The following is a 72,089-nucleotide window of genomic DNA, read 5'->3' as shown; positions in this document are numbered from 1 at the left end:
ACTGCCTAGGTCAAGGACCCCCAGCCTGGGGTCCACAGATCCTTGCTTAATGGTTTTGGTCCATGGCATAAAAAGGTTGGGAATCTGTGGCCTAGGGAAAGCAACTAAGATAATCAGGGACCCTTCTTACCATTGTCGTTATCTCTTCTCTTCCCCCCCCCCCCCAACCCCATCAAGCAGAAGCTATGAAAGCTTGAAACTACATACCAGCAGACTCAAGGGCAGTTCCTATCTTGTGTATCAGATGTTTGAATAGACCTTTCAAAGGCAAAAAGTGAACTCTTGAACTCTGGATTTTTGGGATCCACCTTGTCTATCTGCACTGAACTTTTTCTGTATCTACAGCTCCACTATATAATTAGTATTTGGATGTTTTGATGGTACAATTATGTATGGCTCAATTTGACTGGATGACATACAAAGCAAAAGCTTTTCACTGTACAAGTGAGAACAATAAACCCATCTGAACACTCAGCAGGTCAGGCAGCATCCTTAGAGGAAAAGAGTTATTTTATTGAGTCATGATCTTTTGATTTTAACTGGATAAAGGGATTATCATCAGGGATTTGTGTTTCAATCAACGTTACTAAAAAAAAGTAATCTGGTCATTATTGGGAAGTTGCAGTGTGGAAAATAATTGCTTTGTTTTTGTAGATTAGATCAGTAACTCTACGTCAAAGGTACGTCAGTGGCTGTAAAGCTCTTTTGGACTTTGTAAGGCTGTGAAAGGCGTACATATACACAAACATTTCTTCTTCTTTCATTCTGTTCTATATAAGGTGGCAGCTTACAATCAGACACTGTGTGGGCTACTCCTGAATTATGGATTGCTCTTTATGGAAGACTGATTAAAAATTGAACAAAAATTTTTACACTGCTGCTAGAAGCACTTCTAGAACTGGGACTGGAGCCCTTTCATGCCAGCTAGGAAAAGCTGATATAATATCAGTTACAAACCTTAATAAATATTGTAACACCTCAATGCGGAGATAGAAATTACTAATCATAGCTTTTGTAATCTTAGAAGGATTCACCCAAAAGAGTGATTGACACTCTTCATGTAAACAAACTGCATAAGCTGGCCAAGGTTGGTATCCATGGTGATTGCCTACGTTGACTTCATCTTGGCCATCTTAAACAAATACCATTGGTCCGATTTTTTATCTCTTTGAATGAAAGCTACACTAACAGCCTGGTGTTAATGGTTCCCTTACGCTCAGTAAAAGTAAAATGCAAGGTGAAATCACCTGATACATTTTGAAATAATTTCTACAGGTTGGATCCATATTCTTTGAAGTTTAGAAGAATGAGAGGTGACCTTGGTTGTGGTCCTAATGTTTGTTGACAGAGTAGTTGTTAAGATGTTTCCACTTATGGGAGAGTCTTGAGTGAGAAGTCACAATTTCAAAATAAGGGGTTGGTTATTTTAAACAGATCTGTAGAAACTTCTTCCTGCAGATAATGTGAATTTCTGGAATTCTGTAACCCACACAGATGTGAGTGGTAGAGCACTGGACGTACTTCAAGTTGAATTAGATCAATTTTCAAAAGATCCGAGAATTGAGGGTTGAAAAGAACTGGCATAGAAAATGAGTTGAGATTTGAGGTAGATCAGCCTTGGTCACATTGAATGGTCCAGGAGTCAATACTCATTGGAGAATCAGAGGTGGAGAATTTAACTTTAAATCCCTGGGTGTCACTCTCTCAGAGGACCTGTCCTAGGTGCATCATATAAAGGTAATTGTAAAGAAAGCTCAATGGTGCCTCTAGTTCCTCCGAAGCCTGCAGAGATTCGGCATGTTATCAAAAACCTTGACCAACTTCTATAGATGTGTGATGGAAAATGTGCTGACTGGTTGCATTATGGCCTGGTATGGGAACACCAATGCCTTTGAGCAGAAAATCTTGCAAAAGGTCATGGATTCAGCCCAGTAGATCAAGGGTAAAATCCTCCCAACTATTAAGTACATCTACATGAAATATTGCTGTAGAAAAGCAGCATCTGTCATCAAAGATCCTCACCACCCAGGCCGTGCTCTTTTCTCACTGCTGCCATCGCGTAGAAGGTATAAGTGCCTTAAGACTCACACCACCAGGTTCAAGAACAGCTACTACCCCTCGACCATCAGGCTCCTGAACAAAAGTGGATAACTACACTCATCTTATTCTGCTGTTCCCACAACCAATAAGCTCACTTTAAGAACTCTTCATCTTTTTATTTCATGCTCTCGTTATTTATTGCTATTTATTTATATTTGCATGTGCACAGTTTGTTGTACATTGATCCTGTTTACAGTTACAGTTCTGTAGATTTGCTGAGTATACCCGCAGGAAAAATAACCTCAGTGTTGTATCTGGTGACATGTATGTACTCCGATAATAAATTTTACTTTGAGTTTTGAATTTTGAATTACTGCATTTAAAAGGCATTTAGACAGACACTTAAATGGGCAAGGCATAGAAGGATAATGTCCTAATGCAGGCAAATGAGATTAACATTGTTAGTTAGAAAGGATGGAATAGACATGATGGGTGAATAGTTCTTTTCTACACAGTACAGCTTTGTGACTTTATGCCATAGATTCATTCTGTTCACTGTCCTACAATTGTCATAATGTTCACATCCCAAGTGTCCAAGGAAGGACTTATTAGTAGCCATCCTACATTGGCATGACTGTGGTAGTCTTGAAACCTGGAGGATTGTTTTTGGTGCTACCTACCTTCAGGCTCAGGCATGAGTTGTGATAATCACAATTTGTCTCACAACAAGCAAAGGTGATGTGATGGAAGCATGCTGCTTTAGTGACGAGTGGAACATACAATGAAACAGCAGGACACATTGACAAAATCAGTGCAAAGTTACACAGGTACGTATTTAAAGGTACACAGATACGTATTTAATTATTCTTTTTTGGGAAACTGGTTATATTACTCTAATGAAACACAGGAAGCCTTAGAAAAGTAATCAGGCCATAACAGAAGTAAGGAACAATTTTAAAAAAACATCCAAGTTCTAATGGAGAATGATCAGTGGCTATTTCAACTCAACTCTCTCCAATCTCAGTTACTTGATGCTTCCTGATGTGTAATCTTAGTCCTTTGTCTCACTTGTAACACACATGAACTGCTGGATGAACTCAGCAAGTCAGGCGGCATCTGTGGTGAAGAATAAACCGTCAACATTTTGGGCCGAGACCCTTCATTGAGACTGATGGTTCTGATGAGAGGTCTCAGCCCAAAATGTTGTAAAACATCATTATAGATCAAAGTTCAAAGTTCAGAGTAAATTTATTATCAAAGTACATATATGTTACCATATACTACCCTGAGATTCATTTCCTTGCAGGCATTCACAGTAAATACAAAGAAACACCATAGAATCAATGAAAAGCTGCACATAAAAAGATGGACAAACAGCCAGTGTGCAAAAGACAACAAACTGCGCTGATACAAAAAAAACAAATGAATAAATAAATAAGTAGTAAGTATCAAGAACATGAGATGAAGATTCATTAAAAGTGAGTCAATAGGCTGTGGGAACAGTTTAGTCTTGGGGCGAGTGAAGCTGAGTGAAGGTATCCACTCTGGTTCAAGAGCCTGATGGTTGAGGGGTAATAACTGTTCCTGAAGCTGGTGGTGTAAGTTCTGAGGCTCCTGTATCTTCTTCCTGAAGGCAGCAGCAAGAAGAGAGCATGGCCTGGGTGGTGGCATTCTTGATGATGGATGCTGCTTTCCTGCAACACAGCTCCATATAGATGTGTTCAGTGGTGGGGAGGGCTTTATCCACGATGGATTGGCCTGTATCCACTGCCTTTTATAGGCTTTTCTGTTAAAGGGCATTGGTGTTTCCATACCAGGCCATGATGCAATCAGTCAATATACTCTCCATTTTGCATCTACAGGAGTTTGCCAAAGTTTTAGATTACTTGCTGAATGTTCACAGTCTTATAAGAAAGTAGAGATGTTGCCACATATTCTTTGTAATGGCACCTATGTGCTGGGCCCAGGACAAATCTTCCCAAAGGATAACACCGAGGAATTTAAAGTGCTGACCCTTTCTATCTGTACTCTCATGGGCCTCCAGATTCCTCATGCTGTCATCAATAATCAGCTGCTTAGTCTTGCTGACACTGAGTGAGATGCTGTTGCTGTAGAACCACTCATCCAGATGTTCAGTCTCCTTCCCATATGATAATTCGTCTCCACCTTTGATTTGGCCAATGACAATGGTATAGTCAGTAAATTTGAATATGACATTGGAGCTCTGCTTCGCCTCACAGTTATAAGTGTAAAGTGAATAGAAAAGAGGGCTAAGCACACAGCCTTGTGGCGCGCCTGTGCTGATGGTGATTGTGGAGGAGATGTTGTCGCCAATCTGAATTGACTGGGGTCTGCAAGAGAGGAAATTGAGGACCCAGATGCACAAGGAGGTATTGAGACCTACTGTTGATCTTGGAGCTTATTGATTGGTTTTGAGGGAATGATAGTATTGAAATACAGAGTTGCATTCCATGAAGAGTACCCTGATATATGCATCTTCACTGTACAGATATTGCTGGGTTGAGTGAAGAGTCAATGAAATGGCATGAGCTGTTGACCTGTAGTGATGGTAGGCAAATTGGAGTGGATCCAAGTCACTCCTCAGGCTGGAATTTTCATGTTTCATCACCAATCTCTCAAAGAGCTTCATCACATTTCCAGCACCTGCAGGACATCCTGTGTTTACCTTTGTCCCACTCATTGCCTTGTGTCAGTGCAACACAGTACAGATAGTTGCTTTATACTTGAGAAAACCAGAAGAGAACATCACTTAGGAAAGATGCATTTGATTGAATTTTCAGCCTTTGCACTCAAAATGCGAGGACAGCTGATTACAACAAATAATAAGGTAGGTCAATGTGCTCAGCTCCACATTGGTCATTCTGCATCTTCTTTATCAAATCATATTAACCTGGGACACATTTCAGCATGCACTATTTGACCATAAGACCACAAGACATACAGTAAGAGCAGAATTAGGCCATTCAGTCCAGTGAGTCTGCTCTGCCTTTCCATCATGGCTGACTTAATATCCCTCTCAAACCCATTCTCCTGTTTTCTCTCCATAACCTTTGGCACCTTTACTAATTAAGAAGATATGAAACTTTGTATTATATATACCCAATGGCTTAGACCCCACAGACGTCTGTGGCAATTAATTCCTCAGATTCAAAACACTCTGGGTAAAGAAATTCTTCCTCATCATTGTTCTAAAGGGATGATCTTTGTTGACAGCTCCTTGCACCATTCAGAATCAAAACTGTTTACAAGAAAATTCCCTGGATGAACTGAGTGGCATAGTGGTGCAGCAGGTAGCACCACTGCCTCAAAGTTCCAGTGACTATGGTTCGATCTTGACCTCCAATGCTGCCTGCGTGGACTTTACACATTCTCCCCATGGTCATGCGAGCTTCTTTTCCTCACAAACCAGAAAGAGGTGCTAGGTAGCTAATTAGCAAATGCCATCCATCGTATATGTGGGTGGGGGAAAATTTCAAATGGCAGTTCATGGGGACCTGAGAGAAAAGAGACTGTGGTACAATCTGTTGGATGATATTGTTCTAAGTCTTCTGTTCTGGTGTTGCATTGGGAGTGAGACAAAGGGCTGAGATTACGCATCAGGAATATCAAGTAACTGAGATTTTTCAGAGTGCAGTTGATATTGAAAAGATCTCCGCTTTAAGGCTGGCATGGACTTGATGGGGTGAATAGCTTCCTGTTATGCGGTAAGGAAGTTTGAGGGAGGGCACCTGGGATTTGTCCAATGGAACAACTAGCAGTTAATCTCCGTTGCCAAATAGAACTAAATGTAGAGAGAGAACTAGAGGAGAGAAAGGAAGGAAATAGGGTGAAGTTGTTAATTCAGAGCCAGGGAAAGAAAGGAGGAATGGATTCTGAGAGCAAAAAAAGCACAAGAAAGGAGAATCATTGGCAACATTTCAACTTGGAGTTTTAAAAAATTAGCAACATTTTAATAAGGGAAGTTATGATGTTAATTCCTAGATTCATTACGTATCATATTAACTACTCCAGTTTTTGACTTTCTGGTTTGTTTTATCTGAATATTTCCACTAGGTGACAGTGTTTGATGTGTTTCTTCCAGAATCTAACTCATACAATGTGTGTCCCCGTCCCTGTGCTAAGTGCACTCCTCTCCAGCTTACAAGTGTCTGACTTATGTCCAGCCTCTACACATGAATGAACATCGCAGAAATTGGTGTAATGCATTTGCCAGCTGCAGTGGAGCTGCAGGTATCCTCTGCCATGTGAGAACTCGGTAAATAGGTGCTGATTTGCCGGTTCTGTCCTTGGCACACAACTTTTCCTGCATTGCTGCAGAAGAATTCCTGATAAATCTCCTTTGCGTCCTCTCCAAAGCTTCCACATACTTCCTGTAGTGAGGTAACTGGGGCTGGGCTCGGTGCTCAAAGTGTGATCTAATCAGGGTCTTATAGAGCTGCAACAATACCCTGAACTGAGTCCCCTGGCTACTAAGGGCCAACACTCCATGCACCTCCTTAGCAACCCCATCAATTTGAGTGCAACTGTGGGAGAATCATTGGATGCATAGCCTAGGATCCCTCTATTCCTCCACACTGCTAGGAATTCTGACATTGTAAATTGTCCTGTGATTAGGCTAGGATTAAAATTGGGGGATTTCTGGGTGGCATGGCTTGAATGGCTGGAAGAACCTATTTCACTCTGTATCTCAGTAAAATAAATCAAAAAATAAAACTCAATAACTCATTAGATGAAGGAGATGGGGAAAGGGCTGGTGTTCATTTTTATGGGGCGACTCATTAGATTTACCCACAATGTATTCAATCCCTGAACTCCATCTGCACCGTGGTCTCTAACCTCTTCAGGCTGCAGTTCTAAGGATAATTTTTGCAAATTTGCACCTTCAGTGGTCTAACACCTACTCTTGCCAAGACAGTTGTCACTTTAAAAATGTTGGACTTGTAGAACAGATTCAAAGGCACACGAACTTCATTCCTGTTTACGTAAGAAAGAGGGCATGTGTGGTAAACTATGTATACCTGTCCGGACACGCCCCTCTGCTGACTGCTCCTGTGGCTCCTCCCACAGACCCCTGTATAAAGGCGATTGGAGGCACTGCTCCTCCCGCAGTCTCCAAGATGTTGTGGTCATTTCTGCTGCTAATAAAAGCCTATCGTTCGCCTCCCGTCTCCGAGAGTTATTGATGGTGCATCAGCATGTGCTGTGTAGTGATGATTGGTTGCAAGCTGCTTTGTGGGCTCTTACTTAAAGTATAAACTTAATGGTTCCATTTCATAGTTTCGCCTAGGAAGTGGGTGCTTTGCTAACATGGACATGAGACATGGAGCTAGTTGTAGGGCTAACTGAGAACCTTCTCCCAGAGATCTCTTTAATCTGACGGCAACTACAGTAATTTCCCCTGGGGGGATCAGAGGCCCAAGGAAGAAAAAACAAACAGGCCTCTGCCTAGAGCTTTGAAATACAGGCATACAACATAGAACAGTACAGCACAGGAACAGGCTCTTCAGCCGCAGTGTTGAGCCAAACCAATTAAATTAGTAACCTAAACTATTCTTTTGGCCTACACAATGTCCATATCCTTCCATTTTACTCACATTTGTGTGCCGATCTAAACATCCATTAAAAAGTTGCTCATGCTTCTGCTCTTCCCACTATCCCAGGTAATGTATACCCATCTGTCAAAATTGCTTGGAGCAGAGAAGTTGTAAAAGTCGGGGATAAAACTCAGCTCCTAAAGAGTATAACGCTGCAATGTAATGGTCTCAAATACCTTGCCTGTGGTCAATGCAGAGTTAAATAAACTGGGTGTCATGGTGCCACGGAGGCCTGCCATGTCATGAACCGATCACAAGATCAGGCTTAATATCGGATCTACTCCTAATGAACCTGTGTCTCCATTGTTCTTGTACCCATAACTCACAGGGGTTGAAAATGCAAGTAAGTTATGAGCACTTTCCCACGCGTGAGAATCCACCGTTAATGTGCCATCTGATTGCAGGAAAAACTCTCTGCTTTAAGTATGTGCAGTTTCCCTGTGAAGGTAAAAGACAGGTACTTACCTCCCTGGGAAGGTAAAGGACCAGGTTCTATCCTCCATGCAAACCTTGAACTCACTTTGGAAATTATTCCTGGCCTCAAGGGCTGCTGTGAAACATATGTTCTTCCAATGAAGCCATGCTATTTTCTCTCCATAAAGTGGACACAAAGTACTCTTATCTCTATGGTGAATTGTGAACACATTCCATTCCTATGTGCCTTCCTTAACTTTGTCTTTTCTTTGTTGAGTACATTCTTTCTGGGACAATTATCTAACCCATGCACACCCTAATGTTAAGCACCTTATGCTCATATGAATATTGTGCAACATTTCTTGTCTTATGGTTCATTCTAGAATCATCCATTCACTTTCAGTCCAGTTTTTCAACAGATCCCTACCTTATGGCTGTGACAACCATGGATTCGGCAGTACAGTAGATATGGCAATTGCATTTGTGAGTGTGCATGTTGGCTAATTATTATTTCATTCTGATAGTATTTAACTCCATACCTGTCGTTATAGTGCTTGTCGAGACTTGGACACAGCAACGCTTTGCTGCCTGCTTGCATTCCGCCTTGCCTGAGAAATTGGACTGTCGAGTCAACTAGCGGTATTCATTTTATTGTTTGTTGTTCTTTTCAGCTGCAGTGTAGGCTTCGTTTTCCACTTGAGAGTTTTAGTTAATGGTCCTGTTTGTCCTAGCGTTTATTGTTTTCTTTTTCCTTTAACACTGTTCACATTAAAGTCTGTGATCTATCGACCTGCTTCAGTGTCTCTCACTCCGCACATGGGCCGTACCCAAACCTGGTGACAATGGCTATGGTGAAAATCTGTGAAATGTTACTTCTGAAAAGTATCTCTTACCAATGGGACATTATTTAATATGTAGCTTCCCAATGAGACACTGTTGAAGGCATTCCCCTCCCTGTGAGATGAAGTGGAACACATCCTCCCTACAAGCCCATGTGGAAAGCATTCTCTGGTCTGTATTGAAAGGCCTCATCGACCTACAGGATATTTTTGAAGACATTGCATGGGAACATAGTGGAATGTATGTTTTTCATCCCTTTGCAATCTTCGTGAATAACATCCCATTTATGTTTTTCACTGCAGAACAGATCTACATATTTTGAGCCTTTGTGTGGAACTTCTCTATCCTACCAACATGTGGAGGAAATCCCCCTGTCATTAACACTGTAGAATTGATCCCACCCCTATGGGTCATTGTGGAACTCATTACCTTCCTGATGGTCATAGCTAAATGCAATCCCTATCTATGGGAATAATTAGAATGCCCCTCCTCTCGCTGAAGTAATTGTTGAACACGTCCCCTTCAAATGAGATCATTGTGGAATCCTCTCTCCCTAGAGGACCACTGAGAGATATGTCTCCTTTCTATGCAATTCTCTGAAGTACCTTCTCTCCCTATTGATCATAGTGGTAAAGGCCCCCTTGACCTCTTTAACCACTGCAGAACATTTCATTTTCCCATTTATTTCTTTACTCATCCCAATTAGGCAATAAATGTGTACAATATTCTTGTCTCCAGGCAGGCTGGGAGATCATTCAACTTCACTGCACCCCTGCCTTAATATGTCTCAATGTGATTTAAAGCCAAATTTCCTGCAAGTAGTTACTGCAGTTTTCTCAGCAGTCTGTTAGGGCATGGCAAGGGTTATAGTTCATTGGTGACCAGGTGACCAACTGACCAGTCCTAGGACACCAGCAAACCTTTCCTGATCCTATATGATCTAGCACATTTCCAAATGTTCATCTAAAGTCAAGCAAGGCCTTAGACCATACCTCATTCAAAATTCGATGATTCTGAAAGTGTTGAAGCTCTTGCACTTTCCATCACAATCCCAATTGTGTTTCAACCTATTATGTAATTTTGAAATGAGATAATGGTCAGATGATCTGTTAAAGTATTATCAGCTGAGGGATAAATACTGACCAGATATCCTCCTATCTTCAAAACGGAACCGTGGAATCTTTAGCATCCACTTGAGAGAAGGCTGTGTCCTCAACTTGATGCTTTGAATGAAAGGCAGCTTTTCTGCGTGGCTTCTGCTAGCCACCTGTGGTCTGGTCAGTCTTCCTTCAATCATCTGAGTCACTGTTGATGATGGATACTGAAGCCCCTCCATACAAAGGAGCTTTCATTACGCTCTGTGCTTACTGCAAATGTGTTCAACATGGAGAAATAACTGAGAGATAATAACAGATCATCAATACTTTCCACTGGCTGGGATGAGTACAGAGCCCACAGCACTTAGGAATTTCAACACCATGTAGTCTGTTTGACTGAAACTCCATCCACTACCCTAAACATTCATTCCCTCTACCACTGGCACTCAATGGCAGTAATGCTTAACATTGACAAAACACATTGCAGTTACTTCTCCAGGTTACACCTTCAATCCCAAACCTGCGATCTCCATTACCAAGAAGGCTGATGGAAGCATGTGCATGGAAAACTACCTTATCCAGATACTCCTCTGTGCCACACTCCACCTTGATATAGTGCTGTGTTTGCAGTCCTGCAATATCAAAGTTCAAAGTGCATTTATTATCAAAGTATGTATGTATACTATATATAGCCTTGAGATTCATCTCCTTCAGGCAGCCACGAAACAAAGAAACCCAATAGAACCCATTTAAAAAAAAGAAAGTCAAACACCCAATGTTCCAAAAAAAAGCAAATCATGTAAACAGCAAAAGTAAGCAAACAACTGAAGCTCACGAAAGTGAGTCCAGCGCCGTAAAGTTACTCGTCACGGCAGCCGATCCAGAAGCCCATTAGTTTCAGGCCACAGCCTCAGTTCAGTGCAGAGATGAGCAAACCTTGCAGAGCAGCAAGCTGAACCAGCCTGTCCCGCACCTCCAGCCCCAACACCTCGATCCTTTCAAATTGGCCTGGCGCTTCAATCAATCAAAACTCAGGTCATTCTTTGTTCTCAGCCTCAGGACCTGCTGCTTCGATGCACTCTTGGGTCTGGACCCTGCCTCTTTGATTTGGCCTGTACTCGAGCCTTCCATTTCAGGTCGTAACTTGCCCTTGGGCCTAGGCTTGAGTTGGTTCTGCCGCATCAAGTTGCTTCTACATCCGTGCCTACAATGGCCAAACATTAGCTCATTCCCCGCTCTCAGCCCTGGGCCCTGCTACCTCAATTCACCCTATACACTCTACGCTGCAACTGTCCTGCACCTTTGAGACTTCAGTTTACACCGCAAAAATGTCAGGTTGTACAGGCGTATCAAAAGCTCATCTCAGAAAGGGAAGTTACAGACTATTGATTGTAGTAATTGTTTACCAGAAAATGTGTGACTAATAAAGTAGATAGTAGTTTTATTTGTTTTGTTTCCTACCAACATGAAATTGTTGTGCTTCACATGCACCATATTAAACCATATTAAATGGTCACCAGTACCATTTTAAAATTTAAACTTCCCTAACAGCAGTCAGGAGAGTACTTTTATCAGAAGGATTGTGGCAACTCAATCATAATTTGAATGGTAAACAGGGATAAACAATGCTCATGTCCATAACCAAATTAAAAGTTGTGCTGGGAAGCAATAATAACAACACCTTGTATTTCAGTGGTGCCTTGGTGCCCAAGGCTTTTATGACAAGAACAATTGGATACCAAGCCACATAATGAGGTATTAGGTAAAAGGGGTCAGCTTTCATCTCTTGCAGAAGGAGAGGTGGAGTGATAAAGAGAAGAAATCCAACTTGATGGTCCCTACAGCTTTCATGAACTGATGAAGTGAAGCAAGACAAGTAATACCTGGGTCCAGCAGGAGAGTTGCTTTAATAAATCTAACATGCCGCTTTCTATACTTTCTAACGAATCTGATCTATAAGTGTCTCCACCCACTGTACATGGTAGGTGGATTTATTTTGTGCATATTCTAATGCTGAGTTTGGGCCAGTTGAGGTCACACCCAGGGCACCAAACAAAATTGCCTGGGATAGTTCAATTTTCAGTTCAAAGTTCAAAGTACGTATATATCATCATATACAACCCTGAGATTCATTATCCTGATGGCATACTCAATAAATATACAGAATAATAACCATAACAAGAGCCTGCTGGTTGAGTGGGTGTTCCTGAACCTGGTGTTGTGAGTCCTGAGGCTCCTGTACCTTTATCCTGATGACAGCAGCGAGAAGAGAACATATCCTGGGTAGTGGGATCCCTGATGATGGATGCTGCTTTCCTGCAATAGTGTTTCATATCATTGTGCTCAATGGTGAGAATGGGTTTACCCATGATGCACTGGGCCACATCCACTACTTTTTATAGGATTTTCTGTTCAAGATCATTGGTGTTTCCATACCAGGCTGTGACGCAGCCAGTTAATGTACTCTCCACCACATCCCTATAGAAGTTAAAGTTTTAGGTGTTATGCAGAATCTCTGCAAACTCCTAAGGAATTAGAGGCACTATCCTGTTTTCTTTATAATTGCACTTACATGCTGGAACTACGGCAGGTCTTCCAAAATAATAACACTTAGGAATTTAAAGTTGGTGACCCTCTCCACCTCTGATCCTCTGATGAGGTCCGGTTCATGGACTTCTGGTTTCCTTCTCTTAAAGTCAATTATCAGCTCCGTGGTCTTGTTGACATTAAGAAAGTGTTTGTTGTTATTGCACTACTCAGCCAGATTTGCAATCTCCCTCCTATATGCTAATCGTCATCACCATCTTTGGTTCATCCTGCAGCAGTGGTGTCATCAGCAACCTTGAATATGGCATTGGACCTGTGCTTAGCCTCACTGTTGTAAGTATAAAGTGAATAGAGCAGGGGGCTAAGCACACAGCCTTGTGGTACACCTGTGCTGATGGAAGTTGTGGAGATGTTGCTAATCAGAACTGACTGGGATCTAAATGTGATGAACTCCAGGATCCAATAGCACAAGGAGGTATTGAGGCCAAAGTCTTGGAACTTCTTGATTAGTTTTGAGGTGATGATGGTATTGGATGCTGAGCTGTAGCAAAAAAAGAGAATCCTAACATATGCAGCTTTGCTTCCCAGGTGATCCGAGGTTGAGTGCAGGGCCAGTGAAATGGCATCTGCTCCGGTTAGCAAATTGGAGTGGACCTAAGTCACTTCTCATACAGGAGTTGACATGTTTCATCAGCAATCCCTCAAAGCACTTCAGAACTGTGTATGTAAGTGCTACTGGGGGATAATTATTGGGGCTCTTCTGGGGCACCTGTATAATTAAAGCCTGCTTGAAGCATGTGGGTACTTCAGATTGCTAAAGTGAGAGGTTAAAGATCTCAGTTCCAAACAGTTGATCAGCATAGGTCTTTAGTACCTGGACAGGTATCCCATCTGGGCTGGATGTTTTTTGTGGGTTCACCTTCCTGAAGGCTGCTTGCTTGTTGGCTTCAGAGAGTGAAATGATAGAAACATTGGGGGCTGTGGGAGTTTGTGATGGTTCCTCCATGTTTTGACAGTTGAAACGAGCATAGAAGGCATTGAGCACATCTGGAAGTGAAGTCCTTCTGCTACCTATGTTGCTTGATTTAACATTATAAGAGGTGATAGTATTCAAGGCCTGCCTCAACTGTCGAGGATCCTTCGTTGATTCAAGTTTAATCTGGAATTGCCACTTTGCACATGAAATGGCTTTCCCCGAGATTGTACCTGGACCTCTTGTAACTTCCTTGGTCGCCGGACTTGAATGCCTCAGATCTGGCTCTAAACAAATACTGCATCTCATGGTTCATCCAGGGTTTTTGATTGGGGAAGACTTTGAATGATTTTGTGAAGAGACATAAATTGAAAGCTGATGGCAGACTTCCGGATTATGGGTATATGGAATCTGGTGGAGGAGGTGGTGAAGGCAAACATAATTACAATGTTTAAAGGTTTATAATTTCCAGGATTATCCCTAATATCTTCCTTGAACAAAGGAATAACATTTGTATCCTCTAATCCTCTGGTATCACTCCTATGATCAGGAAGGATGCAAGCACCTTTGTCAATGTCTCAGCAATATCTTCCCTCACTTCGTGTAGTAATCATGTCCAGCCCAGAGACACACTGTATCTATCCTAATGTTTTTTTAAATGCTCCAACACTGCGTCCTTCTTCACCTAACTGTGCTTCAGCACATGAGCCTGTCCAGATGCAGGGTCACAACTCAGAATGGTAATCATTTACTTGCACAGATTATGCTCGACATGCCAAGTTCTTCCGGCAGTTTGATTAGTTTTTAGTTAAGGCTATAGCATGGTAACAGGCTTTTCCAGCCCAACGGCCCATTGCCACCCAAATGAACTCAAGGGACCAAATAATCTATGTCTTTGGAATGAGCACAGAGACGAGGGCACCCAGAGGAAAGGCAGCAGTCATGAAGAGAATGTACTGCAGATCTCTACACTACCATGCAGACAGTTTGTGCTGCCTTAATAAGTGCTGGAAACCAACTCAGTGATAACTTTTCGATGGGAGCTGGTTAGAAGCATGAAAATGGAAACATAGTTTCTTGTGCATAGGACTTAGTTCAGAACTTTGACAGGAACCTGGACGTGGAGTCTGATGGGATATGAGCACCAAGCTGTTTAGGCATTGAGATGGCTACCTGAGTGCCTGCATTAGGTTTCAGGGAGATGGAGGTCTGTCAGCAGCTTGGCACAGGGTTTTCTCAGAGCTTGGAGCCCCATTTTTCATAATGAAGGTAGTGGCCAACTGTATTGACAACCTACAGTTGCGGTATATAATGGAAGTTATACTAATATATGGACAACCCAGGGGATGAGCTCTGCAGCAGTAAATAAGCATGCAAAGCATGCCAAGGGAAACCAACACCTTGCAGGCATGTTTGCAGGAGCTGATGGGGAGGGTTTAAACTAATTTGGCAGCGAGATGGGGTTGAAGACGGGGCAGTTGGTATACAAATAGATGCAGTGTGTAGTGAGACTGTGAGGAAGGACAGGCAGAAGACAGAACAAAATTGCAATCTGTGGGTTGAATTGAAGTGTAGCATGGTGCAAAATTGAAAAGGGTGATGAATACAGGACTGACGGTATTATGTTTGAATGCACGCAGTATATGGAATAAGCAAATGATTTTGTAGAGCAGTTATAGATTGGTGGGTATGACATTGTGGGCATTACAGAGTTGTGGCTGAAATGAGATCATAGTTGAGAGCTTAACATCCAAGAATACATGTTGTAACAGGTAGGCAAAGGGAATGGGGTGGCTCTGTTGGTAAAACTGAAATCAAATATCCTTAGAAGGAGGTAAGATAGAATTGGAAGGTGTAGAATACTTGTGGGTAGAGTTAAGAAGCTGCAAATGTAAAAAAGATGGTGGTTAGATTTATATATAGTCCCCCGAGCAATAGCAAGGATGTGGGGTACAAATTACAATGGGAAGTAGAAAAGGCATGTAAAAGGGCAATGATATAATAGTCATGGGGAATTTCAATATGTATGTAGATTGGGAAAATCAGGCTGATGCTGGATCACAGGAGAGGGAATTTGTACAATGCCTATGAGTTGGCTTTTTGAGCAGCTTGTTGTTGAACCCACAAGGAGAAAGGTAATTCTGGATTTGGCATTATGTAACAAAACAGATTTGATTAGGGAGCTTAAGGTAAAGGAACCTTTAGGAAGCAGTGATAATTATATGATATAATTTACCCTGCAGTTTGAGAAGGAGAAGTCAAAGTCAGATATATCAGTATTACAGTGGAGTAAAGGGAGATATAGAGGCATGAGAGAGGATCTGGCCAAAGTCGATTGTAAGGGGACACCAACCAGGATGAAGACAGGGCAGAAATGGCTGGAATTTCTGCAGGCAATTCAGAAGTCATATGATAGATACATCCCAAAGATCAGAAAGGATTTTAAAGGGGAATGAGGCAACCGTGACTGACAAGAAAAGTCAAAGACAGAATAAATGGAAAAGAGATGGCATATAACATAGCAAAAATTGGTGGGAAGTTAAAGGATTGGAAAATTTTGAAAAACCAACAAAAGTTGACTAAAAAAAAAGCCATAAGAAGACAAAAGATGAAATATAAAGGTAAGCTAGCCAATAATGTAAAAGAGAAGGGAGAGTGGATACTGGATCTCTGAAAAGTGACGCTGGAGATGTAGCAATGGGGGACAGAAAAATGGCAGACACAATAAGTACTTTCCATCAGCCTTCACTGTGAAAGACACTAGCAGTATGCCAGAAATTCAAGAGTATAAGGGAGTAGAAGTGAATGTAGTTGCTATTACTAAGGAGAAGGTGCTTGGGAAGATGAAAGGACTGAACATAGATAAATCAACTTGACCCGATGGACTACACCCCAGGGTTCTGAAAAAGGTAGCTAAAAAGTCTGTGGAGGTATTAGTAATAATCTTTCAAAAATCACTAGATTCTGGAGGACAGGAAAATTGCAAATGCCAATCCACTCCTTGAGAAGGGAGGAAGGCAGAAGCAAAGAAATTAGAGGCCAGTTGGACTGACTTCAGTGTTTGGGAAGATGTTGGAGTCCATTATTAAGGATGATGTTTCAGGGTACTTGGAGGCACATTATAAAGTAGGCTAAAGTCAACATGATTTTCTAAAGAGGAAATCTTGCCTGACAAATCTGTTGGAATTGTTTGAAGAAATAACAAGCAGGATAGACAAAGGAGAGTCCGTGCATGTTTATTTGGATTTTCAGAAGGCCTTTGACAAGGTGCCGCACATGAGACTGCTTAACAAGATAAGAGTCCACGGTATTACAGGAAAGATACTAGCATGAATAGAAGATTGGCTGACTGGCAGGTGGTAAGGAGATGGAATAAAGGGGGCCTTTCCTGATTGGATGCCAGTGACTAGTGGAGTTCCACAGAGGTTGTATTGGGATTGTTTCTTTTCACATTGTACGTCAATGATTCAGATGACAGAATTGATGGCTTTGTTGTCAAGTTTGTGGACGATAAGAAGATGGGTGGAGGGCCAAGTAGTGTTGAGGAAGCAGGGAATCTGCAGAAAGATTTAGATAACTTAGGAGAATGGTCAAAGAAGTGGCAGATGGAATATTGTGTAGGAAAGTGTATGGTTTTGTACTTTGGTAGAAAGAATAATGGTGCAGACTATTTTCTTTACGTGGAGAAAATTCAAAAATCGGAGGTGCAAATGGACTTGAGAGTGCTTGTGCAGGATTCACTGCAAGTTAACGTGAAGGCTGAGCCAGTGCCAGGGAAGGCAATTGCAATGTTAGTATTCATTTTTGAGAGGACCAGACTATAAAAGTTAGAATGTAATGCTGAGCCTTTATAAAGCATTGTTCAGATCGCACATGGTGTATTGTGAGCAGTTTCGGGCCCCTTATCACAGAAAATACAATGTAAATAAGGTTGAAAAAGTACAGAGAAAATTTTGAAGGATGTTGCTGAGTTGTGGATGAGGACCTGAGTTATGTGGAAAGATTAAATAGGTTAGGACTTTATTCCTTGTAACACAGAAGACTGAGAGGAGACTTGAAAGAGGTATACATAATTATGAGTGGTATAGATAGGGTAAATGCAAGCAGGCTTATTCCACTGAGGTTGGATACAGCTTAAAGGGAACATAAGGAGAATCTTTTTCTCTCAGAGGATTGAGCGAGTGTGGAACGAGCTGCCAGTGCGTGTGGTGCATACAGGCTGGATTTCAACTTTTCAGAGAACTTTGAATAGGTAAATGGATGGTAGGGATACAAATGGCTATGGTCGATGAGAGTAGGCAGCTTAAATCATTTGGCATGGACTGGATGGGCCAAAAGGCCTGTTTCTCTGCTGTACTTTTCTATGACTGTATGACTTTATAAAAGGTGTGCTGGCATTGGAAAGGGTCCAGAAGAGGTTCATGAGAATGATTGCAGAAATGAAAGGTTTAATGTATAAGGAGCATTTGATGCCTTTGGGCTTATACTCATTGTAGTTTAAAAGAATGAGGGGGGCTCTCATTGAAAGGCCTAGGTGGATTGGATATGGAGAAGATGCTTCGTATACTGAGGAAGTCTCAGACTAGAGGCCATAGTCTCAGAATAGAGGAATGTCCATTTATAACAGAGATGAGAAGGAATTTCTTAAGCCAGAGGGTGGTGAATCTGTGGAATTCATTGCCATAGGTGGCTGTGGGGGTCAAGATTGCACTAGCAACCAACCTGTGATGGCATCCTGCAGACAGCACACAAACTACTTCTTCTTCTTTTAAATATGCTTCTTCCCCTGAACTGTGATTGATGGCTGTCTGTAATTTCCATTCTGCAGGTGTATTTTTGGGCCGATTGAGCGATCTGGTGCTTTTGCAATCTCATGCGGAATCTGGCGAGGTTGACGGTGGAGTGTGCGAGCATAGTTTCCTCACGGCGGAACGCAAACTCATGGTTCGCTCAGGTATTTCACACCAAAACAAGATTGAAGTCAATGAGGATGAGTGCAGGTGGCAAATGGATCCAGGAGTCTCGGGCCCCAAGCTGAAAGGTTCAATCGCCTCACGTGGCTCATGGCTATGGTACTCTTTCTCAGGACTGCGTGTTTTATGTTTAATCCTTTTTTGCTATTTGCACTATCTAATTGAGGTGCTTCAGCGTGGAGCTGACTTTGCAGCTGAAGCTAGCAGTCATCAACTCAGCACTAAGCTGAACGTCCCGGTGGTTGGACCATTTCGGGGTTCTGCAGTTTGATGTTTAATATTCTGTGTGTCATTTGCTCACTTTTTGCTGTTTGCATGATTTGTTCTCTTTTCTGCACATTGGGTGTTTGATGTTTTCTTTTAGCATCTTCCATGGTGTTTTCTTTGTTTCATGGTTGCCTGTAGTAGGATAAATCTCAGTGCTGATTACCATATGCATACATTGATAATAAGTGTACTATGAAACTTCAAAACTTTATATTTCAAGCAGAGGTTGATAGGTTCTTCATTGGTTAGGGCATCAAAGATTATGAAGAGAAGGCAGGGATATTAAATCAGCCATGATGGAATAGTGGAGCAGACTCAATGGTTGAATGGCCTAATTCTGCTCCTATGTCTTATGGTCTTAAGTTCAAAGGAATAGTGCATCTGCACTGTTCTGTATACTTCTGTTCTCTTTTTTAACAAGTTACTTACTTACAATGGAATGATTGCAGGAAAGATTTGATGAGCTGTTTCTGGGGAGAGAGACTGTCATAAAGGAAGAGATTGAAAGGCAATTTATTTTATAGAGTTTAGAAGCATGTGAGGAATTAGTATTGGTTTATTATTGTTACATGTACCAAAATACATCGAAAAGCTTTTGTTTACGTGCCATCCAGACAAATCATTCCAACATAAAAAGTAATGATAAGGAATGCAGAATAAAGTTTTGCAGTTATGAGGAAAGTGCAGGTAGACAAATAGTGCAAGGGTCAAATATGGTAGAAAAGAAGATCAAGGTTGATTTATTAATTTATTTAATTGAGATACAACATGGAATAGGCCTTTCCAACCCTTTGAGCCACACCGCCCAGCAAGCTCCAATTTAATCCCAGCCTAATCACAGGAGAATTTGCAATAACCAATCAGCACATCTTTGGACTTTAGGAGGAAACTGGAGCACCTGGAGGAAACCCAAGTAGTCACAGGGAGAATGTATAAATTCCTTACAGGCAGGTGCACGAATTGAACCTGGGTCAACTGTACTGTAAAGGGTTATGCTAACTACTACACTATTGTGCCGCCCTATGATCTATCATTTTAGTGAATGAGAGGTCTGTTCAAGAGTCTGATAAAAGTGGGATAGAAACTGTCCTTGAGTCTGGTGGAACAGACTACTGCGTTGAAGCATTGAAAGGTGCCAAGTTCTTGCAGGTTAGATGTAGGCTACTAGATATTTCCCCAACTAAGAAGTCCAGAACTAGGGATCACAGTCTCAAAATTAGATGCAGACCATTTAGGACCAAAGCAAGGAGGAATTTCTTCTCTCGGAGGATGGAAAACCTTTGCAATTCTCGAACCCTGTATGCCATGTTGGTTCACTCAAAACTGAGAGTAACGCATATCCAGATTTAAAACAAATTAAGCAATGTGGTGCTGAAGATGCAGATCTTTCGGCATCTTATTCATGGTGGAATAGGTTCCAGGGGCTTAATGGCATAGATCTACTACGCTTCGTATTCTTTTTTGTCTTTATGACTCCACGTAGCATCAAACTACTGATCTCTCTCTCTGCAAGGTGTCATTGCTTTGTGTTGACAGTCAACTGGCCAGGGTAGGAAACTGCTGACCATACAGAGAAGATGTGACCAGTAGTCAGCCCAAAGCTCAGTAAATCTAACTCTCCATGGCCATCTGCAAACCTCTCCATTGAGACTCAGCAAGAGTCAGACAGAACCGGATGTATTGAGCTTCATTACTGTGGTCACTAGGAGTACAGCCTTTGTCCTGATCTGAAGTTGCAGCTGTAGCTGCAGCTAATATGAGGCTTCTAAGCACAATCTTTCTTGCTGAGGTTCAGCTAGGAGGATTTCTCCAAACAGTTCAGGCAGCTATTGTATCCTTCTGAGAGCAATGTCCACTGCCCTCTTTTTCTCTTTCAACTGCTTGTCCTTCTCTGGGTGCCTCTGGAATTGTTCCCAAATATTCCAAGGGGGCACTTACTAATGTAATCCTCTCAGAAAATGTTTTGTGTAGAAGCTCAAACTCAGGAGAAAATTCCTTTGGTAGCTATCAAACTTACAGATCCTTAGAATGAACCATGGAAATAGCTAAAGGAAGCGAACCTGTAACTAACTTTCAAGAAGTCGGTGATCTTAGATTGGACCAATATAGGCTGCTGCAAAATAGCAAGAATTAATTGGGTAGGGCATGAAGCCTCTTATAGACAGAAGCAGCACCATTCAAACCCCACATTGTTTTTGGTGTCACAATCTCCCTGGTGCACATACTTCCGGTAGACATTCACTGCCTGCAAGGCAATGTTCTCAAATGGGAATCTGGTCTGATTCACCCTCACATGTGTACATGTGGCTCAGATGTCATTTTGAAACTTTGTGGCTGCTCATGTCGACCAGAAAGTGAAGATCAACAATTCCAATTTCTCTACCCAGTGTCTCTAATGTTCAAAGCACAAGGACAGAAATGTTCCACTTTAAGCTTCTAACAATGCCTTACGCATGTGATAAAATGCATTTCTCCCCTCCACTCTGTTGTTCATTAACTTTAAACTTCAGCACACAAACATCATCTCTGAAAAGACATGTCTTGGCTTCTCATTCCATTTCCTTTATTCATTGTGTCTCCCTCTATACTTTCAGAGTGCCTTTGTTCTGATTAATTTCACATATGCACCCCCTGTCACTCCCTTCAAACCGAAGCCAGTAATTGTTTTTGTGATTTAGCAGAGAGCACAGCTATTGTCACTTAGATGTGGTGTAAGCTGGATAACAATAAGCATTGTGAAAAGGCGCTAAAATTGCTTTGTCTGAGGTTGGCTTAATATTGTTCCAGCATTGTACAGCTTTCAGCTCCATTAAGTTTCTGCGTTATTAAGATGGGTAAAACATGAGTCTCCAAGTTTTTGATTCACTGTTGCAACATTTGGAAACAAATCCAAAAAGAGTATATTGGCAGAAATGATAAGTTTTAGTTAATTTGCCCGTTTGGTAAATAAGTTACCATTGTCTCCTAACCCAGTGTTCGAAAGCCATTGTTTGCTCCTGTTTTATGTTCTCTCATAGTTGCAGCATTACACTGCTTATGCTAAGAGAATATACATGAAGCAAGTAAACACCACTCCTCCTGACGAAGGGTCTCAGCTCGAAACGTCGACAGTGCTTCTCCTGATAGATGCTGCCTGGCCTGCTGCGTTCCGCCAGCATTTTGTGTGTGTTGTTTGAATTTCCAGCATCTGCAGATTTCCTCATGTTTGACCACTCCTCATTCTTGTTTGCTCTCCCTCCAAGAGCAGAGCATATGACACTGAGGAACAAAGATCAATTATTTTCCATGATAAGTAAGAGGACTTTAGCAGTCCAATGTAAGTCCAGATCAGCTGGAATCTTCCAAGTGAAGAACATTTGGACCCTGTTCATCAACAGATGAGATGGACTGCTGTTGAAGTATCACTTGGAGGACTCATCATGTTGCTGAAGTGTCACAGAGCTCATTGGAAGGAAAACATGAGGAAATCTGCAGATGCTGGAAATTCAAGCAACACACAAAAAATGCTGGTGGAATGCAGCAGGCCAGGCAGCATCTATAGGGAGAAGCGCTGTTGACGTTTCGGGCCGAGACCCTTCGTCAGGACTAACTGAAAGGAAAGATAGTAAGAGATTTGAAAGTAGGAGGGGGAGGGGGAAATGTGAAATGATAGGAGAAGACTGGAGGGGGTGGGGTGAAGCTGAGAGCCGGAAAGGTGATTGGCAAAAGGGATACAGAGCTGGAGAAGGGAAAGGATCATGGGACAGGAAACCTAGGGAGAAAGAAAGGGGGAGGGGAGCACCAGAGTGAGATGGAGAACAGGCAGCGTGATGGGCAGAGAGAGGAAAAAAAACTAAATATATCAGGGATGGGGCAAGAAGGGGAGGGGCATTAACAGAAGTTAGAGAAGTCAATGGACTGGACGTCCATGGTGAAAATAAGGCGGTGGGGGCCAGGAAACGTTCGGAAGGATGCTCTGTTGTCTGCTCCCTCTGCTCCAATCCCAACCTTACTATAAAACCCGCTGATAACGAGGGAGCTGTTGTAGTCTGGCGTACTGACTTCTACCTGGCCGAGGCACAGCGACAACTCTCTGATCAAGACGTACAAAAAAGCTGGATGAACTCAGCAGGTCGGGCAGCATCTGTTGAAAGGAACAGTCAACGGGACCCTTCGTCAGTCCGTTGACTGCTCCTTTCAACGGATGCTGCCCGACCTGCTGAGTTCATCCAGGGTATCCGTCCCCCTCTTTTCCTTTGCTACATCGACGACTGCATTGGCGCTGCCTCCTGCACGCATGCTGAGCTCGTTGACTTCATTAACTTTGCCTCCAACTTTCACCTTATCCTCTAATTTACCTGGTCTATTTCTGACACCTCCCTCCCCTTTCTTGATCTTTCTGTCTCCATCTCTGTAGACGGCCTATCTACTGATATCTACTATAAGCCTACAGTTTCATCAAATCAAATCCTGATTTGACCACAGCATCTGCAGTGTACTTTGTGTTGACAACTCTCTGATACCTCCTCTTACTTACCCCTTGAGCATGACCCCACTAAGGAGCAACAGGCCACTGTCTCCTATACCATCACCAACCTTATCAGCTCTAGGGATCTCCCATCTACTGCCACCAACCTCATAGTTCCCACACCCCGCACTTCCCGTTTCTACCCCCTACCCAAGATCCACAAACCTGCCTGTCCAGGTAGACCCATTGTCTCAGCTTGCTCTTGCCCCACCGAACTCATTTCTGCACACCTTGACACTGTTTTATCCCCCCTTGTTCAAACTCTTCCCACCTACGTTCGTGACACTTCTCATGCTTTGAATTTTTTCAATGATTTTAAGTTCCCTGGCCCCCACCGCCTTATTTTCACCATGGACGTCCAGTCCCTATATACCTCCATCCCCCACCAGGAAGGTCTCAAAGCTCTCCACTTCTTTTTGGATTCCAGACCTAACCAATTCCCCTCTACCACCACTCTCCTCCATCTAGCTGAATTAGTTCTTACTCTCAATAATTTCTCCTTTGGCTCCTCCCACTTCCTCCAAACCAAGGGTGTAGCCATGGGCACCCGCATGGGTCCCAGTTATGCCTGCCTTTTTGTTGGCTTTGTGGAACAGTCCATGTTCCAAACCTATACAGGTATCCGTCCCCCTCTTTTCCTTTGCTACATTGACGACTGCATTGGTGCTGCCTCCTGCACGCATGCTGAGCTCGTTGACTTCATTAACTTTGCCTCCAACTTTCACCTTGCCCTCTAATTTACCTGGTCTATTTCTGACACCTCCCTCCCCTTTCTTGCTCTTTCTGTCTCCACCTCTGGAGACAGCCTATCTACTGATATCTACTATAAGCCTACAGACTCTCACAGCTACCTGGAATAATCCTCTTCCCACCCTGTCTCTTGCAAAAATGCTATCGCCTTCTCACAATTCCTCCCTCTCCACCGCATCTGCTCTCAGGATGAGGCTTTTCATTCCAGGACGAAGGAGATGTCTTCCTTTTTTAAACAAAGGGGCTTCCCTTCGTCCACCATCAACTCTGCTCTTAAACGCATCTCTCCCATTTCCCGCACATCTGCCCTCACCCCATCCGCCCACCACCACACTCGGGATAGGGTTCCCCTTGTCCTCACCTACCACCCCACCAGCCTCCGAGTCCAACGTATAATTCTCTGTAACTTCTGCCACCTCCAATGGGATCCCACTACCAAGCACATCTTTCCCTCCCCCCCCCCTTCTGCTTTCCGCAGGGATTGCTCCCTACGCGATTCCCTTGTCCATTCATCCTCCCCATCCCTTCCCACCAATCTCCCTCCTGGTGCTTATCCTTGCAAGTGGAACAATTGCTACACCTGCCCTTACACTTCCTCCCTCACCACCATTCAGGGCCCCAGACAGTCCTTCCAGGTGAGGCGACACTTCACCTGTGAGTCGGTTGGTGTGGTATACTGCGTCCGGTGCTCCCAGTGTGGCCTTTTATATATTGGTGAGACCCAACGCAGACTGGGAGACCGTTTCGCTGAACACCTACGCTCGGTCCGCCAGAGAAAGCAGGATCTCCCAGTGGCCACACATTTTCATTCCATGTCCCATTCCCATTCTGATATGTCTCTCCATGCCTCCTCTACTGTCAAGATGAAGCCACACTCAGGTTGGAGGAACAACACCTTATATACCGGCTGGGTAGCCTCCAACCAGATGGCATGAACATTGACTTCTCTAACTTCCGTTAATGCCCCTCCTCCCCTTCTTACCCCATCCCTGATATATTTAGTTTTTTTTCCTCTCTCTGCCCATCACTCTGCCTGTTCTCCATCTCACTCTGGTGCACCCCTCCCCCTTTCTTTCTCCCTAGGTCTCCTGTCCCATGATCCTTTCCCTTCTCCAACTCTGTATCCCTTTTGCCAATCACCTTTCCGGCTCTCAGCTTCATCCCACCCCCTCCGGTCTTCTCCTATCATTTTGCATTTCCCCTCCCCCTCCTACTTTCAAATCTCTTACTATCTTTCCTTTCAGTTAGTCCTGACGAAGGGTCTCGGCCTGAAACGTCAACAGCGCTTCTCCCTATAGATGCTGCCTGGCCTGCTGCGTTCCACCAGCATTTTTTGTGTGTTCATTGGAAGGAATATTGTGGACCACTACACGTGCTGGGACTGTTGGTAAAATTTAAAGCCAATAATGTCCACATGATACCAGGAACTTCAAACATGGGTGGGTGCATAACTGCACCACAGAAAACATCCTATCCAAGTGTATCACAGCTTGGTAGGGCAGCTGCACAAGAAATTGCAGAGAATTAGAGTCATAGAGTATTACAGCACAGAAACATGTCCTTCAGCCCATCTAGTTCATGCTAAACTATTACTCTGCTAAGTCTTATTGACCTGTACCTGGATCAAAGCCCTCCAAAACCATCCCATCCATGTGCCTATCCAAATTTTTCCTGAACCTGCATCCACTGCTTCTCCAGACAGCTCATTCCACACTCACCGCCCTCTGTAAAGAAGATCTCCTCATATTCCCCTTAAAGATTTACCTTTCACCCTTAACTCATGACCTCCAGTTCTAGTCTCGCCTAACCTCAGTAGAAAAAGCCTGCTTACATTTACTCTATCTATTCCCCTCATAATAAAGCTGTGGACACAACTCAGTCCAACCAGCATTTGACCACCTTTGCTTGGTCAACTCAACCTCCCCTCCATGGACTCTGTCTGCACTTTCTCAAAAAAAACATAGTTAGTATAATCAAAGACCCGACATACTCCAGATATTCTGTCTCGTCAGACCTTCCATCACACAGAAGATACAAAAGCTTGAAAACACCCACCATCAGGATCAAGGACAGCTCCTGGAGAAACAGGAGAATGCAGATGCTGGAAATGTGGAGCAACACACAAAGGATCTGGAGGAACACTGCAGGCCAGGCAGCATCTATGGAGGGAAATGAAACCTCAACTGAACTCAAAAGAAAGAGGGCAGATAGCCAGAACATTAAGGTAGGTGGAAGGGGTGGAACAAGAGCTGGCAGGTGATAGGTCCATCCAGGGAGCATTAATGGCCAGGTGGAAGGCAGGGTGTGTTGGAATGATGCAAGAAGATGGCAGGTGATGGGTGGAAGTGACAAATGGATGAAGAAAGAATCTGATGGAAGAGGACAGTGGAGAATGGAATAAACTGAAGGAGATGGGGAGGGCAACTAACTGGTGAATATGTGCCATGGCAGTGGAATCCTGTTGAAGTTGCTGCTAGTTATGAAGAATGGTGTTGGACGCATAGGCTGGTGGGTTTGTAGGTGAGGACGGGAGGAACTCCAACCTTGTTCAGTCTGGGGAGAGTAATGGAGTAAAGGTAGATATATGGGAAATAGAAGAGATGCAGGCAAGGGGTCCATAGCTAGCAGTTGACAGTTTCTATTCCACTGTGATAAAAGAACATTGAATGGACCTTCTGTATGGTAAATGTGAACTCTCAACCTTTCAATCTACCTCAGTTAAACCTTGTCTGCCTGCACTGTGCTTTCTCTGTAACCGTGACATTATATTCTGCATTCTCTTATTGTTTTCTCTTGTACTACCCGATATACTTATGTTTTGAAAAGATCTTTATGGATAGGATCTAATGAAAGTTTTTCACTGTACCATGGTACATAGGCAGCAATAAATCAAACACCAATGACTAATGATCAATTATTCAGGTCTTACACTATGTCATAACAAATAATGCCTGCATTGTATATATGTGAACATGCCATTATTGTTATACTCACATGAGTTATTTATGCATTATACTTAAATATACTTTCCCACTTTGAACACTCTTCCCACATACACAGCCATCACTGATTCAGTCTGTTGACAGTTCTGACAGGCTGCATCACTGTCTGGTATGGAGGGCCTACTGCACAGGACCGAAAGAAGCTGCAGAAGGTTGTAAATCTAGTCAGCTCCATCTTGGGCACTACCTACAAAGTACCCAGGACATCTTCAGGGAACAGTGTCTCAGAAAAGCAGCGTCAATTATTAAGAATCTCCAGCACCCAGGGCATGCCCTTTTCTCACTGTTACCATCAGGTAGGAGGTACAGAAGCCTGAAGGCACACACTCAGCGATTCAGGAACAGATTCTTCCCCTTGGCCATCCGATTCCTAAATGGACATTGAAGCTTTGAAAACTACCTCACTTTTTTAATATACAGTATTTCTGTTTATGCACATTTTAAAAAATCTATTCAATATATGTAACTGATTTACTTGTTTATTTATTATTATGTTTTATTTTATTTTTAATTTTTTTCACTCTCTGCTAGATTACATATTGCGTTGAACTGCTGCTGCTAAGTTAACAAATTTCATATCACATGCTGGAGGTAATAAACCTGATTCTGATTTGATTCAACCTCTTCCGCCATGGACTGGCATGATTTCCTTGAAGTGAGGAACGTGCACCTCTAGCTTGCCTCACTAATTCTCGCAGCTCCTCAAGAGATACTGGTTGAATACCAACATCAAGATAGATCACTTCACTTTCTTCAGACTTATCATTTGCTGTGCTCTACTGGCCTGGGTGCGAGGTTGGATCACTCTGGGCGTCAAGCTGATCTGAAGAGCTTGAGAGCGGGTTTGGGCAGGGCGACGGAATCTGGGCCCAGAGCGAGTAGCTGGGCGGCATGGTTTAGGCCTGGTGCCTGGGTCCTAGTGAGAGGTATGATATGCTAATTAGACAATTCCAATAGGAGGCAAGAGCCGATTTTACATACTCTCCACAATCTTCACTCCTCTCTCCAGGGTGTCGGAGCCTTTCACTGTCCCATTGTTGGGTCAATTTAAACTTCGGCCCTGATAGACCAGAAAGACAAGGTGTCGGACAGGACGAGAGCCAATTTCACTCGTTCTCTGTAATGGTCATCTCCATAGTGCTGAAACTATGAAGACTGCCCTGGCTGTTGTGTACATGAACTGATAAGTGAGGCTTTGGGCCTACTCCAGGTTTCAGATCTGAGGACTCATTTTTGGTTTGGAATGCTGTTGTTCACATCAATAGTTTGCATGATTTGTATTTTTTTTCTTTTGCGGATCGAGCGTTGGTCTTCTATTTTTATTTCAATTCTTTTTTTCTTATATTGGATTCTTTGGGTTCTTGCTTTGTGGCTGCTTGTGAGCAATCAAATCTCAAGATTCATTTATTCCTTGATAATAAATGAAACTTGATTCTTGAGCTCTGACGTCCCTCGTGTGTATCAAATGCCTTTTTAACCACAGATTCAGGCTACTTTGTTGAGATTCCATTGCTGTGTCTCATAGTTTTTCACAGGGATTTTGACTCTTTACTTCTTTGCCTTCCATTGCCTTGAATTACTATCTTGCGCCAATTGCTGCTTCTCTGTTTTGGAGTTAGTCTTCATTTAGAAATTTGTCTGTGTTCGCCCAAACACTCAGAATGTTTTGTCAAATTTGTTTTCAGGATTACAAATTGTTGAATACCACGGTCAATCTGATTGGCTGTTAGTTTGGCTGCCACCTCCATGGAGGCTGCTATCCCACCAACCAAATTAAATGTGAGTTTTTTGTGTAGGCAGCAGGTCCTTTACTCTCTCAGAGCACATATGGATTTGTCTCCCTGAGCAACATCTACATTTTCTTCAAAGTTATGGTGACTTGATGGGTCCTTGAGCCCAATAATATAGTCCTTTAGTTTCTGACTGCACGTGCAGACTTTATAACACTGCACCATCTCAAATGGCAGAATATTCTCCCAACTACTGAACTATCTCTGCAAACAGAGCTACAAAATTGTGTGCATGTAATGCTCTTGAAAGATAACTTCTGTGAGATAACGTTCTTGCTTCCATTCCCTCATGAAGAATGTCTGTGCACTCTCTTCCACCTCAGCAATACTGTTGGCCACTTGAATCATTCGCATTCTCTCCATGTAGAATGGGAAGCATATTCATCTCTTTGAACAGCCAGACAACCCCTGAAGCCTGCTTGTGACTGAACTGCCACTTTCCTCCCCCTCCCAAAATAGTGCCACGGTACTTAAGTCACAATTTGCTTTGCATCTGGCATGTTCATCAGGGTTGCAGTATAGCACTGCCTCTCAATATATATTAATTACTTTAAAATGGTTTGGTGCAGCTTTACGAGGGCTTGCTGTTGCCAGCAGATCCTGTCTTCCCATCTCTGCACTGACCCATTGCCACTTATCAGTTTAGAGATCAATTCAGCAAGATTTACACAGGCAAATGAAGTACATTTATCATGCTCTGAAGTGTTGGCATTGTTAGGGTATATTCTGGAGTTAGAGTTCATAGCAAATATTAAGTTCAACAAGTTCAACAACAGCCATTCTTCAGATTTGAATGTGGATTGCAGATGGAATTTAAAACACAATTCAGAACAATGGGTTCCCTGGGGCTGCTGGATGGGTCAATCGCAAACAAAAAAACGCTCCATTTAGACCTCAGGTGCCTGCATATGCACGATGTGCCCTAAACCCAGTGGGAATTAACATTCATCTTGGGTGTCTGGAGTGTGGGTGTGAAGAAGGAGGTGCTTGGAAACTATATGTATTTCAAAGGAAGCAACGTAGATACATTACAACGATAGAATTGTCCTACCTTTCATCTTTAGCATAAAAAATGTCATGTAATATTGGGTTGAGCAGGATTCTTTCTTCCAAGGGTGTCTCAATATGCTGCCTAGTGCTTACTTTTGCTGAATAAAACACTTCTACATCCACTAACTTCAGTAAACACAAAGTACACTGCAGATGCTGTGGTCACTAACTACACTAAGTTCACTAACTTCAGAGTCTCTCCAGTGGCTTTGTTTACAGTGCAACAGGCATGATGCCATTATGGCTAGTTCAGCTGGTCAATGGTGTTTTCAGAATGTCAAGGCTGAGGCAACTGGTTAATGGTAATGTCATTCACATTCAAAGGAAGAGAGAGTAGGTGCATATTGGAGGTGATTGCAAATTGTCACTTACTGGCCTGTACTTGATCTTTGTTTTGTTCTTGCTATAAAGATCCTGAAGATTAAGGTGCCTGGGATCCATGGCTGTTTGGATTCTGAACTGGCATGCCCATTGAAGTCAGAGGGTAGTGGTCAAAGGGACTTTTTGTAGCTGGAGGCCTGTCATTAGTGGTGTTCCACAGGGTAAGATCCTTAACAGTGTTGATGAACATACTAATCTTGTAGTCAAGTTCATAGCTCCCTGAAAATGGCTACATAGATTGACTGGGTGGTTATAAGCCACAGAGCATACTTGTCTTTATTAGTTAAGGGATTGGTTTCAAACTTCTAGAAGTTATGTTGCAGCTTTATTAAACTCTAATCAGGCCACATCTGGCGTATGGCCAAAATTTCTGGTTGCCCCATTATAGGAAGGATGTCGAGGCTTTGAAGAGGGTACGGAAGAGATTTACCAGGATGCTGCCTGGTTTAGAGGGCATGTGCTATAATGAGTGGTTGGACAAAGTTGGGCTGTTTCTCAGGAGCAGTGAAGGCAGAGGGGAGATCTGATAGATGTTTATAAGATTATGAGAAACATTGCTAGAGTAGATAGGCAGTATCATTTTCCTAAGATTAAATGTTCCAATACCAGAGGGCATTTATTTAAGGTGAGAGGGGGTAATTTCAAAGGAGATGTTAAGGGCAAGTTTTTTTTACAGAGAAGGTGGTGGGTGACTGCAAGTTACTTGGGGTGGTGGTGGAAGCAAAAACTTCAGTGACTTATAATAGATGTTTAGATAGGATCAAGAATGTGAGGAAAATGGAAGGATATGGACATTTTTACACTAAAGGGATTAGTTTAGTTAGCCATTTGATTACTAATTTAATTTGCTCAACACAACATTGGGGGCTGACGGGCTTGTTCCTGTGCTGTACTCTTCTATGTTTTATGTTCCATTGTGTAGCCTGGAAAGTTTGGACGTTTGACCTGACAATTTATTTTGTCACAGCTTGAAACTTATTGTCTCCCTGGACTTTAATTTCTCTGTAACTGTAACACTTTATTCTACCTTCTGTTATTTTTTTTTCCTTCTACTAACTTGAAATGATCTGTTTGGCTGGCATACAAAGCGATGTTTTTCATTGTGACAATAATAAATTTATTTACACTGTTCTGAGGAACAGCTGTAATGACGCTCTTGAGCTGAGAATGACTGAATGTTTAACATCCGCAGCTATCTTCCTTTGTGCAATGTCTGATTCCAACCATTGGAGAACTTTCTTCTTGATCCAGATTGACTTTACTCATTATTATCCCACTCAGTCAAATGCTGTCTTGATTTCAAGGGCAGTGACTCTCACCCCTGGAATTTCGCTTTTTGGTCCATGTTTGGACCAAGGCTGTGAGGAGGCCCAGAGCATAGTGGTCTTGCAGAAATCCAAAACTGGGAATCACCAGTCAGTTATTGGTGGGTAAGTGCCGATTCATCAGGGACTGTTGGTTACTTCTCCCATCACTTCACTGATGATTGAGATCAGACTGATTGAACAATAAGACTGGATTTGCCCTGCAATTTTGTAAACTGAACATTCCTGGACAATGTCCATATCGTCAGCTAGATGCCGGTGTTGTAACTACACCGAAACAGCTCGAAAATTGGTAAATTGGCTTATTATCGTCATATGTACTACTGTACATTGAAAAGCTTTAGTTTGTATAAAGGGTATGCAAATCAGAAGTTTTTTGTATACAGGTGCAAATAATTCTGAGACATGGGTCTTTAGTAGTACTCAGCATATTGACTGGTCTTGCTGCATCCTTTACTCTCATCCATGTTTTTTTCTTATCTTATGGAGTGAACAAGTTGGTAGAATTCTCGTTTCTGTGATGGTGGGAATCTCAGGGGGAAGTTAAGGTGGATCATCTATTTGGGACTTCCAGCTGTGAATCTTATTGTCTGTCTGTACGAAACTCTCTCTGTAACTATAAAACTTCATTCTGCATTCTCTTATTGCTTTTTCTTTGCACCACCTCAATGTTCACATTATCTCTAACGCTCAATGCTGAATGCTGCCATCCAATCATGATTATACCTAAAGCCGGCTGCAAAATGGTGGATGAATATCAAAATACTGAAAATCTGAAATAAGAGCAAAATATGTTGAAGACACTCAGCAGGTCAGGCAGCATCTGTGAAATGTGAATCAGGGTTAATGTGTAATGTCATAGACCATTTGTTAGAAATGGAGAGAAGAAATGTCACCAGAGTTCAAACTAATATATATATATCTCAGGCATCACTGAATGGTCATTATTGTTGTTGAGGGACTGTTGTGTGGAAATTAGCTACATTATTTTCATACAGTGCCTGGGATTCAGAGATTGTAATGAAAAAGAGAGGGGTCTTTTGTTCCAGGAGATAGTGACACCCTTTAGAGTAATTATTGCGGAATTGCTCAGTCGAGAGGGGCAGGAGGGTTTGAATATGTTGGGTTATAGGGGATTTGAGAGGTGAGTTCAGAGGAAGTTCACCCCTTGCACATGTTCAACAAGAATGAGGTTCCTGTAAAGAATGTGGGGTTTATGAACAGCCCCGCTACAGGAAATTGGTACAAAGTGGCATTAAGATGGGGAGTGCAAAACAATGGAGAAGTGATTCAGACTCTACAGACAAGAGCATGGACACATTCGCTGAAGACAAGGGAAAGTTCCAAATTCTGGATGCATGTCAGGTGCCAGAGTTAAGGATATTACATTGATGCTGAACGTGAACATGGATTTGGGGAAGAAAAGTTGGATACAATATGCCTAATAGCAGCTAATGCACATAGATTGGACAACAAAAAAATTCGGCTGAAGAAACTGGTTCAGCAAAGGTCTAAGGTTTACTGTCTGAGCCAACATCAAGGAAGCTAAATGTATTGGTGAAACTGGCCTCAGTCTATGGGGCACTATCAAACATACTGGGAAAAGAAAAGATCTCTTCCATTTGGATGGGTTTCATTTGAATCAAATGGGATCAGAGTGCATGCTCAACTCAAATTGAAAGACAAGTTTATTGCCGTATGCACAGGTACAGGTTTGCATTATGCAATGAAAAATTGTAGCAGCATATAGGCCCATAACATCAGATAAGCAGCATTCACAAGAGAAAACATAAATTAATATGAATTATACACCTTGTTTTACGAGAAAGAGCACATTTAATACAGGGAAGAAACATAGTCCATTGTAGTGTAAAGTGATGAAAGTAGTCACAGTGTCGGATTGAACTAGGGTTTTTTCAGATAGAGTGCGGAGGTAAAGGGAAAGTTAAAATGCAAAAGAGAAGGAGCAATGTGACAGCACATGAAAGCAAAGTGAGCAATTACTTTCTTACTTACAGCTCATTATGCCACTGGTGTGTAGGATAGCAATGAAGGTCCTCCATCTCCAGCGGTGTTCAGGGCATTCTTCATTGTGTCAGAAGCTTCCTCTCGGTTTCCACTACTGCTGGTCACGCAGGTCGTCAGGAATACTGTCACACTCAGATGTAGAAGGATTCTTCATTGCTGTGTCTATAACAATTTTGTTTTACCAGTCATGGTTGTTAGCCTTGAGCTGAACTCCCAAACCTGGAGGACTAGTGAACCACTCTTAGTCTGTCCTCTACACTTTGACCTGTTTGGCCAGGGTGACCTTACTAAGAGCCAAAGCATAAGGCCCTGACTCCAGCCAACATAGCCCTCCAGATCATTTAGGCACACAGACCTCCAAACCTAATGACTAGGTTATGGTCCTCTTGGAGGAAAGTGGGCAATGATAGCCAGAAATTGTGAGAGTGAGAGCATGGAAAAATGATGAAAGTGAAAAGAAGCTTTTTATCTGAATGCACCCAGCATTTGTCATACATAGTAAACTAATGGTGTATATAGAAATGAAAAAAGTTAAAATGTAATACACATTGGAGAGGTGTAGTTGCAAAGTCAACAAGGCTGGAAATGAAATATAATGGAATACTTCTCTTTCAGAGATTGGAACGAGAGAGCTGATTATAAGGAATGGGGTGAAGTCAGTTCAGAGAAAGGGTTACAGCTCAGAAAACCAACTACATTCAGTTGGATAGAACTAAGAAACAGCAAGAGGCAGAAAATTGACAATATGTCCCCAAAGAGTAGTGGTAATGTAGTGCTCTGTATAAATCGAGGAATTAGAGGCATATGCATTAACCTTGGGGGATTTTAATCTACATATAATCCAAATTAGCAGTAATGACCTGGTGGATGAATTCATGAAGGGTATAAGAGGTAGTTTTCAAGATCAGTATTATAAGGAACCAATGAAGGAACAATCTATTTTAGATCTAACATTGTGCAAAGAGAAATTGGTTAATTAAAATTTGTTAGTTTAAGGCCCCTTTAGGGAACAATGATCAATGCTGCAAACTTTACTGAAAGTGTGGTAGTTCATACAGAAACCAGGATCTTAAATCTAAGCAAAGCAAATTACAACGGTATGAGAGAGTGAGATTGGGAAGCATAATAGTAAACAATAGTAAAAAATTACAATAGTACAATAGTTACAATAGTAAAAAAAAAACAGATAAAGATTTAATACGTAGTTTGGAGCAAATGTATATGGCTAAAAGACACAAGTGACCCAAACACAGCTAACAAGAGCCATACAGCTAAGAAAAGGTGATTATAGGGATCATTAACTGGTCCCAGAGCTGGTTGGCCTAACTATTCTTTGTTAATTGCGATTCCAATGTTCACTACAAAATGGGGAAATTATGTGCTAAAGGTAACTCCCACTTCACAGACTTGGCAAAATCACCACAACAGTGTGGAGTATCACATTGACTTTTGAAGAAATAGCAGCCAATATCTGTGCCACTAGTCCAGCATGGAAGAAATAGGTGATGGTGGTGGTGGTGGGTGGGGGGGGGGGGGGGTGGCGTGGGTGTGTGGGGAGAGTGGGTCCAATACAGTGAACAGAGAGCTCAACATTGATGTCAAAATGAAGTCTTTTCATTCCATCTGCTGTGAGTCAGTAGGTACCCATTACTGGAAACTGCATGTACAATGAATGGAATGGCAGACTGCTCAAGAAGCCGACTATGTCGATGAACCAAGGTACCCTGTGAACAATGATACCCAAATCATCACATCAGACTGATCATTAAGATGTGGTGTTGGAGTCAACTCCTTTCTCTTCCTGGCATCTCAGCAGGTCAAAAGACCGAAGTCCAAGTCTAAGGCTTTTCATTTCATATGAAAGAGCCCATTTTTTAAGATATGAGATCATCTTGGGAATAGTGTGGAATTGGCTGATAGATAATCTTTTTTAATACAACTGACTAATATCCTTCAGGGTCTCAATCTGAAATTTTGACCATTGCTGTGCCTCCACAGATGCTGCCTGGCCTGCTGAAGTTCCTCCAATGGTTTGGCTTTTGATCCGGGTTACAGGATCTAGTGTCTCCTGTGTCTCCAATTATCTCTCTTAATAGTACAGAAATGAACATTGCAGGTGTGGAATAGGCTGCGAATTGGCTAATGCCAATTGAATAAGATCAATTTATGTTTTCCTATAAGAAGCCAAAAATGGACTTTGAAGGAAATTATGCTGTTTTTCCTCATTGATCATGCTTATCTCTGCAAGCTTATTACATTACCATCAGGGTAACAAATTAATTCATCACTATCCATGCCACTTCTGCCTTTAGCCTCTAGAAAGCTCTAACGTGTTTTGAGAAGCTCTGTCACTTTAGAGTGGACTATAGTCAGTAGATGTCAGAGAATGAGCTGAAGTTCAAGGAGGAGTGAATATAAATGTACGTAAGCAGATCTTAAGGATTTTCCAACTTTATAACTTACTTAACCTTCTTTTGCTCTTAGCTTGTGAATCACATATATAATTTGTGTTCACAATCCAGCCTGCTGCAGTTGCCCAAGACACTAGGTACTAACCTACTCAATCAGTTCCACCAGACCCCATGCACTCCATGTGTGATATGTAGTGGACAGAGTCAATGACCCACTCAGAATGTCCCCAAAGAGTTTCAACATTATCATATTGTGACTGGGAACATTGCATTGCTCTGTTTGGCATACCCACAGAAAAGGCAATGCTTGCTCATGTGTTGAGACCATAATGGAGAAAGCATAGAGGAAAAGAATCTTTAAAATCAAAAATGCTGGTGCTATAGCAACACTACACCACTTTCTCCTATGTGAATGAACTTTTGAGCTCAGTTTTGTCTAATCAGGAATCATTGTATACACCACAAAATTCTAGATTAAATATCGCAGTCTTACTTGAGAATGAGTGAGAATCAACAATTCAATGGACACACAACTACACTGTGTTCCCTCAACTTCCAGACCTCCTGCCCTCTATTCCAACTTTCATTCCTCGAGTACAAATCCAACTACCCACTACTGCAACCCTCCACCTCCCCTGCCAGCATGAAGATTCATCCATTAGCAGCTGCTAGAACTTTAGCCCAACAAATATCCAGCCTATGCAGGCAGCTAGTAGCAAAAAAGAAATGAATGCCAGTTTTGCTGAGTGCATTAGGTGGAAAAGAATGCAGTTTGCTTAGAAGTTTGACTGCTCCAAGCAAACCAGCTGAAATGAGCTTTGTTGATATCATGAAAGTAATATAGGAGCATTTAGAATCATAAATATTGTTGATTGCAGAAAGCTTTAGGTTTCATAAGTTGAAACAAAAGGAAGGGGAGTCCACTTCTGCTTAGGTGGTTGAACTGAAGAAATGGTTTGAGTATTGTTAGTTCAGTGATGGGCTTAATGATTTATTGAGAGATCATTTTCTTCATGGAATCTTATAAGAAAACATTCAAAAATGGATCCTACTGAAACAAAACTCACATTTAAAAGAGCAGTTGAAATCACTATGTCAATGGAAACAGCAGTGAAGCACACAATTAAGTTGCAGTCAGGAATGAAAATGAGCATGAACAAAATTGTGATGTCTAAACAGATACCTGCCTGGCTGAACAAATTATGGCACTGTTCTGGTCAGGATACACTAGACCAATATAGGTTTAAAGGTAAAACCTGCAGAAAATGCAACAAAGTAGGACACATACAGTATAATGAGATTGTTAGGCAAACAAATGTAAATGGACTGAACAGGGAAAAGGAAAAGAAAAAAAGTTGAGTTGCATTTTCAAAAAGAACACTCACGTGCGCACTGTTGTTGAAAAAATTGATAATGAAGAGAGTGGCACAGGACTGTGTAGCCTTGAGATTTAAAATGTGAAAGCTAGCAATAAACCAGCAATATGGTTTACACCAGAAATAAAAGCTAAATTAATTAAAACGGAATTGGACACTGGCTTTGTAGTTTAGTCATTTTACAAAATTAGTTTGAAAGGTACTTCAGAGATACTGAACTGAAACCATCAGGTGTCCAGCTAAAATCATACTGGAGAAAAGATAACTCCTGTGGGAATGATTGTCACGGTCCAGTCCGTGAAGTCTGTATTCCGGTTCACGGTCTGGTCTGCGGATTCCGTATTCCGGTTATTCCTTTTTCTCCTTGTTCCATTGGGTGTCTTGATTGAGGCAGCTGATCCTCATTTCAGGCTTGCAGCATAAATAGCTCAGGGGTCCAGCTATTCCTTCAGAATTCCTGTCAGAAACCCACTCCAAGAAGCTCGGCATCAGAAACTCATTCCAAGAAGCTTGGCATCAGAAACCTACACCAAGAAGCTTGTTACCAGAAATATGTGACCTCAGCCAGTGCGGTAAGTCTGGACCAGTATTAGAGCTACTGAGTCTTGTGGACTCTAGGTTGTCTCTATGCCCTGTGTCTAAGAAGAGTCCTGGCGCTGTGTACTGTGTTCAAGAAGGGTGCCGGCTCTGTGTCCTGTGTCCAAAAAGAGTCCAGGCCCTGTGCCCAGTCAAGTCTGAGCCTAAGCTTGAGCCAGAGTGCCTAGTCAAGTGAAGCCCAGGTTCTAAGTTAAGCTAAGACGAAACCCAGGGACCGAGTCCCTGCCAAGACCCGAGTTCCGATGCATGACCTGAGTTCTCAGTCAAGTCCATGTCCAAGCCAAGCCCAAGTCCAAGTTCTAGTCAAGAGCCAAGACAAGACCCAGATACTGAGTCCCTGCCAAGGTCCAAGTTCTGAGTCATGACCCGAGTTCCCTGTCAAGCTCAAGTCTCAAATCCAAGTCCAGGTTTTCCAATTTGTTATTCTACGTCTACATCTGTGTTGTTATTTTGTCCTTAGCTTCCCTAGGATTCTTAATAAACATAGACCTGTTCATATTACTTCAATGTCTGTGTCTTGCATTTGGGTCTGCTCCCAATGCCCCCTTGTGATAATAACAGTTGCAAAGGTGAAATACAATAACTAACAAGCCACATTGGGCTTGTATGTGGTATAAACAGGAGTGCCAGCATTGTTGGGTCATAATTGGCTGAGTCATTGACAACTTGATTGGAAGATCCATCATCCATTAGCATGCCAAATCCACTGCAAGAGAGTCAACTGAAAGTGCGTTAAGAAAGGTACTGGATGATGCTACAGCGGTGTTCAGGTATGGCCGTCGAAAACTCAAACATATCAAGAGTAAAATAGTGTTAAATGAAAATGCCACACCCAAGTTTTACAAAGCTCATCTGGTTCCTTATGCCATCTGTGACAAAGAAGCCAGTGACATTGATTGCATGGAGGCTGAAGGAATCCTTTCCAAGTTTGAGTGGAGCCTATGGGCAATGGCAGTGATCCCATGAGCCAAGAAGAATAGGTTTCTCAAGATCTGTGGAGATTTTAAGGTTACCATCAACCCAGTACTGAAAAACCCTCTGCCCAGGATGGAGCATAACTTTGCAAGCCTTGCTGGAGGAAAACACTTCAGCAGAGTGGACTTAGCTTAGGGTTACCTACAGATGGATATGGAAGAAGAGTCTGAAGCGTTTCTCACCATAAACACTCACAAAAGGATTTATCGCTATAATAGGTTTACATTTGGAGCAGTATCTGCACCCGCACTCTTGCAGAAAGCAATGGATCAGGTGCTGCAAGGATGCCCAGGCACTCAGTGTTACCTGGATGACATCATTGTTACCGCAATGATGACAAGCAACACTTCAAAAATCTCAAGACAGTGTTAAAAAGATTTAAAAAACAACAGGCACAGAGCATGGTGCAACAAGTCTGAATTCTTTAAACTAATCGTCATTTACTGTGGTCACAACTTTGATGCACAAGGATTACCCAAATGTACTGAAGCAGTGATGGATGCCCCAAGGTCAGAGGAAGTGTCATGCTTATGGTCCCTTTGTAGCATTCGTCAATCACTATACCAGATTTGGCAATCGACAAATTGGAATTCGGCAAATTTGGCAATCATCCTGCACCATTTGAACTCATTAGCACAGATCAGGAAGTAAAGGCAATGGACAAAGCAGTGTGAGGTGACTTTCCAAAAGGGAAAGAAAATGGTGGCACTAGATCATATTATGATCCACATTGTCCAGTGAAGCTTATCTGTGATGCCTCTTTGTACAGTATACTGTAGTTACTGTACATCACATGTGATGAATGATGGAAGCCAATGTTCTATAGCCTTTACATCACTTTCCTTTGTTGCTGCAGAGAAAAATTCCACACAGGTTGACAGAGCGGCCTTGAGCCTTGTTTGTGGTGTAAAATGTTTCAACCAGTACTTGTATGGGAGAGAGTTTACCTTCATTAGTGATCATCAACCTAGAGTGCCCATTTTCAATCCACAGAAGTTGTTCTACAAATAGCAGCAGCACAAATGCAGAGATGGGCTCTGTTTCTTGGAGGACACAATTACAACATTGAATTCAAGAGGACAACTAATCATGGAAATACTGATGTATTATCCTGTTTACCCTTGGAATAGGAAATAGCTGAAAAATGTATAAATTTCTTGACATGTTCTCACTAATGCAAATTGAAAATCTCCCAATTACAGCAGAGATGATCCAGAGAGAAACCAGAAATGTCCCCGTACTGTCTTAGATCTACATGGTCACTCAAAGGGTGGAAAGTGCAGCAGAAATCCCAGTTACTCCTATTTTGCCAGTGCCAGGATGAATTTGCCCTTGATGAGGGTTGCCTTATATGAGGATTGAGAGTTGTTGTACCGTCCAAGCTGAGAGCTAATGTGTTGGAAGAGCTACATCTCAGAATAGTCAAAATGAAAACATTGTCTAAAAGCTTAATCTGGTGGCCTGAGATAGATGAGCAGATTGAGCAACTTGCCACAAACTGTTCGGAGTGGCAACACATCCAGAAGATGCAAAGAGCATCATAGAGAAGAAAGGAGAAGAAGGGTATCCAGAGCTGTCAGAACCATTTCCTGCAGTCCCAGAGCAAACTCCTACAACCACCATGGAGATGGCCATTTTCATTTTAAAAAATCTTTTTTGTTAATTATTATTGAAGATTAACAAAAAATGCATTCAGGTAATCAAGTCAATATGTCATTATCTACAATGAAGAATTAAATTAGCAAATAACTGACTAACAAAGCTAAACAATATATCAATAATAAGAAGAAAAAATAAAATATTAAGAATTTTTTTCAAAAGAAAGCAAGAAAAAAAAGAACCCCTACTAAGAAAAAAAACCCTACTAACTAAAATAAAAAGGGGAAAAAAAAACCATTGGGAGCACAACCCCAGAGCTATACATCATACAAGCTTCCATTAAAAAAAGACATCAATCCACCAACTCAAATCCATTTAAACAAAAATCGGAAGGAAACCATATTGATTAACTCAAATCAGATGATAGTAGTGGGCGAATGAACCCCACCTTTTCTCAAAATCAAATCGAGGATCAAAAGCTCGACTTCTGATTTTTCCAAACTAAGACATAGCATCAACTGAGAGAACCATTGTATCAAAGTAGGAGCAGAAGCATCTTTCCATTTCAACAAAATAGCCTTTCTGGCCAATAATGTAATGAATGCAATTACGTGTTGGTCTGATAGAGAAATACCATGAATATATTGAGGGATTGTACCAAACAGAACTGTCAATTTATTAGGTTGTAAATTAGTTTTTAAAACTTTAGAAATTGTAGGGAAAATAGATTTCCAAATATGTTTCAATACAGAACACAACCAAAACATATGTGTCAATGTGGCTGTCTCGGTTTTACATCTGTCATACTGACTATCAACGTTAGGAAACATTTTAGACAGTCTTTCCTTTGTCAAATAGTAACAATGTACAATTTTAAATTGAATTAAAGAGTGACTAGCACAGTTCGAAGAAGAGTTAACCAACTTCAAAATCCGCAACCAATCCTCTGTTATCAAGGTCATGTTAAGCTCTTTCTTCCAATCTTGCTTAATCTTAAGTGAAGGATAATTGTGCTGTTGTAACAATAAATTATAAATTTTCCCAATAAAACCTTTCACTAAAGGGTTCATTTTTAAAATAATATTTAACAGGTCAGAATCTTGTATATATGGAAAATTACTTAAATATTCTTGTAAGAAGTGTCTGACCTGAAGATATTGCAGGAAATGTGAATACGAGAGAGAGTATTTAGTTACTAATTTCTCCAAAGACATCAATCGGCCATCTTGGAACAGATCCATGAAGGAATAAACTCCTTTATTCCTCCAAAGGAGAAAGGTAGGATCACTTAATGAAGGTTTAAATAAATAATTTCGATAAATTAAACTAAAAAGTTTAAATTTTTTAAGATTGAAAAAATTACGAAACTGGAACCAAATTCATAATGACTGCTTAATCACAGGGTATAAATTTAAACAAGTAATTTTGGCCAGTTGTACAGGTAGAGAAGCTCCTAATAATGCAGTTATGTGAAACTGTTTCACAGCATTCAATTCCAAATCAGCCCAAGGTGGTAGTTCATTTTTATCAGCCCAATATAACCAAAAACACATATAACGTATATTAACAGCCCAATAATACATTCTTAAATTAGGCAAAGCAAGACCTCCATCCTTTTTTGATTTTTGTAAATGATATTTACCAATTCTTGGTCTTTTATTATTCCAAACAAAAGATGAGATAATGGAGTCAACCTGATCAAAAAACTTCTCAGTTAAAAAAACGGGGATATTTTGAAATACATATAAAAATTTTGGTAAAATCATCATTTTAACTGCATGAATTCAGCCGGCTAACAAAAGTGTAAGTGGATTCCATCTACAAAATAATTGCTGCATAAAATCCACTAAAGGAACCAAATTAGCTTTATAAAGGTCTTTATGATTTTTAGTAATAATAATACCTAAATATTTAAGAGTCCATAACTCTAAAAGGAATGTCATCATATATAGAAGCAGAATCATTTAGGGGAAATAATTCACTTTTATAAAGGTTTAGTTTATATCCCGAAAACTTTCCAAATTCGTTTAATAGTTTCAATAAACTAGGAATGGATTCTTCAGGATTCGAAATATAAACTAAGAGATCATCAGCAAGAGATGGCCTCAGAACTTGGGATTGTTTCACTGCTGCAAGTCTCACCTGCCAAGCAGAGTGACCCTCTTGTCAGGTAAGTTGTTACCCCACAGGAGTAAGAAGTCCTCCACAGTGATTAAATCATTAGGCCTGAATGGCTTAAATTATAATCATATAACCATATAACAATTACAGCAGGGAAACAGGCTATCTTGGCCCTTCTAATCCGTGCTGAACGCTTAGTCTCACCTAGTCCCACCAACCGGCACTCAGCCCATAACCCTCCATTCCTTTCCTGTCCATATACCTATCCAATTTTACTTTAAATGACAATATCGAACCTGCCTCTACCACTTCTACTGAAAGCTCGTTCCACACAGCTACAAATCTCTGAGTAAAGAAATTCCCCCTTGCGTTACCCCTAAACTTTTGCCCCCTAACTCTCAACTCATGTGCTCTTGTTTGAATCTCCCCTACTCTCAATGGAAAAAGCCTATCAACATCAACTCTATCTATCCCCCGCATAATTTTAAATACCTCTATCAAGTCCCCCCTCAACCTTCAATGCTCCAAAGAATAAAGACCTAACTTGCTCAACCTTTCTCTGTAATTTAGGTGCTGAAACCTAGGTAACGATCTAGTAAATCTCCTCTGTACTCTCCTATAAAGATGTCAACAGAGTAGACAGAGTAGATGTGGAAAGGATGTTTGCCATGATGGGGGAGTCTAAGACAAAAGGGCACAGTCTCAGGATAGAAGGGCGTCCATTTATTACAGAGAGGCAGAGAAATTTCTTTGGCCAGAGGGTGGTGAATTTGTGGAATTTATTACCACAGGCAGCTGCGGAGGCCAGGTCATTGGGTGTATTTAAGGCAGAGCTTGATCGGTTCTTGATTGGACATGGCATCAAAGGTTGCAAGGAGAAGGCCGGGGAGTGGGGCTGAAGAGGGGGAAAAGGATCAGCCATGATTGAATGATGGAGTAGACACGATGAGCCAAATGGGCTAATTTTGCTACTATGTCTTATGGTCTTATAGTCCTATGGACTAGGATAATTTAAAATCTACTATGCTATGGATGTCTATCTAGTAGTTGTATTATATAGTATACTGTGTAAGAGGACCAGAGTGCAGTACGTTACATATTTGTGTTGAGATTAATCCTACATTCAGTTGGAGTTTATAGCTAAGCAGGGAGGAATGTTGTGTATTTAATATTTCAGTAATATTTGTGTAATATTGTAAATATATTGTTTGATTAAGCACTCTTTGTTGCTTACTTAAGTCATTATGGGTTATATGTAAAAGTATATGAATGGGATACATCATTGTGCCACCACGTCATAAGTGCATGCTTTATTAAGGTAAAAAAAGAAACATATAAGTTCCCTGGAGCTCCTGTCTTTTTCTTTCAATTAGTTTTATGTTTTGGAGTTACAAAACAGAAAGTGGGGTTATCTAAGGCAAGACGCATAAGTTTAAGGTGAAAGGTTTAGAGTGGATCTGAAGGGAAGTTTTTTTTCACACAGTGGGTGACTGGAGTCTGGAATATGCTTGAGGTGGTGGTGGAGCCAGAAACGTTTATGACATTTAAGAAGCATATAGACAAGTATGTGTACATATTTACAACACATGTTGTGATAATAAACCTGATTTTGCATCTGATTCTGAATTGCCAAGGCATAGAAGACCATGGATCTAATACAGATAGTGGGATTAATATCAACAGGTACAACAGAGGGCAGAGACACGGTGATTCGAAAGAGCCTGTTTTCCTGCTGTACAACTCTATGACTAAAGTTCAGCAAGTGTAGCTCAGATTTCAAACAAACAAACATTGCTATTAAAGAAAGGAGTTTGTTTTTCAGAACAGAGCTAACTAGGTTAGGAGCAATTAGGCACTGATTGGATCCCTGATGAAGGTTGCAAAGATTGATGTTATTTTCTGGCAATCACATGAGTTCAGCAACAACATCAAACTTCACCGCACTTCCAGTATCCAGACCATGGACCTGTGCTAAACCTTGCTGGCTTTATTCAAAAAGAACAATGCCCATACCCAATTAGAAGACACTTTAAGAGCTCCTGAAACAAGCATTTGAATAAATATGATCTCAAACTCTCTTCCAGCACCAAGCCACATGCTGGATGTTCTAGCATCTCTGACTAGGAGAGAGAATCCTTGTTCTATATACCTGTGGAAACTGATTCAGCATTTCCTTTATCCTTTTATGACAATCCTAAAGGCTGGCAAATGACAGCAGCATAACCAAGAACACTCACCAGCGCCTCACCTTCCTCAGGAAGTGCACTAATGCTCCATTGAAAGCATCCTATCCAGATGCATCATGGCTTAGTAAGTCAACTGCTCTGCTCATGACCACAAATCAGCAGGGAGTGTAGACACAGTTCAGCACATCATGGAAACCAGCCTCCTCTCCGTGTATTCTGTCTACACTTCTTACTGCCTGATTAAAGTAACCAGCATAATCAAATGCTGGTGTAAAGGGGATTTCTTCTTTTTCTTTGTTACTGTGTATGTAATCAAAATGGCTTCTTTGTTTTGTTAAAAGTAGGAATGCTTCTTTGTTGTGAGAGAGTGCTGGAAGCTTGTTTGGGTTAAAATTTACTGATAACGAGAATTGTATTTGTGGTGAACTAGATATACCTGTCTGACTGCTCCTGTGGCTCCTCCCACAGACCCTGCTGACTGCTCCTGTGGCTCCTCCCACAGACCCCTGTATAAAGGTGACTGTGGGCTGCTGCTCTCCCTCATTTTCCCCAGGATGTAGTGTTGTTTATTCTTCCAGTCAATAAAATTGATGCACCATCAATAACTCACGCTGAGACTTAGGAAGCGAGATATCGGCTTTTATTGACTGGAAGAATAAACAACACTACATCCTGGGGAAAATGAGGGAGAGCAGCAGCCCACAGTCACCTTTATACAGGGGTCTGTGGGAGGAGCCACAGGAGCAGTCAGACAGGTATATCTAGTTCACCACAGTATTCTTTTGTAAACCAATTGGGATTAATGTTGTTCTTTCTTCTGAGTCTGTAAGCTATTGTTGGCGGGCTTTTGGGCAGATCGGCGCGAGGGGTTGAGAGAGAGAGGACGTGGCTGTAAACTGGGCGAGGAACTGGGGGGGGGGGGTCCAAGGCCAGGAGGTACCCTGAGGAGAGGAGACGACGATAGATGTGCTTGGTTGACCACTTCGGGTGGTCCTGAGCTGTGAGCCGAGGAGTTTGGAGGGGATCGAATGGTGGCCAGAAGACTTCAGTAATTGAGCTCCAACAGTTGTGCACGAAGTGGTTTGGACTTTGATAAGTTTGGCGCCTTTTCTTTATTGTTTTTCCTTCATATATACTGTATCGTTTTTAATCACTTAGTTATAGTAACCTTTATAAATTGTACTCATTTAATCGCATATGGTGTACTGTCTGTTTTTGGGCGAGGCGGGGACATCATCCACACCAGCTGATTACCCAGTTTGGCGGGGCTGGAGGCTGCTCCCCCTAGACGAGAATGAGCTGAGCAAGCCTGAGGTGACCCAGGGGGTTACACTGGTATGACAGAGTGGACAGCCAGCGCCTCTTCCCCAGGGCACCACTGCTCAGTACAAGAGGACATGGCTTTAAGGTAAGGGGAGGGAAGTTCAAGGGGGATATTAGAGGAAGGTTTTTCACTTAGAGAGTGGTTGGTGTGTGGAATGCACTGCCTGAATCACTGGTGGAGGCAGATACACTAGTGAAGTTTAAGAGACTACTAGACAGGTATATGGAGGAATTTAAGGTGGGGGGTTATATGGGAGGCAGGGTTTGAGGGTCGGCACAACATTGTGGGCCGAAGGGCCTGTAATGTGCTGTACTATCCTATGTTCTATGTTTTAAATATCCCATTTACCCTGGATATTCCCTCTTCTCTCTTTCACTCCCCAACTTCCCAACCCCAATTGGGCAGAAGATACAAAGGCCTGAAAACATGTACCAGCGGGCTTAAAAACAACTTCCATCCCACACCTCAGATATAAAGCTATTGAATTGTTCCCTGGCACGATAAGATTGGTTCTTGCCTATGACAATAATAAATGCATTTGCCATTTAATGAGTGCATCCCAAATTAGAGAGTGTCTGTTGTCACAGTTGGTATCTGCACCACCCCAGAGATGTTTGTGTGTTGAAAACTGACTCCATAACTTGAACACATATCCAGTCTGATAATGCCAGTGCAATGCTAACAGAATGCTGAACTGTCAAACAAGATGCCTCACTGAGATTCTCTGCTCTGTCAGTAGATGTAATACTGTAATCACTTTTCAAAGGAATACAGATAGGTTCTCCCTGAGATGCTGGACAAATTTGCACCAAGATATTTTATGGTTACCTTCCTGAGTACTGTTTATTACCTAGACAGTTCACAAATTATAAACTGATTTGTGAGGCTATCCAGTTGTGTACTTGAATAAAATCACAGACCAAACAAGAGCCTACAGTCAGCTGGAGTAGTTGAACAGCAAGGACTAATGTGAGCACCAAAGGATGCAGAACTCCCCAGGATCATCCTCCCAGGCAGTGACAGCCACTGAAAAGAGGGAATGTAAACATATAGTAAACATATAGAGATGGATAGATAGATAGGTAGAGAGCAAGGTGGGGAGAGAGAGAGAGAGAGAGAGAGAGAGAGAGAGAGAGAGAGAGAGAGAGAGAGAGAGAGAGAGAGAGAGAGAGAGAGAGAGAGAGAGAGAGAGAGAGAGAGAGAGAGAGAGAGAGCTCCAATTTTAATGTGAGCCTTGATGGGCACAGGAGTGCAGTGGGTGGGGGGTCTTTAGTTATGGTGAGCCAATAGTACTTGCAAGATTGTGCTGTGAATGCCAGCCTATTTTTCACTGAAATAAAAGTTCAAATACTTTATTTCTTGGAAAATACAATGTCTGAGTGATGTCTCTGACAGAGTGGTGAGCAGCAGAATGGGAGAGGAGACAGTTGCTTGGAAAGATGCTCTGATGAGGATGGTTGAGGTCAATATGACACTCACCTCCACAGACAGCACAAGCCAGACACAGAGCCTGGCTGAAGGGTATTATGCAGAAAGTCATATAGGTCATTGGTGACTGCATTGTAGAACCTGGATGGTTCGACAGATTATTCACCAGAGAGGTTCCAGGTAAAATGTAGGAACTCTCTGGAGCTGAGTTCTTTCCCAAGGGTCAAGTTTATGCCTCCAGCCCCAATCCCTCTGATGTACCCTGAGAAATTGGTCATGACTAATGATACCACCAGAACTGGAGTTCTGTGGACAGTGTAACTTCTGAGGAACCATGGTATGAATATCTTTACGGCTTAATTCTGGGTATTGGCGAGTGGCCAAGTGGTTAAGGTGTTGGTCTAGTGATCTGAAGGTTGCTATTTTGAGATCCTTGAGCAAGGCACTTAACCACACATTGCTCTGCGACAACACTGGCGCCAAGCTGTATCAGCCCTTGCCCTACCCTTGGACAACATCGGTGGCGTGGAGAGGGGACACTTGCAGCATGGGCAGCTGCTGGTCTTCCATACAACCTTGCCCAGGCCTGCGCCTGCGTAAGTCTCTTGAGACCAACGGATGCCTATTATCAATTCTGGAGAAATACTTCCTGCTAGTTGCAGGAAGCGCGGAAGATGTTTAAACAGTCTGTAGATAATTCTGAAACCGTCCAGTTAGTTCAAAAATTCAAAGTTCAAGTAAATTTATTATCAAAGTATATATACAGTATGTCACTATATACAACTCTGAGATTAATTTTCTTAGGTATCCTGATGTTGTCAGAGAATCCCCCTTTATGCAGTAATGAATGCAAATCCAGTACAATATGCTACTTGTTCAAGTGTTCCTGCTTTTCAGAAATTTGCAGAAATTGATATATTGGCCTTAAACTTTATTATCTGCCTGCACTGAACTTTCTCTGTAACTGTAGCTCTTCATTTTGCCTTCTGTTATTTTTTCCCTTTGTACCATCTCAATGCACTAATAGAATGAAATGATCCAGATGAATGGTATAAAAAACAAAGTTTTTCACTGCACATGTGACAATAATAAACCGATTTTACATATTTATGTGGAAAGTGACATCATTAAGTGATCAGCTGACTTTGGAAAAAGGTCAACACACTTAACGAACTGTGACTGGAAATGCCTTTAGTTTTGTGATTGGTGGGATTTTATTCGAGAATGATTAGTAATGTGATATATGCCCTGGATAAGTCAAAAATGGATTTTTAATTTTTTGTGCTAAGCAATCCAATTTTTAGACAGAATAGACTGGAATTTTTTAAAAGAAAGTACAGTTTTATGACCTGGATTTAACATGCCCAAATGACTTCAAAGAAGCAAAGTCTTAAAGATATGAAAGAAATGATACGAATCTATCATTTCGTATCCTCTCTGGGTATGAGAACATTGCAAGATGACTAATGGGGTACCATTGATTGAAAAAGTAGAAAGTGTTGTTTCAAATAGCTTCAGACCAGCTAGTACAACATCTGTATGAAACCGATGGGAAAAATTCTGGGAGACAACAGAAAACATTTGTAGAGGCATAGATTTAATCAAGGACTGTCAGCATAGGCTTGTTAAGAGAAGTTGTATCCAATTAACCTGCTCACCTCTCATTATGTATACAACTCAATTAAATCTTCCCTCAGTCTCTTTTGTTGCTGTCTGGCCAGTATCTCATCATAAGTAAAATTTTACAGCTCTAATTATTTCTTTGTAAATCTCTCTGCACTTTCTGCAGTGCAACTGTATCCTTTCCACAGTGTAGTTGAATAGGACTCTACATAGAATTGTGGCCAACCTTCTGTTTTATACAGTTAACTGAGGTATTAGAAGGTATATCAGGAAGGGCTGATATGGGTAGTATATTTGATGGTGGACATGGTCTTCAGCAACGTGTTTGTTATCTCCTAAGATTAGATTACTTGAGATGTTAAAAGTCTATGGATCCAGGGAAACTAGAGAGTTGGATTAAAAATTGAATCAGGGGAAGTGTATAAAGGGTAATGGTGGATGGGAATTCTAATCACTGGAAGGCACCATCAGTGAGGTACACTGAGTTCGGTCTGGGCATCTTTTTTGTATACATTAAAGACTTGAATTTAAAAGGTTTGCTTTGAATATGAAAATTGGCAAAATAGTTGATAATGGGGAAGCAAGTTTTTGGAGACCGTCAATGGACAGTTAGGTAGGCATGTGAAGGTGGCAGTGCAATTTATCTGGAGGAGTATGAGATAATGCATTTGGGAGTTCAAGTAAGGCAAGAGTTCACAATAAATGATAAGACACTAAGTTGTGTGAAGGAACAGAGAGGTTACAACAAAACCAGAAAATGCTGAAATACTCAGCCGGTCAGGCAGTACATCTGGGAAGTGAAGCAGAGATAATGCTTCATCAGAACTGGGAAAGGGATAAAACATGATGATTGCTTTCTGCTGTAGGAACAGAGATGTCAGAGTGTACTGTATGTCCACGGATTCCTGAATGTCCAGGGTAGATAGTTAAAGTGAGAGGATGTATGCAAGATAGATGGCTTTGTTGGCTTAGGAGTGAGCAGGGTGATAATATTTAAACAGTATGGAACAATCATTAAGCCACAGCTCCATGTGGAATCCTACCCACTGCACTGCAGACACAATGTGATTACTCTACAGACATTGCAGAGTGATTTGCAAATATGTAGTCAGAGCTAAAAACTTTTGCTTAGGATGAATTTGGAGAAGGAAGTTGGAGGATCAGAATGGGAGTGCGGCGGGAGCCATTATGATTTTTTTTTCTTCTCATTGGAGTTAAGAGAGGTGGGACTGCACAGGCATGTGACGTTGGGCAGTGAAGTGGGAAAGATTTAAAAAGGACACAGCCTTATATAGCGGGCAGTGGGGTGAGCTGGGAGCAGAGTGAAGGCTTAAGGGCTTTGGCTTAACAGGCTTTGGTGGAAACGGGCGAGGCAAGGTAGTTTAGGTTTCAATTTTCCCTGTTATTTGAGGAAAGGGGGAAGTATGAGTGTGAGGGCAGCTTGTTGTTCTCGATGTCGGATGTGGGAGGTTCTGGAGTCTCCTAACCTTCTGGGCATCCACATCCGTGCCAGGTGCGCCGAGCTGCAGCTCCTGAGGGACCATGTTAGGGAACTGGAGCTGCAGCTTGATGACCTTTGTCAGGTCAGGGAGAGTGAAGACTTGATAGAGAGGAGTTACAGGCAGGTGGTCACACCGGGGCCACGGGAGGCAGACAGGTGGGTTAGGCATGGTTAGGAGAGGGAAGGGGAAGAGTCAGGTTCTATAGAATACCCCAGTGGCTGTACCCCTTGACAATAAGTACTCCTGTTTGAGTACTGTTGGGGGGGACGGCCTACCTGGGGGAAGGAACAGTGGCCGTGCCTCCGGCACAGAGTCTGGCCCTGTAGCTCAGAAGGGTAGGGAAAGGAAGAGGAAAGCAGTAGTAATAGGGGACTCAATAGTTAGGGGGTCAGATAGGTGATTCTGTAGACGCAATCAGGAGACCTGGATGGTAGTTTGCCTCCCTGGTGCCAGGGTCCGGGATGTTTCTGATCGTGTCCAAGATATCCTGAAGTGGGAGGGTGAGAAGCCAGAGATCGTGGTACATATAGGTACCAATGGCATAGGTAGGAAAAGGGAAGAGGTCCTGAAAGGAGAATATAGGGAGTTAGGAAGGAAGTTGAGAAGAAGGACCGCAAAGGTAGTAATCTCGGGTTTACTGCCTGTGCCACGTGACAGTGAGAGTAGGAATGGAATGAGGTGGAGGATAAATGCGTGGCTGAGGGACTGGAGCAGGGGGCAGGGATTCAAGTTTCTGGATCATTGGGACCTCTTTTGGGGCAGGTGTTTCCTGTACAAAAAGGACGGGTTACACTTGAATCCTAGGGGGACCAATATCCTGGTGGGGAGATTTGCTAAGGCTACTGGGGAGACTTTAAACTAGAATGGTTGGGGGGGGGTGGGAATCAATTTGAAGAGACTAGGGGAGAGGAGGTTAGTTCACAAATAGAGAAAGCTAGTAGACAGTGTGTGAAGGAGGATAGGCAGGTGATCGAGAAGAGGAGCGCTCAGACCAAAGATGTAGGGGAGAAGGAAGAAAAAGATAATAAAGTTGTTTGCACCGTTAGGGATAAACAGAGAGGAAGAGGTGGAGAGTTTCTTAAATGCATCTATTTTAATGCTAGGAGCATTGTAAGAAAGGTGGCTGAGCTTAGAGCATGGATTGATACCTGGAAATATGATGCTGTAGCTATTAGTGAAACATGGTTGCAGGAGGGGTATGATTGGCAACTAAATATTCCTGGATTTCGTTGCTTCAGGTGTGATAGAATCAGAGGGGCAAGAGGGGGAGGTGTTGCATTGCTTGTCTGAGAAAATATTACAGCGGTGCTTTAGCGGGATAGATTAGAGGGCTCGTCTAGGGAGACTATTTGGGTAGAATTGAGGAATGGAAAAGGTGTAGTAACACTTATAGAGGTGTATTATAGACCACCTAATGAGGAGCGAAAATTGGAGGAGCAAATTTTTAAGGAGATAGCAGGTATTTGTAGTAAGCACAAGGTTGTGATTATGGGAGATTTTAATTTTCCACACATAGACTGGGAAGCCCATTCTGTAAAAGGGCTGGATGGTTTGGAGTTTGTAAAATGTGTGCAGGATAGTTTTTTGCAGCAATACATAGAGGTATCAATTAGAGAAGGGGCTGTGTTGGGGAGCACTTTGGGTCCAGTGATCACAATACCATTAGTTTCAATATAATTATGGAGAAGGATAGGACTGGACCCAGGGTTGATATGTTTGATTAGAGAAAGGCTAACTTTGAGGAGATGTGAAAGGGTTTAGAAGGAGTGGATTGGGACAATTTGTTTTATGGGAAATAGAGAAATGGAGGTCATTTACAGGTGAAATTTTGAGTGTACAGAATCTTTATGTTCCTGTTAGGTTGAAAGGAAAGGTTGTAAGTTTGAGAGAGCTATGGTTTTCAAGGGATATTGGAAACTTGGTTGGGAAAAAGAGAGAGATCTACAATAAATATAAGCAGCATGGAGTAAATGAGGTGCTCGAGGAATATAAAGAATGTAAAAGAATCTTAAGAAAGAAATTAGAAAAGCTAAAAGAAGATATGAGGTTGCTTTGGCAAGTAAGGTGAAAATAAATCCAAAGGGTTTCTACAGTTATACTAATAGCAAAAGGATAGTGAGGGATAAAATTGGTCCCTTAGAGAATCAGAGTGGACAGCTATGCATGGAGCCAAAAGAGATGGGGGAGATTTTGAACAATTTCTTTTCATTGGTATTCACTAAAGAAAAGGATATTGAATTGTGTAAGGTACGGGAAACAAGTAGGGTAGTTATGGAAACTATGATGATTAAAGAAGAGGAAGTACTAAAGCTTTTAAAGAATATAAAAGGTAAGTCTCTGGGTCTTGACAGGATATTCCCTAGGACCTTGAGGGAAGTTAGTGTAGAAATAGCAGGGGCTCTGACAGAAATATTTCAAATGTCATTAGAAACGGGGATGGTGCCGGAGGATTGGTGTATTTCTCATATGGTTCCATTGTTTAAAAAGGGTTCTAAGAGTAAACCTAGCAATTATCGGCCTTTAAGTTTGACGTCAGTGGTGGGTAAATTAATGGAAAATATTCTTGGAGATGGTATATATAATTATCTGGATAGACAGGGTCTGATTAGGAGCAGTCAACATGGATTTGTGCGTGGAAGGTCATGTTTGACAAATCTTATTGAATTTTTTGAAGAAGTTACTAGGAAAGTTGATGAGGGTAAAGCAGTGGATGTTGTCTATATGGACTTCAGTAAGGCCTTTGACAAGGTTCCACACGGAACGTTAGTTAGGAACGTTCAATCGTTAGGTATTAATATTGAAGTAGTAAAATGGATTCAACAGTGGCTGGATGGGAGATGCCAGAGAGTAGTGGTGGATAACTGTTTGTCAGGTTAGAGGCTGGTGACTAGTTGTGTGCCTCAGGGATTTGTACAGGGTCCAATGTTGTTTGTCATATACATTAATGATCTGGATGATGGGGTGGTAAATTGGATTAGTAAGTATGCAGTTAATACTAAGATAGGAGGCATTGTGGATAATGAAGTAGGTTTTCAAAGCTTGCAGAGAGATTTAGGCCAGTTAGAAGAGTGGGCTGAAAGATGGCAGATGGAGTTTAATGCTGATAAGTGTGAGGTGCTACATTTTGGTAGGAATAATCAAAATAGGACATACATGGTAAATGGTAGGGCATTGAGGAATGCAGTAGAACAGAGTGATCTAGGAATAATGGTGCATTGTTCCCTGAAGGTGGAATCTCATGTGGATAGGGTGGTGAAGAAAGCTTTTGGTTTGCTGGCCTTTATAAATCAGAGCATTGAGTATAGGAGTTGGGATGTAATGTTAAAATTGTACAAGGTATTGGTGAGGACAAATTTAGAGTATTGTGTACAGTTCTGGTCACCAAATTATAGGAAAGATGTCAACAAAATAGAGAGAGTACAGAGGAGATTTACTAGAGTGTTACCTGGGTTTCAGTACCTAAGTTACAGAGAAAGGTTGAACAAGTTAGGTCTTGATTCTTTGGAGCGTAGAAGGTTGAGGGGGGACTTGATAGAGGTATTTAAAATTATGAGGGGGATAGATAGAGTTGATGTGGATAGACTTTTTCCATTGAGAGTAGGGGAGATTCAAACAAGAGGACATGAGTTGAGAGTTAAGGGGCAAAAGTTTAGGGGTTACACGAGGGGGAACTTCTTTACTCAGAGAGTGGTAGCTGTGTGGAACAAGCTTCCAGTAGAAGTGGTAGAGGCAGGTTCGATTTTGTCATTTAAAAAAAAATTGGATAGGTATATGGACAGGAAAGGAATGGAGGGTTATGGGCTGAGTGCAGGTAGGTGGGACTAGGTGAGAGTAAGTATTCGGTATGGACTAGAAGGGCAGAAGTGGCCTGTTTTTGTGCTGTACTTGTTATATGGTTGTATGGTTATATGAATTACTGACTAAGCTGCAACAATGGGGAATACACAGAGGCATTATAGATCTGTATAGATAAAGAGAGAATAGGAAGGAATTAATTTTTTTTGGCTGGGAGATCAACAACCAGAGGGAATAAAATGTTTTGTAGGTGATGGAAGGATTACAGGAGTTCATCTACAGCAAAATATTGGTGGGATTTTTGTGCTCATTCGTTAAAAAATTGGTGGCCAGAAATGCTGAACACACTTCAAATGATGAAGTTGGAGTAACTCAAATGGATTAATTTTTTGACTGACATAAGTATAATGGAATGAATGGCTTCCCTTTCCGTGTTGCTCTTTTCTATGCTTCTATGCAAGTGTTAGGATAGGGGATGTTTGTTGATAACTGCAGTTCCAATCACAGCTTCTGCTTAGCTGCATGTGGTGAGTTCTGAATATAATTCTCTCTCAGGTTGTGATGTGAGAAGTAACATTGCTGACCTACAAGTGGGAGGCATTCACTACCTACAACAAAAGAGAATCTAACCACTTCTCTGTGATATTCAAACCTCCGCCATTCTCAGATGCCTTGACATCAATATCTTGACGGTCATCATTAGCCAGAAATTTGATCAGGCAAGAAGCATAAATACTGTGATTAAAAAAAAAGCAGGTCAAAGAGCATAAATGTAAGAATTAGGAGCAGGACTAACCCATAGAGCCATCTCCACCATTCATCAAGACCCTGACCGATCTTCCACCTCATTTTCATTACCCAGTATGATCCCCATATCACTTAGTCGCCTCATATCCAGAAGTTCATCATTCTCTGTTTTGAATGAACTCAACGGTTAAGTTTCCACAGCAATCCAGGGAAGAGAATGTCAGTTTCTGAATGAAGTAATTTCCCCTCCCCTCAATCCTATCTGGCCTATCCCTTATTCTGAGACTGTGCTCACTGGTCCCAGACTCTTCAGTCAGGAGAAGCATTCTTGCTGCATCCAACCTGTTATAGAACCATAGAATACCACAGCACAAAAATAGCTCCTTCAGTCCATCTACTCAGTGCCAACCTGGTATTCTGCCAAAAGTGAATTGTCGACTTAGTGAAGCAGCAGTACATGCAGACATGCATGCTAAACATTGCAAACAACAGGTTAGCAACCCCTCAATCAATGCATTAGACTAAAGATCTAGAGAACTGCTCATTCAGTAATGAACACCAGTGGACTATTATTCAACTAAAATGGTATGCATGTGCCTTCATTATAGAAAGGATATAAGCTTTAGAGGGGGTGCTGAGGAGACTTATCAGGCAGCTGCCCAGAGAACATTTGTCTTATGAGAAAAGACTAAGAGAGCTAGGGCTTTCCTCTTTGGAGAGAAGGAGGATGAGAAGTGACTTGATAGAGAGTATTATAATGTGATAGAAGCATAGCTAGAGACACACAGAAAATGCTGTGTATGTGCTTGGCTGAGGGGCCAATAGTGTGAAGCTATCACCATTATGGTATTTCAGTTATTCCTGAAGTCTCCATTGTTGCTGTTTAAAATACATACTGTATAGATGGGAAAATAAAATTAGTAATTACAACATAGGGTATCAATTCCAAGAATATATTGTAGCTGGGTTGGTAAACCAAAATGTTAACAAACAGCTAAGAACCCAACTAAATTATAGTGCAGTTTGGTGACTTTTCATTAATCTAGATGAAATTAATAATATTGGTATAAAGATGCCCCTTGTCAGGAAAAAAAAACAATCAGTAAGCTTCAGAGTGTTTTCAAAATTCAACAAAATAAGGCCAAAAAATTAATAAAGAAAAGGAAGAATTAATATTATACCAAGTATGGAGGAATGTAGACTGCAGAATGTGGAATGCACTGTTGGGGAGAGTGGCTAATCACTGAGTATTTAAATTGTGTCTAAACTAACACTAGAAATCAAAAGTTCAAATTTCAAAGTAAATTTATTATCTAAGTACATAAATATCACCATGTACAACCCTGAGATTCATTTTCTTGTGAGGAATATTCAATAAATCCAATAACCATAATAGAAACAATGATAGACTGCACCAGCTGGGCTGCAGCAACCAGAGTGCAAAAGAGAGTCATTATTCCTCTCCACACCTTGAGGAACATCGGCGACAACCTTGCTGTTTCTTTAGGATTTTGTCTGTTTTTTACCAGGAAGAGTTGCTAGTTTGATGTTCAACCCAGCATGGATGGAAAATGTATGAGGAGCCAGATGGATTCGAACCCATGACCACTCACCTCGAAATCTGGTGCTGATGCCACTACACCACCATTAGCACAAAAGACAAACTGTGCAAATGCAAAAAGAAAATAATAAAATAAGAATAACTAAATTAGCAATTAATATCAAAAGCATGAAATGAAGAGTCCTTGAAAGTGAGTCCGTAGGTTGTGGGAACATTTCAATGATGGGGCAAGTGAAGTCGAATGAAGTTATCCCCTTTGGTTCAAGGCCCTGATGGTTGAGGGATAATAACTGTTCCTGAACCTGGTGGTGTGAGTCCTGATACTCCTGTACCTGGGCTGTGGGAGTCCCTGATGGTAGATGCTGCTTTCCTGCAACAATACTCTGTATTTAGGAGCTTAGGAGGAGACAATGGTGCTTAATGGCGACTCCTTTGCTTGCATCTTCGGAAACAGCTCTATTTCCATCTTTAACATCTCTATTTTTCCTTTTTGGGGTACTCTTGAAGACCCTGACCTGGAATTACACACTGGCTTTGGTTCTTTATGGGAATGGGACCCACTCTCAGCTTTTCACGACCGGCCAAGGATGCGGCCTAAGAGATTAGCTCGCCTTCGGAGTTCCAGGATCTCATGGCTCTGGAGATGGGTGGACGGAAGGTTGGTGTTCCAGCAGGAAATCGGTGTGTCATGGGAGATGGAAGATCTCTGGCTGTGTGCCCAGAGACCTGAGATCTTTGGGCACAGAGCTCAGAAAAAGCGATGCAACGGACTTTTAATACCGTAAATCAGCGAGTTGTTTGTTATGTCTCCCCTCTCGCTGTGAAACGAAGACACCTCTTTCTCCTTTGTTAGGGAGAGAGTGAGTGTCTGTGGTATGTCGAATTACCAGGTGAACGAGTAGCCTTTGGGGTACTGCAAGTCTGTGTCTTTGCTGTTACTTTGCTGCACGCTTGAGTGCTTGGTGGTGGGTGCCGATGCTTTTTTTTGCTGGTGGGGTGGGAATCGTTGCTTTGTTGCTACTTATGCGTGGAAGTGGGGAGGTGGAGGGGCTGTGGGGTTCTAACATTGAAATGTAATTCATTCTTTGGGGGCACTCCTCTGTTTTCGTGGATGGATGCAAACAAAAAGCATTTCAGGATGTACGTTGTATACATTTCTCTGACATTAAATGTACCTTTGAAACTTTTGTAGATATCTTCAATAGTGGGGAGGGCTTTACCCATGATGGATTGGGTGGTATCTACTACTGTTTGTAGTATTTCTCATGCAAGAACAGTAGTGGTCCCATACCAGGCTGTGATGCAGCCTGTCAATATGCTCTCCACCTCACATCTACAGAAGTTTGTCGAAGTTTTAGTCTAAGTCTATGGAGCATGTGCTTGGAGATAGGATTAATATGAAAGGGTACTCACTAGTTGACATGATTAATTTGGACCAAACGGCCTGTTGCCATGCTGTGCAATTCTATGCCTCAGTGCCTCTGCTCAATCCAGGACAAAGTAGTGACTTGATCAGAATCAGATTGTCACCCTAGTCATTTTTGAAGCCTTTAACTCTCCTTCATTGGTTCATGGCAGTTATAACACAGATCATTTCCATAATCTACTGTAAAAACTTCTCCAAAATCCAGAAGCAGAAAGGAGATACAGAAGACTGTTGATGCTGGAATTTGGAGCAATGTAGAGTCAGAATCAGAATTAGGAACGTTGTCACTGACCTTAATCATGGAATTTGTTGTTTTGTGGCACCAGTACAGTGTAGGCATAACTATAAGTTATAATAGCAAACAAACAAAAGATTTAAATAAATAAATAGTGCTAAAGAGGAAGAGTGAGGTAGCGTTCATGGGTTTATGGAAAATTCTGAAATGTGGGAAAGAAACTGTTTCTAAAATATTGAGATTTTTTGGCTCCCTAATGGAAATAATGAGAGAAGTCCAAAAATGGTGCAGGCCTTAATGATGGATGCTGGCTTCTCAAGGCACCATCTTTTGAAGATGTCCTCAATGGTGAGGATTCTTGTGCTCGTGATGGAGGCTGGAGTAACTTAATGGGTCAGTCAACATTTATGGAGAGAAATGGACAGTAGATATTCCAGATTGAGATCCATCATCTAGGACAAGGAAGCAGACATATCGATATAGTAATGCTTCATGCCAGACACCTCTCTAACTCAGAGATTTGTTAACAATGCTTCATGAAGATGCAGGAGCCCCTCAATCAAAGGGTCTATTGGAAAACTATCACCACATTACTCACTAGCACCTTCTCAATGAAAAATCCTGTAGTGGAATAAATGGAAAAGCTTAACCCAGTACTAATAGAATGGGCTAAAGAGCATACTCTAGAAGATGGAGCATCAAGCAAAAAGAAGACTGCGACTGAGTTGTTGGGGGTCAGATTGGCAGCAGGAGTTGCTACAGAAGTGTGGAGAAGGGCTTTGGCAGGCTGGTCTTGCAAATAAATACTAGTTCAAGTTCAAGTTTATTGTCATTCAACCATCTACAAGTATACTAAAAATAAAACAACATTTCTCCAGACTGAGATGCGTAACACAGTACATAAAACTCACACACAACACATAAAGTAATATTGCCACAGATAAATTAACAAATGGTAAAATAGATTCCAGATTATTGATATTAGCATAAGATGCATTTACAACACAAGTCAGAAAGTCAACAGTGTAACACTACTGTTGCTTCATAAGTAATGAGAACTAGGTTGTGGCAGGGAGTTCAGTAATCTCAAAACTTGGGGGAATAAGCTGTTTCCCATCCTTAACAGTACTTGTACAAAAGCTATGGTACCTTCTTCTTGATGGTAGGACGATGAGAGAGATTCTGGGATGGATGGAATGGATCACTGACAATGCTAAGGGCCCTGCCTACACAGTGCTCCTGATAAATGTCTCAGATGGGTGGAAGAGAGACCCTGATGATCCTCTCAGCAGTCCTTTTAATCCCTTGTAGGGTCTTTGATGCACCATCAATAACTCACGCCGAGACTTTGGAAGTGAGATATCGGCTTTTATTGACTGAAGAACACTACATCCTGGGGAAATGAGGGAGAGCAGCAGGCCACAGTCGCCTTTATACAGGGGTCTGTGGGAGGAGCCACAGGGGTAGTCAGCAGGGTCTTGGGAGGAGCCACAGGAGCAGTCAGACAGGTATATCTAGTTCACCACAGTCTTGGAGTCAGATCCCTTGCAATTCTTGTACCAGGCAGTGATGCTTTCAAATGTGTTCCTGTAAAAATTAGTTAGAATGGGAGGGAGGGATTGAGGAGCCTCATTCACCTCAATCTCCTCAGGACAAATCGAAAGTAAAACCTACTTATAATCAGTCAAAACTATTATTGTCGGGTATGAGAGAACCCTGTACTATTAAAACACAAACCATTTCACAGATTGTGCTTTAGTCTTTGGTTTTAAAGGCATAGGAGTTGTTGGCTAAAGAACAACCAAGAGCCATATAATTCACCTCTACAACCCCAGCAGACAGACACCTGATTTAAGGACAATATAGTTATCAGCTAACACGAGGAAATCTGCAGATGCTGGAAATTCAAGCAACACACACAAAATGCTGGTGGAACACAGTAGGCCAGGCAGCATCTATAGGGAGAAGCACTGTCGACGTTTCAGGCCGGGACCCTTCGTCAGAGAAGTGCTTCTCCCTGTAGATGTAGTTATCAGCTTATTATTTTCTAAGGTATAACTTTGTAGCAATTCTGATCATTTAATCTTGTATAGTCAAGGTGGCTAATGTTTCATAAACTAAGAGAAGCAAAAAATGTGTGACAATGCATGTTTCCCGCACCCTACACAGGTAAGACAGAATTGCACGTGTACATACAGTAGAGTCACTGTAAGATATGCAAAACATGGCAGCTCAATTCTCTTAGCTGCATGAATTTTCTGCTACCTCATATTGGTCTCACTGAAATTACTTGAAGATAGTCTTTCAACTTTAATATTGATGCCATGCTTGGAATTTCTTGGCTACCAATGGAAATGTGTCAAGAAATGGGCTCCACTCATCTCAAATTTCCTCACAAAATAGAAGAAGTAAGTTGAATTGATGGCCATTATTCTGCATGGAAGCTGTTAGTTTGCAATTATTCAGCAAGCTTAACATGGATTCCCCATGGGGCTCCAAACAATCTGCTGGAGGAACCCAGGGAAGAAAGAATTATCCATATATCGAGTCAAAACCCTGCATCTATTATTTTCCTCCCATAGATGCTGCTCGACATGCTGAGTTTCTTGTTTGCTGCTGGAGATCCCAGCATCTGCAATCCCTTGTGTCTCTCTATCGGGACCAAAGCCCCTGCAGAGCTGTTATCATTAACAACAATGTTCTACCTATGAGGCTGTGCTCAGTGTTAAACTGAGGAATAATCCCACTGACAGCCTTTTAAGTGCCACTCATGCAAACCTGGTTAGTTTGGTGCATGGATTCACCCTTGGGGATATTTGCAACAGGCCGCTTCAACATTCTCTTTTTTTGCCATTACTGCCTTGCGAAAAGAAAGACTTTTGTTCGGAGTAACCTGGACCCTTCAGGAGACCCAGTCCTGTCTCCATGGGCATACAAACCGACTCCAGCCAATAAGACTGTGCGAGTCCCAACCCGGTTGAATTGGGAGTGTGCTGGAACTAGAGGGAGAGGGTTTGCAATTCAGGAGCAAGCCAAGGAGGTGCCCAAGCATTCTCAAGCTCTAGCACCCAAACCTAAGGGATCGAGCCAGGACCCAACTAAGGGAAAGAGTCCTAAACTGACCCTTGGACCTTATTACCAAGAGTACAAAAACCATTTGTAGTGTGTCAATACCATTGCTTGAGGATATGGAAGAGGAAATGGACTCTGATTTGGTCTCTGTTTCAACCAAACACTCTAGCGAACCTATGGAGGAGGCTCTGAGGTCTACTGAATCACACCGACTGTCTAAGGAGCGGAGGTTCAGGGGTAGTTGCAGCATCCAAACTGATTAAAATCCCTTTGGTCTACAAGGATTTGGAAGAGGTCTTCAACAAGGGAAAGGCCTTGACTCCTCCACAGCACTGACCCTATGACTAGATCTACAGCCTGGTGTTGCAAAGGGTGGCTGGAGGCAACTGGAAGCGGACCCAAGTGAGGGACACTGGCACGGAGACTTGACATGGAGGTGGATTTGGACATGACTCGGACTCTGAACTTGGAGCAGCCTGGACCTGGACTGAACTTGGACTCGGAGCCTGGACCTGAAACACGTAGATGACAACACCAAACGAAGACAGTCATTTCATATCTTGGCTTGGAGGAGCGGCAAACAGCCAGCAATCCTTAGCTAGAAGATACAGAATTCCCAACTCAGAGTAGCAGCAAATGGCCAGACCTACTCAGCTGGGAACACGACGACTAAACCAACCAACGACTGACAATACAAATCTGGACATGGAGTAGCTCATGTAGGGCAAAACAGCCGGCGACTCAGCTGGATGACAGGCTCTCAACTCGACCCAGGAACTGCGGGCGGCTCGGAAGACAGTCCCTTATTCTTGACGGCTCGGAAGGAGCATAGCCACACTGCTGAGGTGACGAACCAGCAGCGAGTAGATGTAAGCCGGAGTCTTTATGCTGCCGTTTTGAATGAAGATCAGGTGCCTCAATCAAGGAGCCAGGCAAAACATGGAGAAAAGGAAATCAACAGAAACAAGAAGTCAGCAGACCGGACCGTGACACCTGGAACTTGTCCTCCAAGGGGTCAATTATATGCATTCTCGGGTCCAGAGAGAAGCTCTATGGAGGAGTATATAAAGGAGGTTTTTGCCCTGGGATTCATTCAGCTTTCCAGCCAGCGTGGACTTCTTCATATGGAAGAAGGACAGGATGTGACCATCCATTGATTATAGAGGGCTGAATCACATAATGGCCAAAAAGCATTACTTCCTTCCACTCACTTTTGGCATTCTCCAAGGGGCAAGAGTATTCTCAAAGCTGTACTTGTGAAGTGCGTACAATCCGGTCTGCATAAAGGAGCACAACAAGTGGAAGACTGCATTCAACACACTGTGAGTACCTGGTCATGCCCTTTGGCCCCGCGAACATGCAAGGTTTTTGAGGCCTTTATAAACAAGGTGTTCTAGAATGCTCTCCATAAGTACACCTTCGTCTACTTAGATGATATTCTAATCTTCTTGAAGTCCATGGAGAAGCACGTCACTCACATCAGATAACTATTAAAGAGGCTTCTGGATCAAGGACTTCATGTCAAGCTGGAGAAACCTGAATTTCATGTAGCCATCGTTTCATTTTTGGGCATGAATGGCAACCTCAAGATGGATTCCACAGAGGCACAGGCAGGCAGAGATTCATATTGGTTTCAATATGAAACAAATCCAACATTTCCCGAGATTTGCCAACTTTTACAGTAAACTCATCAGGAACTCCCAGCTCAGTGACTTCAGTTCTTGAGAATCAATTTCAAAAGCACCATTGGTATCTGATGTAAGAACTGGTAAACTATGGTGCTTATAGTTTATTTTACTGTATATCTGCCAATGAAGAGTGGTAAAGCAATGCTGAACAAACGCTCTATTGACTTTAGTAAAGTACTGAAATAGGATGTTAAAAGCATTTCTGCAACAATGGCACAGTTAGTAGAGTTGCAGCCTTTCAGCCTCAGTGACCCTGGCTTGACTGTGAATTCAGGTGCAGTCTGTGGAGTTGTATATTCTCCTTGTAAGTGCATGGGTTTTCTATGGGTGTCTCAGTCTCCTTCCATGTCCCAAAGGTGTGCAGCTTGGTGGAAGAAAACTGATCACTGCATATTGTCCCTGCTGCAGAGATGAGTGGCAGAATCTGGGGAGAGATTATGGGAATGTTGGGAGAATAAAGTGGCATCAGATTAGGACTGGTGTATGAAGTAACAGAGGGCCAAAGATAGGTGTAAATTAGGATTCTGGTGAGGATGCTGTCACTTTGCCTCAGTGAGAATATAGAACATAGACCATAAAACAATACAGCTCAGGAACAGGCCATTTGACCCGTCAGTGTGATTGATCCTTCCTATACATCAGTTCCACCGGTCTGTTATGTCTCCTCTGAGTGCAGCTGTGATATTGTCCCTGATTGGTAGTGCAACTCCTCCCCCTCTTTCACCTCCTCCTCTATCTTTTCAAATACTTCAAAAATCTGATACATTAATCACCCATTCCTGCCCCTTTCTCAACCAAGTTTCAGTAATGGCCACAACAGCATAGTTCCACGTACTGATCCATGCTCTAAATTCATCATCCTTACCCATAATACTCCTGGCATTAAAATATACACACTTCAACTATCCAACCCATCAAGGTTCAAGATTCATTTATTATCAAAGAATGTATAAATTGTGCAACCCTGAGATTTGCTTGCTCACAGGTGGCCACAAAGCAAGAAACCTGAAAGAACCCTATTAAAGAAAAAAAATAAAAGACCAACAGCCAATGTGCAAGAGAAGAAAAAAATAATGAAAACAATTGAAATGAGCACCAGCCGCATTCCAAACCCAGAGCAGCCTGGAGTAGGCCCAAAGCACAGCATAGAGCACAGCAGCTGGGGTAGTCTTCATAGTCTCAGTGCCATGGATTTGACAAGTGCAGAGAATCAGCAAAATCGGCTCTCACCCTAGATCCTGACACCCTGTCTTTTCACAAAGAAGAGAAAATCTTCAGATGCTGTAAGTCCAAGCAACACACACACTAAGTGCTGGTGAAACTCAGCTGGCCAAGCAGCATCTATGGAAAAGAGTTATCAGTCAACATTTCAGGCTGGGACCCTTCATTAGGACTAGAGTAAAAAGATGAGAGGTCAGAAGAAGACTTCTGTTTTTTCTGTCTATCTGGGCCACCATTTGAATTGACCCAACAATGGAATAACAAAAGTGTCTGGTGACCTGGAGAGAAGAGTGAAGATCACAGAGACCAAGTGAAATCATCTCTCTGATCTGATTTGGGCCAGCAATTAAATTGTCTAAACTGTGTATCATACCTCCTACTAGGACCTAGTTGCAGTGAAATGCTCTGGGCCTAGACCACGCTACCTAGCGACTCACTCTGGGCCCAGATTTCACTGCCCAGCCCAAAGCTGCTTCAAGATCTTCAAATCAGCTCAGCAGCCAGAGTGATACAACCTCACTTCTAGGCCAGTTGTATGGGCACCAAATCTCCACTGCCCAGGCCTTAACCTTGTACCCGGGCCAGTTGAACAATCATTGGAACTTCTCTGCACCAGCCCTGACTTCTCTTTTTGACATTCAGAGGGATTCAACCTTGCTCCCAAGCCAGCCGTACACGCATCAGAACTGCAGCTGCAACAATTCTGCCACACACTATTTTACATTCTTCCCCAAAGCTTGCCTTGCCATCACTTGCCCTTCACTCATTGTGGCGATAATTTAACACAATTTACCTCAGAAAACATAATTTAGTGATGTTTTTAGCCAGATTTCTTAGCTTTTTGACTATCCCTGTTGTTTTGATTTTGCCTTTCAATATTTCTCCTAACATCTACCTTCTGGTCCAATCCTTTCTTTATTGACCTGGGTCTCCAGTTCCCAGCCCGCTGCAAAACTAGTTTAAATTCTCCTGAGTAGCATCAGCAAACCTTCTGGTCAGGATATTGGTTTCCCTCCAGTTCAGGAGCAACCCGTCTCTCTCGGAGAGGTCACCCCTTCCCCAGGAAAGGTTCCAATGATCCATGAACTGGAAAACCCGCTCCCTGCACCATCTCCTCAGCCACTCATTCATCTGTGCTAATATCCCATTCCTACCTGCACTAGCCCATGGCACAGGGAGAAAAGAGGAGAATACAACCTTGGAGGACGATCTTTTCAACCTCTTTCCTAACTCTATATACTCACTGCGGAGGATCACTTCCACTTTTCTGCCTATGGCATTGGTGCCAATAGGCACTATGATTTCTGGCTGTTCCCTTTCCCTCTTGAGATATCCTGCAGCCACTCCAATATATCATGAACACCAGCAGGTAACATACCATCGTGGTGTCTCTCTTGCGGCCACAATCTCCTTTCTGCCCATCTAACTATCCAGTCCCCTATAACGACTGCACTGCCTGACCTCGCCCTTCCCTGTCAAGACTGAGAGCTGGCTGCTGCTGCCATGATCCGATGGCTCATCTCCCAACCCCCGCAGCAGTGTTGCTGAGGGAAATGGCCACAGTGGAACCCTGTACTGACTCCTTAATCCCCTTACTTCTCCTGGTGGTCACCCATCTACTGTCAGATGCCTGTACTCTGGGTGTGACCACCTCTTCAATCTCAATTACTCCTCCAGGAAAATGGGAGCTGATGATGCCCCATTGAGGCTTATCCAATTGAAAAGCCTTAATGGGACTTACTGGAAAGACTTAATAAGTTTAACACCTAAAGAACTGTTCAGTTCTTGAGCTAACCGGCAAAACGCTAATCACTACAGTTGAGAAACACTACTTTGTCGTTAAATCGACTTTCTTGTTTGTTAATTTGTCTTGTTCTTTTATTGTGTCCTTTCTTGTAAAAATTATGAATGATCTCTGTTTAATTTTTGCTTTTCTTGTGAGTGCTACTCATAAGTGCCTGTGTTGCTGTGGCAAACAGATTTTTCATTACACCTGTGCATATGGGTGTTTGTGCATATGACCATAAAGTCAATGTGACTTGTGAGAGGGAGTGAAAGTGGTAGAACTGGTGCCTATGGGGCCTGTGAAGGACAGAAGTATTGCCAATGTGATCAACCTATAGAAAGAAGAAAATAGCAAGAAGGAATGAAGGGTAAGATAATTATTTCAGGGAGTTGATCTCCCCTGTGAAACTACTGACTCTTGTTACCGGGTGAAACACTGTTTAATAAATAAGAGTTGCAGCAGAAGGTTGAGTACAGTTCTGTCCCCAGATGAAAGTGGCCCTGGCTCCGACCCCTGTCAACGCCTTTTAATGTGAACTTCGGGATTGATTGTCAAAGTGATTGAGTTTCCCCAGAACTTTCCCAGACGGAATGTCTGATAGATTCATAGCTTCATTATTAACTCCACTTTTTCGCCAGGGCAGCCAATCAGTAACCACTATTAAATTACTGAGCTTTTAATCTGCGGCTGGCCTGGAAGTTTGATGTGTGCGGGACTGGGAGCAGCAGTGTGGGGAGGGTTCTGAGGAGTGTGCCTGGGGGGGGGGGGGGGCGGCGAGCGGATAAGGGAGGTAGGAAGAGAAGCCAGACTTTGTCCAGAAACAAACAGCCTCATTAATGCATTGTCACAGATTTCATTAAACAGTCTGACCTCAGCAGAGTTGTCATAAATCAGCAGACACCGGGCTTGCCACTGGCTGATAGCAAGAACACCACATGAAACATGGTGATGAGATTGTAGGAACGTCTACTACTGGCCAATTACTCAATGTTCATCCACTCCGCTGTGAAAAAGACTCTGAGCATCCCTGGGAACCGCATTCCAGGTTACGTCCTGAAATCTTTGAACTCTTTTCTTTTTGAGAGACCTAATCTTAAATCTGTTTGAACTCACAGGAGATTAAACAACAGTTTAATCTCACAGATTTAATCGGAACCTGAGGGGCAACATTTTCACCCAGAGGGTGGTCAGGATATGGAATGAGCTGCCCGAGAAAGTGGTTGAGGCAGGTACATTAACAACATTTAAAATCTGGTTCGGCAAGTACATTCATAAGAAAGGTTTAGAGGGAGATGGGCCAATTCTGGGGAAATGGGACTCATTTAGATTGGAATTTTGGTCTGCATGGATCAGTTGGGCTGAAGGGCCTGCATTCAGGCTCTTAGACTCTCTAACAGTGAGGACTCAAAGGTGCCAACCCTCACACAACATCCACACCATTCTGCTGGTGTTCAGGGGAAGGAGCAGAAAGCATGCCTTTGCACCATTCCTCAGGTGATTCCTTCACACACTTACTCTCAATAATGCCCTCAGACTGCCGAACATTCCCTCTTTCACAAACTCCCTCACACTCCCTTTCTCAGTGACTCCCACACACTCTCCCTCTCTCAGTATGAAACTCCCTCCCCCCAACGCACACACACACTCTCTCTCTCCCTCTCTCTCCCTCTCTCTCCCTCTCTCTCCCTCTCTCTCTCCCCCTCTCTCTCCCTCTCTCTCTCCCTCTCTCTCTCCCCCTCTCTCTCCCCCTCTCTCTCCCCCTCTCTCTCTCCGTCTCTCCCTTTCCTCTCTCTCTTCCATTCTCAGTAAGTAAGCATCCATTGCCTATGCTTTGAGGTTGACATGGTTAGTTTATTATGGAGTTTACTATTTTGTTTCTAGAATCACGGGCACACAGATTCTCACCATAATGTTTATCCATCACTGGCGATGTACAAGGATCAATACTGATCCAAAGTCTCTGGTCTGTTTCTCTGACAGATGCTGAATGAATGAACTGCTTGAATTATAGTAACAGCTGACTGGAACTATATATAGTATCATAATAAATAGTGCTGTAAACACTGCAGGTCGGGCAGCATCTGTGGGGAAAATAAATTAGAATTAATGTTTTAGGCCAAAGAGTCTTTGTCAGAATTAGGAGAGAGTAATGAGTAACACACACAAAATGCTGGAGGAACTCAGCAGGCCAGGCAGCATCTATGGAAAAGAGTACAGTTGGCATTTGGGGCTGAGATCCTTCAGCAGGACTATGTAATGACCTATTTTTCACTGTGGAATTATGTTTTAGTTTAGATGAGTTTAACTTAGGAACCTTGAGGCTTCATCAATAATAAATTGCTATTGATACCACTGATGGACTGAGCTGATAGTACATTTTGGCTAATGCAAATAGGTTTACACTGTATAGCTACATCATTGATGAACTCTATCTACCCTAATCTGTTTACACTTTCCCTCTGAGCACACAGCAGAATCTCAGGCCAATGATTAAGGACATAAAGCATGTGACAAAAAATACATACAAGGGCTCTTGAGGCCAAGGGATTCAAAAGCCAGAGGTAAGACCTGGGGGAGACTGCATTTTAGCAATCAAAACTAGGCTGGAATCTGAAAGAATGGTGAAAAAAAAATGGCAGCAACGTAAATGGTAAGTGTAGAGTAAATAGCAATAAAGGCATAGGACATAATGCTGTGATGTGTTCTATTGATTAAAAAAATCCTGATCAATATTCCAATTATTGATTTGTCAAGTATTAGAAAAAGTGGTGGTGCAATGAGTCAGCAGGTAAAGGCACTGTCTCATAATCAATCCAACAACTCGTGTCAAAATCATGTTGTTGTCTATGTGGAGTTTGCATGATCACCCTGCGACTGTGTAATTTTCCTCTGTGTGCTCCAGTTTCCTTCCACATCCCCAAAAAGTGCAATTGATATATTAATTGCACTGTAAAATAGCCCTCGTACAAACTGGTAAATTGGTTTATTATTGTTCTCTACAATAAATCCTCTTCAGCCCTCCTGATGTTTCTCTTGTGTCCTCTTGCATTTCTTACATTCAATTTATGCTTACTGTAATTGATTTATTTTTTCTTTCTATATTATTGTGCATTGCATTATACTGCTGCTGTTAAGTTAACAAATTTCACAACACAAGCCTGTGACAATAAACCTGATTCAGCTCTATTCTTCGAGGCTTCAGATTTCTTCCAGATTCCAAAGCTATACAGGTTGGTATATTGATTGGTTATTCTAAATTGTTGTTTGTAGGTGAATGGTAGAATCTGAAGGTGCAATGAATTTGGAGACTATATGAAAATTAAATTAATGTAGCATTAGTGTAAATGGATGGTTCATGGTTAGCATAAACTTAGTGGACTGAAGGGTCAGTTTTCATACCATGCTTCTATGAGCATATCCAGTAGATTGTCTATATCCTTACTAAACAGCAGACCAATACCTTTTCATCTTTCTGGAACAGGTGTGCAAAGTCTACTCTTGTATTCAATTCATCCTTGTTAATATATGTTTATCAGTGCCCCTGTTTTCCCCTGCCTAGGCATTGGAATATCCATGGAATAAGGTTTTCTACATTTAATGCTTTTAATGGATCGATGTTACTAGGCTGATCAAAGTAAAGTTGTTCTTCCTCAGGAGCAATTAACATGCATTTTGAATTGAACTTCAATCTAGTACCAAAAAGCAGGGATTAGTAAACAAGTTTAAATATCACCAAAAAACAAATGGCTAATGCATTAAATTATGTACCAGGAGAAAAAGGAGGCTGATCAGTCTGTCATGCCATGACAACTTCTGATGCAAAAATTCATCAGTACCATTCTTTCTCCTTATTCTCTAGTAGCCCTGCATCTTAGTTTCTCTCCCATACCTATAGAACGTAGTCTCTTCAATATTTTTCTATATTCTCATATTTTTCCCATATTTCCTTACAGAGACCATTCAGCCCACTGAGCACATAGCAATTCAACCCCATCCTCCCGATTAACCCTTTGCTCCAATCTAATCTCACTACATTCTTTTGCCACTCAGCTGCTCTCGGGACCACTTCCAGCAATTGGTTAACCTCTCCCCATGTCTATAGGATGTGGGAGAAATGTGGAACACCTGGCAACAGCTCAAATAATATGTGATCCCACGGGGAAAGTGCAAACTCTAAACACACCACACCGAAATGTCAGGATTAAATCTAGATTACTGGGGCTGTGTGGCAGCATGCAGTTGTGCCACCTTTTTACTTTATCTTTATTTTACTCTGCCTTTAAAAATGAAGTTGAGCAATAGGAACTCAAACACAAATGCTGCGGGGAATTATAAGAATCACAGTTAATTGCAGGGAATTTTTTGAGCATGCACAGATCACAGTTTCCAACTGAATTTATAGAAGTTCTTCAGTAAAACTCTCGAGCAAATTTTGCTTTGGTTTTAAATACTAAATGCTTTTAGATGATATTGGCTTTGCGTTAGATCAGCTGAAAACATTTGTTCAAATTATAAAGGCATGCAAGTCAAGTAACTGGTTTCATTGAGAGCAGAGGTAGGGCCATTTTAGTATTGACAGAATATCTTCCGGAACCCAGAAATTACAAATAAATTTCAGTGAGTTCTTGGCATGGAATATCAAAGAATTACTGAAACAAAGCCTACTTATAAATCAAGTCAGATGACTTGTTTTAAATCTGCCAATTCTGACATCATTGAAATGGGATCTTCTTTGTATCATAAGCTTCTATACCAGTAGATGGCAAGATTGCACCATACATGTCAGATTTTCATAATTTATCACAGAATCATAGACTAATACAGAAAGAGACCATTCAGCCTATCAATTCTGTCCTATATCACTTAAATAATTACTAAATTTCTTTGCTCCTTCTAAAGAGTTTAATAAACTTTTTATCTTCAAGTATTTAATCAATCCTCTTGGAAAGATATGATAGGTTCATCACCAACCACCTTCTCTATGCAGAACACTTTTTGGTATTTTATTTTTTTATTTATTGAGATACAGCGTGGAACCTTCCAACCCTTTGAGCCAAGTCACTCAGTAATCCCCAACTTAACCTGAGCCTAATCATGTGACAATTTACAATAACAAATTAACTTAACAACTGGTACATCTTTGGAATCTAGGAGGAAACTGGAGCACCTGGAGGAAACCCATACTGTAGTGGGTAAATCGTACAAACTCCTTACAGACAGCATTGGGAAATGAACCCGGATTGCTGGTACTGTAAAATGTTGTGTGAGCCACTATGCTACTGTGCCGCCATATCACCAGTACTTATGTCAAAGTAATTAGCTTTGCACTACATTTACATCACACAATACTTTAATATAAAACTATAGGCTGTTAATTCCTGATTGGCTGAAATGATGGTGAAATTTCAGGAAGACTAAATTCCATTCCATTGAGCACATATATCAGCTGGAATTCCAGTGTAGTACTGAAAGAGTGCAATATTGAGAGAGATGTTGTTTTCCAATTTGGGCTTTAAAACCAAGAATTTTCTCCTCCTCAACTTTTTAAAATGAAGGCATTAGTTCAGAAAGAGCAGGGAATTCTCCTTAGTGTTCTGGCTACCATTATTTCTCAACCAACGTCGCTGGAGTATATCAGCATTGAACTATCAAGGAACTTCTGTGTCTAGTTGCTACATTTCCTATATAACTCATCTTATTTTGCTTGTCCAGTAGCACAGACCATTCCACTGTGATGAAGGGCTTTGAGAGGTTGGTCACGACACATGTCAACTCCAGCCTGACAGTGATTTGGATCCACTCTAATTTGCTTACCAT

The sequence above is a fragment of the Hemitrygon akajei genome, chromosome 21 (assembly GCF_048418815.1).
Source record: "Hemitrygon akajei chromosome 21, sHemAka1.3, whole genome shotgun sequence".
Lineage (NCBI taxonomy): Eukaryota > Metazoa > Chordata > Chondrichthyes > Myliobatiformes > Dasyatidae > Hemitrygon > Hemitrygon akajei.
The sequence above is the reverse complement of the archived record's forward strand: the minus strand, read 5'-3'. Positions refer to the sequence as shown.